At 43.8% G+C, this 60948-nt stretch overlaps 3 protein-coding genes across 10 annotated transcripts; 2 read left to right on the top strand and 1 right to left on the bottom strand.

The window, feature by feature from the left end:
- Nucleotides 1-1290: 1290 nt before the first annotated feature.
- On the top strand, nt 1291-5208 carry SFRP2 (secreted frizzled related protein 2). The gene is given in 4 exon segments (XM_037378315.1): nt 1291-1736; nt 1739-1937; nt 2625-2705; nt 4143-5208. Coding segments are annotated over 4 exon segments (879 nt in total). The 5' UTR covers nt 1291-1442; the 3' UTR covers nt 4448-5208.
- Nucleotides 5209-26325: 21117 nt separating this feature from the next.
- RNF175 (ring finger protein 175) lies at nt 26326-39042 on the top strand. The gene is given in 8 exon segments (XM_037404730.1): nt 26326-26451; nt 34357-34420; nt 34423-34510; nt 35435-35518; nt 35683-35704; nt 37117-37239; nt 37894-38027; nt 38856-39042. Coding segments are annotated over 8 exon segments (828 nt in total).
- Nucleotides 39043-42919: 3877 nt separating this feature from the next.
- On the bottom strand, nt 42920-60414 carry TLR2 (toll like receptor 2). Of its 8 annotated transcripts, XM_037378369.1 has the most exons (4): nt 50826-50930; nt 50420-50592; nt 48009-48095; nt 42920-45477 (listed from the first exon to the last, which is right to left on the bottom strand). In XM_037378369.1, exon 4 carries the CDS (start codon nt 45467-45469, stop codon nt 43118-43120), a length of 2352 nt encoding a protein of 783 aa, XP_037234266.1. In that variant the 5' UTR covers nt 45470-45477; nt 48009-48095; nt 50420-50592; nt 50826-50930; the 3' UTR covers nt 42920-43117. The 8 variants fall into 8 exon arrangements, with proteins under 8 accessions (XP_037234266.1, XP_037234249.1, XP_037234272.1 ...); XM_037378352.1 differs by lacking the exons at nt 48009-48095; nt 50420-50592; nt 50826-50930 and adding exons at nt 54818-54869; nt 56720-57210 and having other exon boundaries at nt 42920-45448; XM_037378375.1 differs by lacking the exon at nt 50420-50592 and having other exon boundaries at nt 50826-50922.
- Between the last annotated feature and the right edge of the window lie 534 nt (nt 60415-60948).

The raw sequence follows: 60948 nt of genomic DNA on the forward strand, positions 1-60948 counted from the left end.
CATTTCTTTTCCAGGTATGAAACAACTTTAAGAGAGAAGCTGGCCCATAGGGAGATTTCATCCATCAGCATGCCCTCTGCCTTGAAACCTTCAACAAGCTGGCACTGGCTTCAGTGCGTCACAACAGCTGGCCTGGGGCAGCACTGCAGCCACCCACCTTCCCAGTGGGAATGCTGCAGGTCCCCATCTCTTTCCTGTGCCACAAGCAGCGACTCAGGACTCTGGGAAGCCCAGTCTGGAAAATGGACATACAGGGATCCTGCGGTTTAGAAGTCATCATGGCTAAGGCTGGCTTCCCATAAAACATCTCTATAAGGAGATATATTCAGTAGCTGATTAATTAATGTGGTTTACCACATAATGATACTACACAGGCCTACTCTTTTCAATAATAATCCCATAAATAATATTACTAAAAATCCAAGAGATACCCAAACTGCACTGAAGCTGTGTTGTGATCCCAGTGCCTTGCCTGTTGTCTTCCCCTTTGTGGTAAATCAACACCAACATAATTCTTTAAGGGAGTTTCTCGGTGAAGACAGGAGCGAAGGGGAAGGGACGTGCCTGCGCTGCGCAGAGCCAGGCCCACACTTTTAGCCTCAGAAGAACGTGCCGGGTGATGGGATTTCAAAAGCCCTTGGATGCTCCCACCCGGCGAAAAACCCGTTTGGCGGCCGCGGGCCATCGAGGGGCTGTAGGGCCGGGGTCCACCGCAGCCCCCAGCTCCGGGCAGGGCAGAGCCAAGGGAGGAGCAGGGCCCCCAGCGCAGCCCCCGGTGGCTGGGCGCTGCCGAGCCGGAGCGGGGCCGGGAGAGCCGGCAGCCCCCCGCCGCTGCCTGCCGCTCCAGCGCCGGGCCGAGCCCTGCCGGCACCGCGGGGAGAGGGCGGAGGTGCCAGACACCCCCCGGGGGCTGCGGGAGCGGGCAGCCTCGCTCCCGGCTTGGGGAACCGGCTCGGCCACATCAGGACCCGCTGGCAGCGAAAGCACCGCACGTGGGGAGCCGGGGGTCCCGCCGCCAGCGGCCGTGCCAGCGGCAAAGGCCACCCCCCCCACCCCCCGGCCCAGGGGGCTCCTCGGGCTTCCGTGGCTCTTTGTTCGCGGGGATCGTTCCCCCCTTCCCCGTGCTCGCACGGTAACGTTTCTTGCAAGGATTTCCTGCCAAAAGACAATCCCCCTGAGCAAAAGCAGACCGAGAAAGTAGTGACCAATCCTTTCTGGATGGCTGTCACCAGGCTCCTCCCAGCCCCCGCTCCCCCTGCCATTTGCATACAAAAAAATCCAGAAAACTCCCGTTTGCCCCCGCATCTCGCTCAGACCCTCCATCCCCGTCTGGCAGGCAGAAGCCCGGGCTGGGGGACGCTGCCTGCGGCTGAGGGCAGCGGCGCGCCGCCCGCCCCGCCACCCCGGCCCCCCAAGTCTTTCGGCAGCCCCCCCTCCCCAAAATGCAGCGCCGACTCTGCGCCCTGCTCCTGCTGGCGTCCCAGTGCATGGGCTCGGCCGCCGGGCTCTTCCCCTTCGGGGAGCCCGACTTCTCCTACAAGCGCTCCAACTGCAAGCCCATCCCTGCCCCGATGCTGCTGTGCCGAGGCATCGAGTACCAGAGCATGCGGCTGCCCAACCTGCTGGGGCATGAGACGGTGCAGGAGGTGCTGGAGCAGGCCTCCACCTGGATCCCGCTGGTGCAGAAGCAGTGCCACCCCGACACCAGGAAGTTCCTCTGCTCCCTCTTTCGCCCACCGTCTGCATCGACGACCTGGACGAGATCATCCAGCCCTGCCACTCACTCTGCGAGGAGGTGAAGGAGAGCTGCGCCCCGGTGATGTCAGCCTTCGGCTTCCCCTGGCCTGACATGCTGGACTGCAGCCGCTTCCCCAAGGACAACGACCTCTGCATCCCTCTGGCCAGCAGCGACCACATCCTCCCCGTCACCAGAGAAGGTAAGAGGGGGCCGCCCCGGGCCGGCAGCATCGCCCCGCCATGAGCCGCCCCGACAGGCAGGGTTCCTCCCCGGCATTCCGCGGGGGGAGCCCAGGCGCCCCCCTCCCGCTGCAGCACGCCCCGCCGCTCCGGGACTGGGGGGAGACGGACCGGGGAGGGGGACGCAGGTCAGGCTCAGGGAAGCTTTCCCGAGGGGACCGGGGAAACCGCAGGCACCGTCGGGGAAGAGGCACCGGCCCGCACCCCGCAGCCTTTGCCCGCCTCCGTCCCCGAGGAAAAGGGCCGGGCCCCCGGACTCGAGTCGCTCGGCTCCCAGCGGGACCACCTCCTCGGCAGGGATCACCGCTGAAGCGCGGAGCTGGGGCGGGCTGTGCCGTGCGTCCTCCCTTTTTTACTCTTTCCCTCGTAAAAAAAAAAAAAAAAACACCACAACAACAACAAACCAACCAACAACCACAAACCCGTTTGGTTGAGGTGTGACCGTAGGATCAAAGCACACCGTGCCCCTCTGCAGCAAGGTAAGGCGCGTCAGAGGGACGGGGCAGCGCCCGGCCGGGGGGAGGGGGGACGGGAAGGCGCAGGGTCTGGGATGGAGGGATCGAGGGATCGTTTCCCGAAGGGTTCCCGACGCCACCTGCTGTTCCTTTCTCCCCGAGCCTGACGGGGACTGTCCCTTGCATTTCCAGCACCCAAGGTCTGCGATGCCTGCAAAAACAAGAATGAAGACGATAATGACATCGTGGAAAACCTCTGCAAAAATGACTTTGGTAAGTGGAAGCAGAGCTGCCCTCGGCTGAAACTTGAGAGTTGAGGATCAGGTATAACCCCCAGCGGAGTCAGTGAGAGATGTGCCTGAATAAAGGCAGGGCTTTGTCTTATCTGCAGATGGACCCATCTGACCGTTGGGTCATGAAACACAAAATTTCATCTCGGAATAAAAAGTAGCCATTTTTATAGTCCTTTTCTGTTTGGTGTTTTGAAGTAGTGTTCTTTTATGTGGATGTTGCTGGCGAGCCGAATAGAAAGTAAAATGGGGGGGTGGGAGGGGGTAATCTCATCCAGACTATTGCCTGGGGAGAAGTAGAGCAAAGCTTCATTTAGACGTATGAGAAAGAGCTGCATGACCAATCTCACGTATCGTAAGAAAGACTCTCTCTGCAGATTAAGAATGAAGCTCTATATATCATTTGACAGAGAAGGTAATGCACAGACAATTGGGGATATAAACTTAATGGGAAGATCTGGGGTTAGAAGAGGACAAGAAAGCCCCTTCGACACAGGCAACTGAACGGCACATTATCCACTCATTAGCATTTCAAGAGGAAAAGGGAATAAGGAGGGGAATCCTTTTATAATAGGTCAGTGTTTATACCTGGAAACAGATTTGTGGTATAAATATCTACAACAATTCAAAAGTCTTTCTTAAAAAAAGAAACCAAACCAAAAACCAACAAACCATCCAAAACCTGAAACCATGACTGTGGGACATAATTGCTAAAACAAGCAATAGCTTTGGCCTGGCAAATTGCACTCAGATAAATCCTCCTAAAGCTAAACATGCCCCACAGATCTTACAGAGCCCTGTATCCCCCTTCTGGTTATTTTTACCAAATCGAATGCAGCTGTTGGACCAATTTGCCCTCCATGGGATCTATTCTTTCAAAAAAACAATGCATGTGAAACATCATTTCCTTACAGGTTTGCCTAAAATCCTCTCCAGCCTAATAAATTAAGTTTAGAAGTTTTCAGCCGCAGCAGAGATCAGGTTTCAGATTAGGTCTAGGTACTCGCCTCCCCACTCCCCTTCAAACTCTAGTTTCAGGAAGACTGTCCTCTCCCAGCAAAAAACGGAGCTCTGCTTAACATAGCAAACCTGCCCTCTCTCTGTTTGCAAACAGGACAAAAGCTAGAGAAAATATTAATTTAGAAAGAAAGGAAAAAGAGAAGGCGGGGGGGGGGGGGGGGGCGGAGAGGAGAAAAGAAGCCCAAAAACCCCTCAGCCCTAAGGTTGATTCAAACTGAAATGACTTGCATGCCCTTTGTGGCTTTAGAAATGGAGCCACCTGCTGCCTCTTCTGTCAGCCCTGACAGTTTAATTAGCAATAGAGCACCTCCCTCCCCAGGTCCTCTTTATGTGCACTAATGGGAAAAAACCTCTCAATCTCTCTCCCTCTCCCCACTTCCCCCTCCCCTTGCTCTATTAGCCTTGAAGATAAAAGTGAAGGAGATTGCCTATATCAATGGAGATACCAAGATCACCCCTGAAACAAAGAGCAAAACCATCTACAAGCTGAATGGGCTGACAGAAAGAGATCTGAGGAAGATCGTGCTCTGGCTCAAAGGTGGCCTCCAGTGTACCTGCGATGAGATGAACGACATCAACGTCCCCTACTTGGTGATGGGGCAGAAGCAAGCTGGGGAACTGGTGATCACCTCGCTGAAGCGGTGGCAGAAAGGGCAGAGGGCTTTCAAGCGGTTCTCCCGCAGCATCCGCAAACTGCAGTGTTAGTGGCTTTGGCTCTGGCTGCCTCCAGCAGCTGCCTCTGTGCTGAGCTCTCTGGGCCTCCCACACCTTCTGGCTTTGGCCCCTCTGAGCCTCGAGATGCCACGGTCATCAGACATGGTGACTGCTGTCTGAGAGGGGAAGGACCTCTCCATTTTTGTACATAGGTTAAAATGTAATAAAAAAAATCATGACTATTTTTGGGAAGTATTAAAGTATCTCGCTTAAAGCTTGGGTTTTTTTAATGGTTGCAAATGTGACTTTGGTCTGAGGTTTTTCCCCTCTTCATTTTGGTAATGCTGGTTCATTTATATTGCTGCTTCTCTGTATACGTGCATGTTTGTTGTGCAAAAGTAGGAGATGCAGAGGAAGACAGCCATGTGTGCAACTGGCCTGTCACAGTGGGTACGACTCTTTCACTGAGGTGAAATGGCTTGCCATTTATATTAACGCTATAAAGGTCATGTTATGACTCTTGCATGTGATACATAGGCACCAGTATGAGTATATTAACCATTCTCACATTTTATTTTCCACAAGTCTGAGCCCTTCTCTCTCAGAAAAAATTAACAAGTTTTGGAGCTGGTTGGCCTGGATGCAACTTTTTTTTTTTTTTTTAACTCTTTTGCAAATTAAACCATCTGTAGCCTAACTGTAATATACCTAGTGGTTAACCTGAAAGAGTTGTAAAATATTGCTTTAATTAACCTTGTAAATACTCCAGATAAATGTTATATTCTTGTATATAAACTTTACATCATAGTTTACCCATTGTCTTGGTCTGTGTTCACTTTTAATCTGTTTTGGGAGAACTGGGAGAAAATTGTCCAACTGGGCTTTGTCACAGCAAAGCAGAATTTGGCCTTCCACCCTAAGTGGCCCATAGAGAAGCAGAAGGAAGCACCTAGTGCTGCAATCAGAAAAAACATAGTGGACCTCATTTCCCCAATGAGAACCGACAAGACATGGGACTGAGGTTCAGTCAACTCACTTTAATGTGTCAGTTGAGCTCTTCGAGGTGAAGAGTTTTCTGTGGCTCCTTTGTTCAGCCACCTGCATTTTCATCTCATCTCAGAAGAGTCTGCTCTTTGCTGATGTGCAATTGCAGTGAGACCACCTGCTTAAAAATCAAATCTATCTATTTCTTACACTTGAAAAAGGCATATCAAGGAGTGCAAGAGTAGGCAGAACAATCTCATTTGCACCTAGCAGTTCAGAATAATAGAGGCACGCATGTTTTGTGTGTATGTACACTCAACTATTCTGAGGAAGAAAATAAAATCTACCTAATAGTGTAAGTAGGGGAATGTTTTTTAACACTTTTCTTAGAAATCTTTTCTGATTAAGAGCATTACCTGCTAGAATTTTACTGTGCTTACCCTGAAAAATAGTCTTGCTTCCCAGTGTTGTCACACATAAAACAATCCTCTTAGCTTCACCGAGAGGATGAGCTATGTCCAGTATTCCCAGGGACAATGCTTTATGTTAACCATTCACAGACAGAATACAAATCCAACACTAAACTTTTCTTTGAGGTAAAAAACCGCACTATTTTCATATATTTAGTGTATTTTTTTTCACCATCAGGATGAAAAAAGAAAATTTTAAGATCCAACATGTTACATTTGTTTTAGAAAAATGAATCGTTTGCCCTCTCCCACAGTCTTAATGCTCTCACTACACCTGGCACAACCAACAGTAGGACTCTGACCAAGCAAGACAAGAGCAGTCCTCACAAATGTCCTCAAAAGCATAACATTTTTTTTTAAAAGCAACAAACCACCAAACAAAAAGCCCTATTCCAAAATGGCTCTTAACTGTTTTTAAATCAGTGTCTTTATTTAAAGGCAAATACATTACTGAAATGTAATTAAAACTTTTCTTCTAAATGGACCTGGCTTACCAGGAAACAGATTTGAGTCTTTCCATTCCACGGTGTAATTATTTTAATACCAGCACTCTCTGTCCATCACCTTACAGAGCTATCAGCATTCAGATGTCTCATTGCTCTACCCATCTGGCTCAGCATATAATGTAATACTTGTTGCTGAACAGCCTTGGGTTTAGAGGGAACAAGTTCACGGATCAAGAGGAGCAGGCTGAAGATGAGCCTGCGGAAAATGGGCTTGCGCTGCCGGGCAGAGGAAAGCCCTTTGAAGAGGCAGTCATTGCAGTGCGGTCTCTTGGGACTGAATATGAACAGCCAGGGCTGCTCTACTTGGCCCGCCTCACAGATACAAAGTCCTCCTACAGCAACCATAAAATTATCTTAATTGGGCTGTCCTAGAAGGCAGCAGTACTGATGTTGATGAGGACAGACAGGTCACAAGTTACTCACTCTGGGGTCATGTTAAGGCCAAGACTAAATAACAGATTTTTGCTAAATTACTTAAATGTATGAAGACATATTACCTATGACCAACATTGCTCTGTCTTAAAAAACCCCCAGAACATTCCCCTTCCTCCATCACAAAATAAACACATTACACCAGTAAAATCCTGTTCCTGTCAGGACAAATTCAGGAGAAGAAGAATAAACTAGACTGGCAAACATTCAATTTTAATAGTATAATCAGCATCCTGGATTAAGAGCATCCTGCCATACAGCATACCCCTACTGAAAAGCCTTCTGCATGTGGCCCTGGGCTGAATCCCTGGGACTCCCACCCTCAGGGTGAATTGGCAGAGGCAGAATTACCTTTCAGATAAGCAGGATTTAGGCAAATGTGAAGTGTAATGGGACTCACATTTTCCCCATTTAGTTCCATTACCTTGTTCTAACAGTATCATACCAAAAGATGGGTCATATTCACCTCACCAAGGAGAGGGAGTGTTACTCTTTTTTATACTATCTGTTTCCAAAGGTGTATAAACCAGATATTACAAACTATTCAACTGCAAATTAGGATTTTAAGGTCACAGCCTGAAGAAGCTTCATCTCTCAGATGCTGGCAAAGGAGTCAATGCAAAAATTTTTCACATTTTTACCCCTGAAAATCTTCCACTGTGCCAGGCAAACAGTGAACAAAACATGTAACAAAAAATTACCAGAGCCTGTTACTTCTGATCATTGTGTCACATATACTTCAGAGTAACTTTATTACCTGGTATGGTATGGTTCAGTTCTAGTAGATTATTTATTTTTTTTGCAATTGATGAAAAAAAGCAACCCACTGTTGCATTTTTCAGACACTTTTTGTCTTCTTCTAATTAAAACAACATTGTTAGGCAGCCAATTATGTAGCTCCCATTGTATTTGCTTTCATAAAAGCTATAAAAGCAGTTGACTACAATGGATTAGTTTAAGAACAATAATAATGATACTTGACATTTATACAGAAGTTTCCATTTAAGCTTCTCAGACTGCCTTCACAAAAATAGGCATTAATATCCCTATTTTGCAGATCAGGAAAATGAGGCACAGTGAAGTGAAATAACTCATTCAAAACCACCCAGCAAGTCCTTTACAGTCATGAAAAGCAGCATATTTTTTGTCTCCAAGTTTTATGCTCTAATCACTAGGCCACAGCAATCAGAACGGTGTGCAATCAAGGCAGCACTTAGATTATAATTTGAAAGCATAACAGCAACCAAGGCTCCCTCCAGCTTCTTCTTCCCCCAGAGTGTGTAAAAAAAATGACTGCCCAAATTCAAATTTAAAACCCGTCAACAATATTCCTCACAGTCTTTTCCTTTCTTCCTTATTTATCATTCTTTAATTACTTCTTAATCCTTTCTTTTCTCCCTCACTTCTCATTCACTTCAGACACCCGCAGAGAAGCCACTCAGCCTCTCTCTTGCCCCTCTCATACAGACACTTTCTCCCTCAGTATGGTTTATTAAAGGACTCATGCAGTATAACTACACACAAGCCACAAAAATCCTAATGACCAGCTTAAGACATAAAAAGGACCCATGCGGGAAATTCAGCAAGAGGCATTTAAATTTAATTAATGATTTTCTATGAGGACAGGAGGGTTGTTAGATGCCACAAGGAGCACCGCAGACCCATGCTGGTCGCCTCGGGCATGGCCACTATTCCTATTCTGCAGCAGGAGAGCATAAAGATTTTAAAGAACATAGCAAGCATGAAGAACACACAGATAAAGCACATCTTCCCTTGCATGGCTACGTCTCCCACCCATCTCAGCCCCATTGTTATAACCCTGTGTTCCCCACTGGGGCCACGGTGCGCCTCTCTCAACCTCCTCCCAGATGTCTCACTACCTCTCTTCAGCCATCGAGGGCGTCAGCCGAGAGCTCAAGCACCACGGCTCAAGAATGGACTGCCTCATCATCTCCTAGGTGCCTGCTGGGGCACAAGTGACCCCCGTGCAGCTGGCAGGGCAGCTCCTTTTTTTGCTGCTTCTGCAGCCTGCTGCCATCCTTGCCAAACCTGCCAGCCCTGTGAGCCCTAGTGATGTGCCCACAGCTGGCAATGCCAGAGCAAGGGTGATGGATTGATTGCTACCACAGCAGTAGGTAGCCTTCCTTAGGTTGGGCAGCCCAGGCTTTTGTTATTGGAGCCAGAAGTTCTTATTTCTAGGCTTCAGAGAAATGTCTGTATGATTTATCCAGAAGTTGCTTTCTTATCAGCAGATGTAGATTCAGTACAGTCCAGCTGTCTGATGAAACAACCACAGGAATGGATCTTGTTTGCCTCTGTACAAAGAGGAGAGTGCAAGATATTCACATCACAGGGATCCGAGACCCCAGACTGTCTTACAAACATAAATTAGCCCATGCTATACCCCTTTAGGGTAAGTTAAATAGGGTAACATTTTCCAAATGCATCAACCCTCTTCAGGGTGAGCCGTGGACTCCTAAATCACCTAGATGCCTTGGAAAATATTAGCCGCTATCCCCCGCTGGAGTTAAAGCCAGTTGGCCGAGGTCAGCCAGCAAGCCTGTCACCCAGCCAGGAGGAACACCTCAGCAATCAGCCAGCCAGCCCATCGCTCTCACGACTGATCAAAATCACCAACCAATGCAGACAGTCACACCGCGAAGCAGCTGATAGAGCAAACTTCAAAACCAATTACGGCACACACGGAGAAGCTGGCTGGCCAGAAAAAGCAACACAAGTTAGGAGGTATGCTCAGTATCTTACCGAACAGACCCAAGCAAAAGCATACATACCTTCTAAGACCCATGATAAGGCAATGTTATTAAATCAGCCCTTTCAAAACCCAGATGCTGCAGGTCATCCTTTTGGAGTAATTTTCAGTCCACAAAGGTGATGCTAAAATCACAGAGAATTTTCTGTTTGGACACAACAGGTTGCCTTTAGAGGCACAGCCAGAACTAGCATCAACTCATAAATTTAGGAGTGATCTGAAAGGGTAGCAGAAATGCTAAATTAAGCACACTTTCAACTTTCCAGATCTTTGCTTTCAGAGCTTAACCCTGGAAGTCTTCATTAGACATGAAACTTTCCATATGGAGCCACTGTGGAAAGACAATTGAAGAGTTTTCCATTGATACCTGCTTTTATCAGGCAAGAGATAACTAATCTTTCCCTGGCAATTTCCCTGCATTGTTAGCTTGCTTCGAATCCCTTACGTTGTCTAATTGCCTCTTTTGTTATGTGAATCTCCAGCCATGCACAATAGTGAACCCTGGCTGGTTACACACTGAGGCAGGTGCTTTAGTGGCTGCAGGGCTCACGTTATTAGGCACACACAGAGCTATTAATCATTTCAGTTTACTCTGAGGCACAAACCTGAATTAAGTCAGGCCACTTTCCTAAGCAAAACAATAGCTTAATTGTAATAGGTAAAGCAAAAGAATTTTGAGAGGTAGAGTTTCAGAAACCAGAGCAACTCCCCCCACCCCACCCCCAAATAATTAGGCAAGACAAGAAAATACACTGTAATTTAAGATTTAGGAGGTTTAATAGTTTGTTTTCAACAAGGAAAGAAAATTATTTTTAAGCTAATCTTATCGCCTCACACAGCCTATTTCCTTCAGATGCTGGATTCTTTATGGGAAAAATTTTCAGTACTCTCACATTCTGTGATCTGTAGCACTGCAATCATCCCATGGTATGAATGGTGGGTTTTTTTCACACAATGTGGATATTTAAACAGAGCGTGTATTTTCAAAAGAGTCTATGAAACTAAGTATAAGCTCAATTTCCAAAATATTTTTAGGTGTTGATTTTTAAGTAACATACAACAAAAGGGAAAAAAATAATTTTGTCAGAAACAATATAAGAAGGCATGTTTAAAATCCTGTTAGATGCTTACAGATGCTTATCTGTTGCTCAAGGTACCCACATACACTTAAAAATTTGGCTGCAACACATATATCCTTAGAGAATTTAATGTATTTGGCACCCAGGGATTTTGGAAATGGGATCTAGACTTTTGAAAACATTAGCAAGTAGTAGTATCATAATCTGTCTCACACGTGAAATGTTAAAATTGCCTCAACCCTTTCGGTTCATCATCGGACAGAATATGAGACTTACTGGGAGAACCAAAGTGCTTCCCCACAGAAACGGACTTTATACATTTATAAGATACCTCTGGAATTCTAAAGCTGGCTCTGCCTTCATAAGAAAATACTGCATGGAAATCCATCCCTCCATCCAGAACTAAATTTTAGAAATCTTGCTAGAAAGGTTAGCATCCTTCTCAAATTTGTACTGCTATATTAAGCAGATGAACAAGAAAAGATTTGTATGAAATACTGCTTTCTAGAACACACTAAAGCAGGAAACTGCATTAACTGTTAAGACTTGCCTTGCAGCTGCTGCAAATAGCTAGCCCATAGCAAGGAGTAATATAAATGTCAGCAATATAGTTCATAATTAATTCATAAAAGGTCTCTTATTTAATGATATCCCAAAATGGAAGAGACACTGCATTTTCTCCCATATGAAACTCTAAAGGATCACTTGGAGACATCTAGAACATGGATTACAATACAGCACATCTCCTATGCCAGTAGAGTCCCACAACCTAGCTTAGGGTGACGTTCACCTAGCAATAACCACATTTAATGTGGGCATATTGTATTGTATGTAACATATTGTATCTAAATGTGAGTTGCTCCATTTTCTGCACCCCCATCAATTGTGTGCTCCCACCACATCCCTCAGTCACACAAGGCAGGCAGTACGTCTGTTCAGCTTTTATTCAACCCCAAATGAGCACTGAATGAAAATAACTAAATATGATGAGTGGTATGTGATGAGTTCAGCAGCTGAGCAGAAGATCCACCTAGTCCTATGGCTGCACAATCTGATGCAAGGGTGACGCTGGTGGCTGGTAGGTCACACAAAAAGCATCCTAAAAATAAGCCCTCAGCCAAGATATTTGCAAAAAACCCAATATGTTACAGCAGGCTGTGTCTCAATTTGCTGCTGTGGCTTACCCAGCACCAAGGGCAGTTGGTGAACTTGCAGTATCGACTTTGTCTTGCTATAGTCTGTACCTGCAGCACATGGAAGGATTCCCCAGGGACCTACCCATCACAGCAGGCTAGGAGCGGAGCAAGGGCTGGGGTGCTGCTCCAGCCCTTTGAGCTCCCACAGGGCAGGAGAGCAGCAGGCTGGATCCCTTCAGATGGCAGCTAATGACCATCTGCAGGGCAGGGCTCAGCACACTTCTATCTTGGAGATGAAAAATACACCTTTGCAGCTTTATGGTAATCTTGGTAAGGCTGAGCACCCGAGACCCAGGCTTGCTGTATGTGCCAGCTGGGGTCTCCTCCTGCTTGCCTGTCTCCCACACTCATTCTATCTTGATCCTCTGAAGCAGAAAAAGGATCTAGAAGAGCTTGTGGAAAACTTTACACACAGCAGCACTCGAAAAAGAGATAAGAAGAAGGTGCTGGTGAATACTGTAATGGCATAATCTGCTTCAGTGGGAGATTCTCATCTGGCTGATGTATTTCATTTCTGACACATTACTGAAAGGACAGTGCAGAAACAGAGCTTTAAAAAAAAAAAAAAAAAAGGAGGGACAAGATTTGCCAGGGAATTTGGTACCAACACACATTCTAGGTAGACTTTATGAAGTGTGAAATGATGGCCTAGAGCTGGTCCTAGGAAAATCAGCTGTAAAATTCCATATACATTAATAGAAGAAGCAGAGTAAACCCAGTATTGACTACTTTTGAAGAGCCTGACTCTTAACAGTAAGAGTATTTATTTTCTAAATGTCATGCTATGTATAAATAAGGACACCAACAACTCCTGCTCAAACTCCAATTAGAAGAGAAGCATTTTGATTTATTTTAATGGAGCCCTGCTGAAGCTACTGCTCTAAAATATTATTAATACAACATCTGACTACGTCTGCATAATACATGTACTTGTATATAAATGCAATAGCAGAAGCTATCTGGAAGGAAAAACAACAACCTTGATTGTCTAGTGTTTCAGCACATAAAGAGGTGGACAAATGGCTGTGGTCGGGATGAAGTCATTCTCACTGTATAGCATCAGGCAACCGGCTGAGTGAAAAGCTGCCTGAGGTTCAGCGAAGTCAGCCTGGTGACATGTAGAGCAGATGCTGAAAGTCTGGCAGCTGGAAATGTTGGAAGCACTTCTCATCGGGAGGTGGCAGGAAGCTTATGTCAGCTGGAAAAGAGCCTGGATGCTTATTGCTAGGGCAGCGGAAAGGGTTTTGACAGGTAAAAGTGTTAGTGAACAACAACTAGAGATAAGAGTGCAGATCCCTGGGAAGGCAGAGGAGGGCTGGTTCTTCAAGTTTGTCTTTAGAAACAGGGATACAACAGGTCACAGCAAACCCCCAGTTTGGGGCAGGGGCTTGCATAGTCCTCAAATCATCTGCTTAACTCCAGAAGAGAATTGTTAGTTTGGCATTTCATGCTCATTCTCAGTGTTATGGTACAAATGCTACAGCTAGCAGGGAGGTTGCAGATGGGGAAGAAAGCAGGGGGTGGGGAGAAGAAAATACTCCTCTTTAGGAAGAGTTAGATTTGCTAGACTCAACCCTGAGAACCTGAATGACCAAAGTTTGCATACACTTAAGTCTGCACCTGACAAAGCACCTTCTTTTTGTATTTTACTTTCCTCTGGAGGCATTCAGAGTAAAGCAACAAAGACACAGCAGATGTGTCTTTGAGTAAATCTTATTTGGTCCTAAAAAAAATAGAGGTGAGAAAAAGCCCCAAATGTTCTTAATTGAGTCAATAAAATATATGTATGTTAAAGAACGGGAAAAAAACCTGAGGACTATGAAAAAATGCAGTCTTCAGAAAGACTGAAATGTAAGACCTTGTTAGTGGCTGTTTTTACTCCAGATCCAGTAAAAACACTAGAAACCAACAAAAAAATAGAAAGTCTTTTGCAAGTTCTTTTTCAACACGTTTCCCCAAATGTACGATATTGCGCTGAGATTTTTCCAGAGCAAGAGCCTCTCCAAAAAGTGTTATAAAAGTTACAGTATTGATAGCAATTTCAGATAACTGGAAAACCCAAGGTCTATGTCAATTTTCACACTATGAGAGGTTCCTTTAACCAAGTGCAGCTGGCTGAACTTTTTTTTCATTAAATGGTTTATTGGTTTGGATGACTCAAGTAAATTGGGGAAATTCACCTAGTGCTGTTTCTTTTTCATTTCCAAGGTTGGAAGTGGACATTTCTGAAATGAAATATTCCATTTTGGGTAGCAGACTTGCACAATCACTGGCAGTATCTGTACTCACTTATGCACACTCAAATAGATACGTGAGATAAGATGGTAAACACTTGTCTAGGCTGTGGAAGAGCCAGCTTTAAATCTGTCCTTTCATCCCCTCTGTGCTCCATGCCCCAGTTCGGATCAAGAACTCAACCAGTAATCAGAGAGTTTGGTAGCTACACATTTGAATGGGGAGTATGCTGGGTGTTTCACTCTCGACTTTTGCTACCGAACTTTTCCAAATTGTATAAATTATATATAAATTAGATGGAGAAAATAAGCTTATGGCCTGATGACTAGGTTACTCACTTTGCACAGCAGTGGGAGAACATGAAGTAGAGAGGTCAGAGCCCACCTCTGATCCTCAGCCTCTCTCTTGCCCCTGTAGATGTGTGTCATGGCCTCACGTCAGACTTGTAAACAGAGAAGACTCAATGCAAGAAACCTGACCCACGAGTCCTGATTTTGCTTGCTTGATCTGTTGGGGTTAAGTTTTAGTCTAGGCAACCTAGGAAAGAAACAGAGCTCCATTCCAGAATACTTCATTTCCAGTGTTAAGGCTTTCATCTGAGTGTTAGGTGAACCTTTACTAAAAGCTTGAAGCAGTTGGGAGTCTTGAATTTAAGTTGTTAACATCCCAGGTAAATTGCCCTACTCACTCAACCAGTAGATAAAACAGGAGAGCTGGGACTACTTCCCTCTCATGTTTATGATCCAATCCTTTGCTTTTATTAAACATACCTGAAAACCAAATGAAACAGTTTTCCAGGTGTTAAAAAAAGTTTCTATAACCCCAAATCAATCCTTGTTGCTGTGCTGACAATTCTAAAGAAATGAAGTTTCCATTCAGTTCATAACATATTTTTTTCAGTTCAGCTGCCAAAATGCTTTAAACCCAGCAGCTCTTTGCACAGCCCTATAAATTAGGTTTACTAAAGGAAACAATTAGCAAGCTTGTAGCCTACAGGAATTCCAACTGGTGCTGCTACAGTGTATTGTTTAAGTAATTAGAAAATTATTCCAACTATTTTAAGTATTTGCAACACAAATGTGGAGCACATAGATGTGTCCTATTAATAATGGGAGCTATAAAAAGATTGAAAAGCTAGTCTGCAGAGGAGGTCACATGCTTATTAGTCTAACCAGTATATGCTTTCCATTGTCACCGAACAGCAACATTAAAATAAAATAGGACCATACAGGGAAATGTGCTCCTGCACTGCTAAATTTGTGAGAAATTAAGACACAGATGTGTCATTTACTCCATTCAAGCTTAAAAAGATGAGCATCTGGGTGAAGACATGAATATAGTAATCAGTGAAGTTAAGGTGTACCACCAGACTAGAATTCTCTATGAAATACTGAGCAGAACTATAAAATCAGCAGCAAGATGTCATGAAACCAAAATGAGTTTCCAAATGAGTGTCGATTTGCAAATGGAATAGCGTCAGTCATAAATGTTGATCTTGTGAAAACTAATTTAATGGGAAAACTGAGCAGAGATGCTCAAACCACATTTTAATACACTCTACAATCCTGAAATGCAATTAATCTGCTTAAGACAGTAATACTTCCAAGTAATGATTTGCAGCCTTAAAAAAATCTGCACCTCAGATTTAGCTATTAAGCTTTAGAGTTGGGCTAGCAGCCAGATGTTTATAAACTCTTTTCAGGTTACAATTTAGTTACGGTTACAGGGTTAGACAATGTACTCTCATTTAGCCCTTCAACTGACTAGCTTAACCATTATTTGACACTACACTCGGCATATGCACCCTGCTGCCTGCTACTGTCCGATGCCAAGTCATCTATTTCCTCGCTACTGCTAGGCTGAGGCTGCCCCATTCATCCCTGAGACAGCCTTCTTTCAGAGGAGCATTACAGGCTCAACAGACCTCTTTGTTGGAGCTCTCTTTACACCACCATTTTTTTTCACTCAGATTGTGAAAGGAAACAACAGGAGATGGAGAGAAGACGGACTGCTAACACAGTGGACCAGAAGTCATCAACCTCGGTTCTTTGAAGTGATATGCACAGTAAACACGGAAACTATACCAATATGTGGAATAATGTGGTGGTCTAAGTGCAGTTCCCAATAGACACGTGGACCTATATCTACAAAAAGTCAGCATCATAATCATCAATAACTGGCAACATTCCCTGTTATTTACAAAGAGCTGCAGTGTAATTATTCACCCAGCTCCCATTGATTATAATGGGATTTGGCTGGATAAATCCCCATGTAACTCTTTGAAAATTTGGGAGCTTTCGGGCAGTTGCTGCTCAGAGGTGCAAAACTGAACACACATTCAGATGGAATGTGCTCCCTTCCGAATACAGCTAAAATGCAGCAGCAAGTATTGTGAACCTCTGACTTGATTGCTACGGTCTCAAAAGCTGTTGTGAGCTAGAAACGCACCTCCCTGCAGCAGGACAGCACAATGGCCGTGTGCCTCCTACACACAGGACTGCTGGAGCACATGCTGAACTTTGAAGACGTGTTTAATACCCTTTGACATCAGCAAGACTAAAGCGCACACACGACCGCTTCATGGCACAGATTTCAGCATGCGACCCAGGACATAAGGCATCTGGCAGCAGTCCAGAGGCCTTGCAGCAGCTTCAGTTGTCAGTAAAACCTGGGGAAGCTGCTTTGCATACACACCATGCTGCTCAGCAGCTGCCTGCCCAGTATGCCATGGGCTGGCGTGCTCCTTGCCCACACCACAAAGGCTTCCACAGCTACATCGCTTCACTCCTGTGATTCACCCTGTTGACTTCAGTGGGAGCAACACTCTGCATTTCAGCGAGCAGCAGGACCAAGGCCTTACATGATGGGGTGAAAGACACAGTATGCTCAACAACAAGCTGAGCAGGCATAAAGGACTCGAGTTCAGTGAACTCTGCACCGTTCAGAGAGACGTCCTACACCAGAGACACATGTGCCCTTGCCGGAGCTGCTATCACTCATTTCTTTGCTGTACTCTGACTGGAATATACCTGTTATCCCCCAGCCATGCTACCTTTTTTGCTTAGTGCAGCACCCTATCACCCAGCTTCAGATTTCTCTCCAGCTCCCAGCTATCCTACTCTGTTCTGAGCTTCCCTGAAAGGCAGCTCCACATTACTTCAGTTGCCAGCCTGTAAGTTTACAAGCACACAGCACCTCACTGCTGCTGTCCGTTCTGTCCGTCAGTCTTTCCAGCACCCTCCCACTCTCTACCACTGCCTGCTAAAGCCGGGATGCCTTTGACAACATAAACACTTCTGGAGGCAAAAGTAATGTTGTTTCTCTATGATAATTATTTCCCATTTCTACGGAGGGACAGATGCCAGATAGTGCTGTTGTGTAGGATAGGTCTACACATGTTGCCTTTACCATGAATCCAGCACCAGTCTTTCAAAACATTTTATTAGTGCCCATATTCTGGGGTCCAGGGATGACAAAGGTCTCACTGCCTTCATTTTATGAAATGTGCATTTTTAGACTTCCTTTTTCAGAGGAAAAAAAAAAAAAAGGATAACTAAAAAACTAAAAATTACTGGAAAGAACTGTCTTGTTATTGTGGAAAATTTTCTGTTCCTAAACCAGTCACATCATGGGGGGAACAAGGGGATTGGCTCTTGAATTTTCATTACTCGAAGCAAAAAGGTTTGCTTCACTAACTTCTGCAGATATGAGGAGAAACACATTTTCATGTCCTGCTTTACGGCAGATTAACTTACTATTTTTCCCTTGTCTGGTGTGCTTTGCTGCTTTTTAAGAGCACTTCCTTCACAAAATAAAAATGTTCTTCTTTTATCTGACAATATCCAGAGGCTGGACATAAAATAGACAATGCACAGAGCACAGTGTGTGCATGCATGTTTCAGTGCATAGAAATTTGCACTTTTAATTTTAACTAGTGCAAATGACAATTAAAAGCAATAGCCTTTCAACTTTTGCAAGAAGAGGTCCCATTTTTGCATTTTACAGGGTAGTTAGAAAAACAAAAATTTATTGCCTGTATAGGGAAACAATTTTCAGCGATTTAAGCCTATAGTGAAACCAGCTGATGTCTGTCTTGCTTTATCCATATTGCTTTATTCTTTGATCATAAATGTATCCAATTAATATTTTTATGTTACTTTAGTCCCTTGGTAAATCGTGTGCATCATGAGATAAAAAAAGTTATTACTATTTTTTTATCAGGTTTTCCTTTCCAGTACAATATTGTATTGTAGTTATCACATTGAGAATTTGCCAGAATTATCTGAGACCTGCTCTGGAGCTTCAGCAGTTCTGACATTCCCACAAAAGTTCCAAGAAGAAAAAAAATCCGTTATTTCTGGCTTCCCAGGAGTCCCAGAACTCAGTCTAGTCAGCCAGAAAGAGTTGTAAGGCCAAAGCAAGCCTTTGAAGCATATCAAGTTTATGAAAACATAGGCAAATCCAGTAAAGCAGTCTTTAGGGGGGAGCTCAAAGAATCGAATTTAAAGCGTTTGTTGTGTTCTGCTGAATTGTGGGGTAAAGCTAACAACTGACAGGGCTGCCTGGTCGTCAAGAGATTGAGATGGAAAAACAAGGCCCCAGATGTTAATTGCACATGTAATTTAAATTGCTATGATTTGGCTTACACTTTCTTTGACAGCTCCTTGCCTTTGATTAGAATTCTGCCAAGTGCTCTGAGGCTCTTGTTTGATAAGTGTTGTAAAGGTACAGTACGCATGTACTGAACATGGGCACTGTTGGTTTATGCAGAAACATTCCTCTATCACCTAGTTTCGTTTTGGCTGCATAGTCCTACTTAGTAAAGCACTGATGAAAGAAAGGGAAAATGTAGGGTAACAATATATACAATGTTTCCCTTGAATATTTCTGCTTTGTGGGAGGTAAATGCTCTTTAGCCTTCAAATTGTCCAAAAAAACCCCACCCCATGCCCCCCACCAAAAAAAAAAAAAAAAAAAAAAGAGATCCTGCTGTTGCATTTTAAAGAGCACTTAGAAATACAAACCCACTACTTTTACAACAGAAAAACATTTAGTGATTTAATGGTTTGATGCATATTCTGGGTTAAATGGCCAATAGAGAAGCTATACAACAAAACTGTGTAACATTATGACATGCAACCCACTGTATTAAAATATATACATATTTTTTTTAAAAAAAAGATATATCTACTTGTAGGGAAATAGCTAGGAAAGGTACCACTACCTTTTCTAGATAAGGCCTTTCCCACCAGTGGCTGATATTAATTAATTATATTACTGTAGCTTTTGTTCATGCACATACTAGGGGCTGCACACAGCCCTGCCACACAGGGAGAACTCTGTGGCAAAGACAGCACAGGTCTCGCTGGCAGGAGGCTCCAGCTGGGGAGTTGGCCAGCTAACTGGGAGTGATTTGTGAAGCGGCCATACCTGAGCAGCACTTAGCTGCAAATCCAAGCCCCAAGCTGCTCCATACTGGTGCTGAGCCAGGCAGCCCTTGGGTTACTGCAGGGGGTGTCACACAACAAGGATCAGCCCCTGCTTCCCCTCATGGCGGGACTGGTGTCTGCTAGGAGTGAACAGTTATTGACTAACTACTGGTATTTCTCCCCTGTAAAACAGAGACACACTAAAATCCTCCTTCTGCACCACACTAAAAGCAAAGGACCAGGCTGGATGGGGTTTTGAGCAACCTGGCCTAGTGGAAGGTGTCCCTGCCCATGGCAGAAGGGGTGGAACTAGATGATCTTTAAGGTCCCTCCCCACCCAAACCATTCTGTGATTCTATGTACAAACCCTTGGCAACCTTGCCAGTCATGGGTGGCTGTCCCTTCAGGATCCTCAATAACAGACTCAGAAAGGGCCAGACTGCAAACCAACTCCATTTTGGCATCTCATGCATCAGATAATAAAACTAAGTAATTATCTGGCAACAACGAACAATGGTGGAGTTCGATGTGCTGCTGCCTTGGGAGGCTTTGAGCAGGCAGCTCAAGGGATCTCTAACAGGTCACTTCCCCACAGGAGCTCGTCAGGCACACGAAGAAAACACAACAGGGAGAAAAATAAAGGCACATATGTCCTCTTTAGTGTTGAAAATGAGTAGCAGAGGTGGGAGACACCAATGGCGGTGGCCTGGGCTGCACTCACACAGCCGAGTGCTGGGGTGGACAGAGCATGGTGCTACCTTGTCCACTCAAGACCAGCCTGCAGCAGTGCTGTTGCCCAGTTCCCTGCTGGTGACAGCGATGACAGTAAACCTCAGAGCGAGAAAAAACCCAGCCATTTGGTATAACGCTCCCATGACTCCGACTGGTGGATCAGGGACAGGCGGGCAAAGCTGAGCCCTGGCACCACCTGCCCCAGCACTGGCATCTGGAGGCTCTGCGTGCCCTGCACTGGGCTGTCACCAAATGGCTGCCTGCCAGGGCCACGTGCTGCTGAGGGGCCGTGGGCTTGGGAGGGCACCTGGTGGCGGCTCCTTCCTTCCCACCTGTGGCTGGAGGCATGGCTACCACCATGGTGCTGGTCCTGGAGGCTCAGCGGTGGGGCCAGAGGGAGAAGGAGAAGGGAAGATGGCACCTGGAGAGGGTCTGGTGGCATCAGGAGGTGAGGGGTGGCTGCCGTGAGGGGTGTCTGGCTGCAGCTGTGTGTGTGTCTGTGTGTGTACAGGCGTGCATGTGTGTGCATGTACAGGTGCGTGTGTAAGAGGTGCTGTTGGCACTTTCAGCCCCGTCGGCCCATGGGCTGTGAGGGAGCACAGGCCTTGGGGGAGGCCAGGCACTCCCCAGGCCTCCACCGGAGGGGCAGAGAGAAACGTGCACCTCGACACCTAAACCCAGTGCTCCTGTCCCAGGACACACGGGCATCCCTGCTTCTCAGCTCGCCGACTTGTCATCACCCACCCCCCGGCCCAGCTTGGCGGGGCTGGGACCCCTCCACCAGCTCTCCAGGAAGCAAGGCTGTCAGGCCCCTGTTTTCCCCTACACCTTGCTTCCCCCTTAAGCAAACGGAGCCATCGAGAGGCTTTCAACATTTTCCTGCACTCATACAGCTTTTGCAGGATTTTATGATGGCTGACACGGGGTGTGACGATAGCTCTCTGTACAACTCTATGCATTAATCATAGTTACTCTTCGTTAGGAGATACTTCGTAGTAGTATCAAAAAGCCCAAGCACAATGTTTGGGTGCTTAGTGGCTAAAGCACACATAAGAACACACAGACCTTCCCCCAATGACCTTGCGAACTAATTTAAAACAAGACACAATAAACACTGGAAAATCAGTACAACACTGAAATAAAGATGACATCAATGATAATGAGCAATGCAGGCATATTTGGAAAACCAGCATTTTGAAGACTAAAAAACTCCCAAAACTCAGTCATCCAGCTGAGGAAGTTAAAGCACACATCAGTGCATCTGCTTGTCTGCTCTGAAGTTTTTAATTTCACCCCAGTGTAAATAAACTGGGATTCACCTGGACTGTGACAAGAAAATAGCTCTTCTACTCAAATAAAAGTCATTCTGCCCATTCTTTTAAGCCAGTAGTGTTTTCTTGTCCTGTTGGTCCAGTTTTAGGTGGATAATGTTAGTTTCCACCTCATTAGCGAGTACTTCTTACTCAGAAGCCAGAATAGAGGCCTGAGTGCACAAATGACATCTAGACTTTATCCCTGCCTGCTGCTGCTGAGGGATGCTGTGTTTAGGAAAGAGTTTAGTGTTTACAGCAAATACTTTTTTGCCAGGTCACAGTTTGCCACTACTGAGGACAAGGTCATGCCTGTGGCCTATGTTATTCACTGATCATCCATTATACACTCATGTTGCAGTCCCTAGCTGCATCCAAAACCTTTAATTGCCCTTTCCTGGGACAGGGCAGGGAGCAAATAGAACTTGTGGATACCTTAGTCTGGCTGCACATTAAACCAGAGCTTCGCTGTCCTCTTTCCCACTGCCAGCACCCACAACACTCTCCTTTGCTCCCATGCCATGCAGCAGCCCCCAGTGCTCTCCCCTACACTGCTTAGCCAGCCTTCATGGCCAGGGTTGCTCAGGGTTACTACACCCACTGCTACACACAGAGCACTGCGTTGCTGTGTAGAATTCGCCTCTATGCATTGTATTTCTCTGTGGCCACTGTCAATATACTCCACCATGCTTCCTTGTATACACTACTTCTGCTCTTCATTCTCCCAACCCCTCACCACGAACTGCAGCACCCAGGTAGCAGCATCTCATGGTACTTTCCTCAAACCCTCCTGTCCAGTTCACTGCCCTACAGACAAGGCCCATCCTAGCTGCCTTGTTGTGACAAGCCTTCACCTGCTGCTCTGGTCTTTGCCTTGCACAGCACACCCACCTAGCACAGGGCAGCCTTCATCACCAAGCCATTGCCACCACCACAGAGGAGGAGGAGAACAGTCGGAGGTTAAAAAGGGAAGTCTGGAGATGTAAAGATTAATTTCACTGTTAAAAACACTCCATGAACTGTTATTTTAAATGTTTTGGATTTTTAACTACTGCCACATCCAAATGCTGGCACAGATAGGCTGATACCTGAAGAAAAAGTGTCATTATCAGTATGGGTTGGGGGAAACAAAAAATTAGTATTTTGTACAAGTTCTTCGCTTTAATAAGTTGGAAATGAGTATACTAATAGAATATGATGAAATACTAGCAAATGGTCTGCTGCCTTGGAATTAAAACTAATTTTATTTTTAAGGCCCAGTAGCCTACCTCTTAACTAGTTCCTAGCTTGCTACAGAGTCAAAATGTTATTGTGTACAGTATTGAGAAAAGTGGGATCTAAACTATCTCAAGTTTATTTCCAGTTTTATTGAATAGTAACAACAGGAATCAGGTTCAATTAGCAAGATATGAATGCGTTTTCAGAATCTGCAAGTTGTCTGCTACTTGCTAGCTGGTAAACAAATAAATAATGCAGTGTGAATTGAAACATCTCTGCTTTGAGCTGTATAGTGTAATTGTTGCAATTTAATTTGCCTGTGATGAGACTACAGTTTGCAGATGTGTAGTCCAGTACTTTTGTAAAAGTAAATTAACATACATATGAGCTGCAAAAGCAAGTCTTTGTTTTATGGTATTTGCTGACTAAGACCGCACTGTCAATGCCTTCGCTTGACTCTGCAAAAGTATAGTGAAGAATTTTTTTCTTCTCTTTCTTCTTTTTCTTCTCTTTCCTCCAAAGAGATCATGAGTCACTTGTCTCATACTTTTTCTGGCAGAAACAGCAAAAGAGACTGAGGAAGCAGAGAGTAGCAGCTGGACATCTAGATAGTTTTGAAGTTTCTGCTAGGTGCAGCTGTATCTTAAATTCTTCTAGAAGTGTATGTCTTTTTCCAAGTGAATGGTGACTTGCGTTCCCTGTTTCTCCCTTAGACAAGTACAAGGTGCCACACAGTAACTTAAGGCAGATGGTAAAACTAGCATCTCCCTCAGTACTCAGCAAAACACCAGGACTCATTACCCATAGGGCTAAGATGTACTTGGCAAAAAACCAACATAAAGTGTCACCTTGACTTTTGAAGTTATATTAACAACAACAACCACTACCACCAAACATGGATATTTCAACTGAAAAACAGCAAACTTGCATAAAAATCAGAAAAAAATATTTTCTTGAGTTTCAGAATTTTTAGACTTATTTACACAATTGCAAGATTTGGAAGGAAAAACAAGAGCTAAACACCATCTTTGATAATGACCTTGTCTGACAGAACCCAGTTTGGAACCGGAAGTGCTACTTTTAAACTTCATCAAATACTCTCAAACTCGCCTTTTCAGCCTTTTTTTGTGTGAACTTTACCACATGCTTTATGGTGGACTTGTACAGCTGCCTAATTAGAGTAGCCAAAAGATCAGACCTAGACCTTTTTGATGAAGCCTAGGAGACATTTCGTTTAAACCTCAGCTTGCTAATTTTGTTGCAGTAATTCTGTCCTCATGTATTGAAGAGGAGGATTTGCTGCCATGGGAGGCCCATGGGGGCAGTGAAATATCCATCCATGGAGATAATAACTCAGCCCTGAGCAACCTGAAGTCCTTCACTCTGTTTTGGACTGGAGGTTGGTCCAGATAACTGCCAAGGTCACTTTTGGCTGAAGTTATGCTATAACTGTAGGTCTCTGGAGTATGCCATCATCCCTGCTGGTCGGCTACCCTGAGAGGATTCATTAGCTGCACCCATCGTACATCACAGCGATTGAAATTGCATGACCATCATCTTTGGGTTTCCAAGCAGCTTCCAGGCGAGAGGGGCAGAAGGAACTCACCAACATGTTCAGCAACTCACAGGACAGAAGGGGTGGTGAGGTTTAAGAGGAGAAAACCCATCTGGCTGTTGCTCACTATGAAGTTATAATACTTGGTTTGAATGTGTTTCAGGAAAATTATTTATTATCAACAGATTTATTATCAACAGAGGAACAACGGAAGCAAGTTAATTTACATACCGCTTGTAAATGTTTTGTTAAATGAATTGTACATTTATAGCAATATCAGAAACCTTTAACATTTTCTTCACAGAAGTGTCGTTAGTAAGGAATTTTCTTTTCTTGAGAAGTTTCACTGGAACTTTTTATTCTGTCAGTTTAATCAGTTGCTCAGCAAAACAAAATAGGGAACAGCTTTACAGCGATCATTACAGAGGTTGCTGCTGGCAGTACAACGTTTTCCTTTAGGTACAATAAATATAACACTTCCTGTCCTTGCAAGTCTAATATAAAGAAATGGTCCTTCAACCATCATTTTAATGCCTGCTTAAGGTGGGGGGTGGAGAGAAAAGCCTGTTATCTCCCTGTTGCTGCCTTTAGGATGCATATTAATTATGCTATCTCCAGCTGTAGACTTGCCCACCAGCCGGTGTGCTGCCCATAAGGGGGCACCCTTGATTGCAGCCTGAGGGACACCAAGTCCATCACACTGATGAGCTGCTTCCAGAGAGTTAACAGAAGAAGGTGTGGTACTTGCATAAAGCTGGAAAGACAGACATTTGACAATGGTATCGGTACCCACTTTGGTGCTGCTGTGGCATCCAAGCACAGCATCCATCACGTAGCCATTTCTTTTTAAATGTAAAAAAAGCATGGCTACTGTTGCACATTTGCTTCTGAAGAAGGGGTAGAAAGAACCACGTTTTAAACCTATATCCACTTTTCTGCGAAGTCAAAAGGTTTAACTGAATTCTAAGTTTGCCCAACATGGGATAGCAAGTGATAGCAACAAAGAACGGCTTTGGGCTTTTGCATACTTCCTTGCCCAAATCTGGATCCCAACTGGTGTAACACTGGCTGTGGCTGGACAGAGTAGATGCTGCTCATGAGCCACCATGACACAAGGTCTCAATCCACATATCATCCATGGTAGGTGTCAACCAGAATATGCTGCTGCTGCCTTCCAGCCCATACACACAGTGGTTCTCCCCTCAGGGACCAGAGCATGGAAGGGGAAGGGAGACAGTGCATGTCTGTCTCTTTAACTTCGTTTCAGGGTTAAGTTGGGGTACACTCAGCGCATACACAGATCTAGAGGCGAGGAGGTGCTGTTGAGTCCTGAAATGTAGGCCCAGAAAGCTCCAGGTCAGAGGAAAACTAACATCCAAGTTAATCTGAGTCAAGCACAGATGAAGATCAAGGTTCTTACTACATGGGCATGATCTAACACAGAAGCTCACTCAGCTTTGGTTATGAAGGAGGCTGATCTATAACTCCAAGACAATCCCCTCCTTCCTTAGGGGCTCAAAGACACTTTTATTACCTCTAGAAGGAAGATATATACCAGCTACATTTCTCACTTTATAGGGAAGGAAGCTGAAACGGGTTTAAGCCCTCTTCTGTGTTTGCATTTACCTTGGGCTAGCAGATTACGTGGGGCTCAGATCCGTGGTTATGAAATGCCTGCTCAAAGTTTATAAGCAGTATGTATTTGTGGCTATATTAATGTTCAGGACCAAGTTACTAGAAAAAGAAAAGAAAAAAAAGACAACTGTCTGCCCATTACTTTACTACACATTTCCTTTTTCAGGATAATAGCTCTAATTACAAAGACCAAGTATTGTCACCTAGTTTGTTACCTTCTACCTTCGTGCATAACAACACTAACCTATTTCCTCATAAAGTATCTCTCAGTACATAGGCTTACTGTCCCCTTTAGGTATAAAAAAAAATCAATCTAGACTTTTTTTTTTCTTTTTTTAATAGCACGCAAATTTTTTTTTCTGTTTGCAACTCTGGAAGATGCATGGGAAGCACCATGGCTCTGAATCAATGCGAATGGAGATGGTTCCTGTTCTTATTGCAACCTTGCTTGTTGCCCAAATCCTGCATGTTCAGTGGAAGCAAAGACACTGTCGATGGCGCAATGTGAATAGCTTGTCAGAAAGACAGCAGGTTTGGAGCTGTAGTGGTTAAGACATCATCTTTCTCAACTAACAGTTGGGAGTCATGACATACTCCTAAGTGTTTACACCTAGACGACCGAGCCTCTGTGGAAAACAGCAAGCCATGACTCTTGATCAGGTGAAGAATAGCTTTTATGTAGGAAGAAGAAACAACTTGTATTTTATTTTCTGTGTATGCATACTGATACTATAGTCAGTCTTTAGCAGGTGAAGGCTTTTAAGGAAAAGGCTTTGAGTTTTCAAACAACTGTCTAATAATGGACTAGGTAGGAGAACAAAGTCACTACCCTTATCCAGCTAAAGTAACACTACAGAGGGTTTACTGAATGAATTCAAGACCTCTATTCATCAAGTTACTCATGCACAAGCCTAATTAGTGAGAAAGCTTGTCTTGTGGTTAAGGTGATAAAACTGGGGCTTATGGTGCTTCAGCTCACTTCCTTTCCCCTACCACAGACTTTTCTGAAAACCTGAGAAAACTAGAGTGACATGATTTCCACCCCTGACCTCCCTATTCAATAGGTAAAAAAAAAAAAAAAAAAAAAAGTTAGGCATCTCAGAAAGGGACAGTTCTTAAAAAGCAATGTGAGTTTTCAGTGAATGTTAAACAGATAATGGGGATTACACAGATGTTTCAGACAGGCAGAATTTTAAGCACACAAGCAGCTGCTTAGTTTTCCCATCTTCATCAGCTGTTGAGTGCCCTAAGCCATTCGTAGATTGAAATCCAGTTTTTGGTAAGTGAACTTCTTAATAGTAGTGGCATCAATGACTGTCACAATCAATACTTTATGTCTTGACAATTGCTCTTCAGACTCTAAAGCATCATACCTCCTGATGTGGCAGGTCTGTTAAACGCTAAAGAACAAAACCTTGATACAATTTACAGAAACTGTTTTAGTATGGGATATAAACCCAGCCTTATCTATGACAGCTTTACTGTTAGTGGAGTTTCACAGTGGCATAAAATTGCAATACAGAGGTTGTGAAACAGGCTCTTCAGCTATACTTTACAGCGTTAGGAGCAGTGATGAGATGTTTCTCATGGCAGCATATATACAGGTGAAGTGTCTAATGAAATCATAGGTAGCACAGCTCCCTGAGGATTTTAGATTCATGTCACTAATTCTCTACCTTTAGAAACACACACTTCTGACCCTGAGCACACACAATACCTGAGCATGTATAGCATAATCATATACAATACTGCTTTACCATTATGTTCTCTTTAACTTCTCTTCTAGACCAGTTCTGCTGTATGATTCAATAATTTTATGCTCATGTCAGCATCTCAGTTCAGGCTTTTCAAGTATTTTTTCTATTAGTTTTTGTCTTATTGATTTCAACAGACCTTTAGACTAAGGAACACAACACTGAAGTGACTAAGTCACTCACACTGTCCATGTCTTTGTTTTCCATTGAAAATATTTTGCATGAGACTGGTATTGAATCAGTGCTGATACACACCTGAATTCTAAGTATGCGTGCAATGATAAGCAGCTTGGAAAGTCCCTATCTGACTGGGAAAACCTGTGGGAATCTAAAAAGCTTGCACTCTGTTGCTTTGGTGTTATCCTCCTTAGCAGTACTTAAAGCTGACACGTACTACGTAGGCCTAACCTCTGTCAAAAATGCCAGTAGCCTAGACCTCCTACAGTCTTATTACTTGTTTAGCTTAGTCTTCAGCAACTGAAGCTTCATTCCCAACTATTTGTTTATGGTAGCCAGTCACACCTACATAGCCAATATGGAAAAAAGGTACTTTTAAATGCATTTAGACTAATTTAGGGAGGCTCCAGTACAACTACAGCCATTGCAACACTTTAGTAAGACTGTGATTTTTATTTTTTTTTTTTAGTTTTGCAGTGCATTTCAAAACAAAAAAAAAAAAAAACCAAGACCATCTGCACTAGAAACACGTTGGGGCCTCAATTTTCAGTGCATAGCTGCGTGGCAGCAGCAAGACCTCCTTCTCCAGTAAAAGAGGAACAGAAACAGAGCCTCTTTCAGTAAAAATAGTAGCACCAGAAGCTGACATTTGCACTGAGAATGAGAAACTCGCTTTGCACTTTTTGGCCGTTCCACTTCATGCTCTCTTTAGTTGGGAGAGGAATATTTTCTCACACCTACCACCTATCTGTGTATGAAGTTACTTTACGATAGTGAATGCTACTTACAGTGTATCTCTGCCAGTAGATGGATATTGCATTTATTCCATGTTAGGTAACAAGAGTGTTTGTCATCAAAGCAACTTACAAGTTTGTGTATTAATTGCTTTAATGTTTCATATCCAGATAGTTTTATAGTTTTTGAACATATTGTTGATCTCATTGCATTAGCTTGCTTTCTTTAAAAGTATGTCATGCAGCAAAGTTAGAAATTTCTGTCAGCATAGTAACTGCCAAAATCTGATCCACTGTGCTTTAAAGGGTAACAAATAGGACAAACGTTGATACAAAGTAGAATGATTAATGAGATCCTTACCCAAGACATATGAAAAATAACTAGTACACATTGTTATATTAGCTAAAAAAACCTTCTGATTTAGGAGCAAAAACTGTAGATAGTCACATTTAGGATGTAAACTACTTCGTTAATGCATACAGGAAATTGTCCATTTAACATAAAAATAAACAACAAGATCTACTGCTTCCCTAAGTACAGGCAGGTCTAGACTTCTGCATTACAGTTCTTCCAGGTGGCAGTTATTATGCTTGTGTTCACGTGCATATCATTTTTGTTTGATTTGGTAGGAAACATTTAAATAAGTCAAAATTTGAAAAAAAGCCACATGCTCACTAAAGAGAAAACAGCCCTACTTTTGCTTGCTTATGCATTTCTCTTCCTTGCTGTCCAGCTTTTGACCTTTTGGTTTATGCCTGTGTAGTTCACATACAGGTAGGTTATGCGCAGCAGTATCTAATACTGAAGAAAAGAAACCAAACACTTTCCCCTGCCTGTAACAACACACTTGCATCTTTAGGAGCAAAAGAGAAAAGAAATTGGATGAAGAGGTAGAACACATTATTTTCAACGGGAGGCTCCAGTTCTTTGCTCAAAAACTGCTTTTTTTTTTTTTTTTTCCTATTTTCTGTCCCAAGAAATCAGAGAAACAAGTAGCCAGCCCTCCATTACATATCATGGCTTGGAAGGCAGCATCAGGCAAACCTTTCTGTCTGATTCTTCGAGGTCATGGTGGGTGTTTGCACATATACATCCCTGCTTTGGATGCTTACGCAATTCTTAGACATAGTAAGAGCTCAGAGGGAATTGCACAGTCCTGTTAGTAGAAATAAAACAAAGGATTGCAGTCATTGACTCCCACCCTCCCCTTCAAAGTGCTTTGCAAACATGTAAAGAAGAAAAGTTTGGTTTCTTTTTGAAAGAAAAAGGAAATGAAGGTCCAAGGGAGCATAAAATCAGCCCTAAATGGAAAGGGCATTCATTAGCTTGCTCAAAAAGAAAGAAAAAAAAAAAAGTAAGAAAGCAGCTACTACTTACTAGATGCAAGAGAAACAGCAACAGCATGTATCTTCCAAAAGAGCCTTATCCAGGCTTATCAAGAATGTAAAATATCTCCTGGGGGAGGAAAAAAAAAAAAAAAGGCAGGCATACTAGGAAAGCTCCTATTTCAAAGAGGCCAGAGCAAAAAGTTGCAGCAAAGCAACCAAGGCTCAGCTGTAGATAATTTTGGCAAGAGGGAAGAGATTACCCTTCACCAGATGGCTACGTATAGAGTAACAGGGGTGTTATCCTAGCACGAGGGGGCGGGGATAAGGAGTAGGTTTTTTCTAGTAAGTCTTAGCCTGAAATAAAATGTAGGCTACTGACAACTGTGGGTGGTTTTTTTTCTAGATCGTTGCTGACAGTTTGGGGTTAACTCCCATATGATGAGGAAGCAGATTAAAGAAACTGATAATTTTTCAGTTACTTTTGAGAATTTTATTGTTATTTGAAATTTAAAAAAATAAATGTGGAGCCTGTGTTCTGCCAGTTCACACTGTAAAAATCTGATTTTTCAATAGGCTTGTATCTGTGTTCAGATAATGCTCTCATTTCTCCATTTCACTCACAAACTTTGCACTCCTCTAACCCAGTAAGATGTGCTTGCAACTGTAGTATGTGCTCTGGGATGTGAGGCGACAACAAAGAATCCTAGTCAGAGAATTAACATCCTTGAAAAAACATTCCTGCCTTGTCCTAGCCTATCTTATTCATTTTTCTCAACATAAAGGCAGCAGTCTAGCATATCAAATGGGGAAGGAAGGGAAAAGCTTATTAGTGCTTTGACTCTGTATTTTCCCAAAGGAAATTCTCACTATCAGCTGATTCCTATATATACTATCCTGGTACTCAGCTGATTCCTATAATGCAATTTGCTTGCTGTCAGAAGCTGTCTATTGATGAAAGTTAAAGAAATATTATATATGTGGACAAAATTTTTCTCCTCTTGCATAACAGAAGTCTTAAAATATCTGAGATAAAAAGGCAGATTTGTCATGGTCTCCGAACAATCTCAAAAACAAAAGCTTTACATCTAGTCCCATAGGTGGTTGCCCATTTTACTGATTGTGTATCTTGTACCATGTGACAGTCATGTAATGAGAACTTACTTTGGAATACAGTTGAAAAAAAGAGCATAGTTATGACAGCATTTATTTCTATACCTAAGTAATGAGGCAAATCTTGAAAATAAGGTTGGTTGATTTACTTAATATAGAAATCCCTGCCAGTTTCCAATGTACTATCAAAGTATAAGCACATTATTTAAACCTTAAAAAAACCCCAAACAGCTGATTTATTATTTCTTCCATGCATATGCTTTTGAGTATTTGAATATGTCCACATCAAAAGGAACTAGATTTTTAAAGAGCCAGTTAGCTTGCATTGCCAAGTTAACAGTTCGGTAGGTCAGTCCCTCGCAATAAAATCTAATTATTACAGTTATTTTCTTTATGTATGCAGTTTTCACCATATGCTATAAGATGGAAAGGATAGCGGAATAATGCTCTTCTGCTGAAATTGCTGGTGATAGGCATTCTTACTCGCTCGGAGTAGTGGGAGCATTGTGAGGGAAGCAGAGGACAGATGGACATTTTTCACTCGGTGCTTGTATGACCTATTTAATCTGCATAATTAGACAATGGGAAAGTTGTCTATGATGCTGATGCTGACTTCACTTCTAGGTCTTTTTGAGCTCATTTAAAGTACGGTAATGAGAAAAACATTTTACCTTTGGGCAGCAATCTGATTTGTCAGGAAATTCCTCTTGCTATGATGGGTGGATGAGGAAAATTTGGAATAATATGATCCAGATGTTAAAGCTCCCATTTAGCAGCAATACAGATGTATTATTTTATGGAATTGTCCAGATGGTGACCTTTCAGTATTAATAATAAATCAATACTGGGGGTTTCATCTGCATAACTCGATTCCTATCTTTTTCCTCATTTAAATGACAAAACACTAATACATTTCATGTAAAGGCTAATAGTATTAAAATTCACAACCTGGAAGACATAAAAATCAATAAGAAAATTTGAAACAATTACTGCAAACAATATATACCAATTGATCTGATAACAGCATCCCCAGAGCAAAGGTTGTGATACTGTTTTTTATTTAATTAGCATTTTATTTTACAGCTAACATGATAACAAAGTTCTGTTACAGGTTTGTATTAGAAAGTAACTACTTTACTGAAGATGCATGCCTGTTCAGTTTGGGCTTTGTTTCTTCAGACTTTACTTTCAGTCTACTGAAAAAAAAGCAACACACAGCACGTAAGCGCATTGGAGGAGGATCATGTCTGACTAGCAAGGCAGGCAGGCAACAAGGAGCCTTTGGTGGCTTCTGGTGAAGGCCAGGAGACCTCAGGCTCCATGTTCAGGGATGTGTGTGGACCACTGACCTGCAGCATGCCAGAAGGGCTGTGCAGCATGGAAGGAGCTGTCATTTTTATGGTCACAAGCAGCAGACTTGTAAAGGTCACAAGCAGGTCCTGTAAATTCAGGTGGTGAAATGCATCAGTGATGTGATCTAATGATGCTGTGTGGTAACAATTTTACAGGAGTTTCTATCTGTTAATATATTTAAACCTACATTGTGAAATACCGGTTTGCTCAATAGTTATATGCTTTCTGGGGTTTCGGGCAGTCTTTTCTAAGTTTCTTTTTCTTAGAAGAATCATAATCCAGTCCTGCTTCAACTGAAATCTGTGGCAAAACTGTGTTAGGTTTTACAGGGAGAAACACACATTCCTTCAGAATTCTGCTTCTTGGATCAAGGAAGGAGATTCTTCTTCCATAGAAATAGATTTTTACTCTAGATGGATTGTGCTTTTTGTTTGCTTTTAAAAAAATCCCCCTGCCCCAAATCAAACAAAAATTTGAAAATCATCTCCCCTTAGGTTTAGTTTTCTTTATTTTTAGTAACCTGTCATGGTTTAACCCTGGTGGTAATTAAATGCCATGCAGCCACTCACTCACTCCCTTCTCACCCAGAGGGATGGAGAGGAGAATCAGAATGGAATGTGAAACTCAAGGGTTGAGATACGAACAATTCAATAATTGAAATAAAATAAAAATGAAAGAGCAACAATAATAACAACAATAACAGTTATAATGAAAAGGAGGGAGAGAGGGAGAGGAATGAAATCCAAAGGGAAGGGAGGAAAGAAAAACAAGTCATGCACAACACAACTGCCTGCTGACCGATGCCCAGCCAGTCCCCAAGCAATGGTCAGCTCACCCTGACCGATGCCCCCCAGTTTATACACAAAGTGTGACATCCCATGGCATGCAATATCCCTTTGGCTAGTTTGGGTCAGCTGCCCTGGCTGTGTCCCCTCCCAGTTCCCTGTGCCCTTCCAGCCCTCTCGCTGGCAGGGACTGAGAAACTGAAAAGTCCTGGACACAGTATAACCCTCACCCAGCAACAAACAAACCCATCTGTGTGCTGTCAGCAGTGTTCTCGCACCAAATCCAAAACACTGCACCAGCTAATAAGAAGAAAATTAACTCTATCCCAGATGAAACCAGGACATAACCTTTCTGTAAAAATGCAGGAGCTAACTCTACAAACATGTATTAAAGTCAGTCCTGCTTTATCTTTGTCATCATTAGGCTTCCACAATTCCAAATCCACAGTTCATTGATGTTATCACGGAGAGAACTGATATTACAGGGCTTTTGACTCTTCAGTGGGTTTCACATATTTGCTTGTTGGAAAAGAAGTAGAATATTTCATCACTGTGGGCAATTCAAGCAAATATACATACTAAGTTTGAAATAATTTCATTTAGAAAAAAAGGTTCAAAAGTTCAAGCCACAGCATTTTGTTGTGCTGTAGGAAGAGTTTTCAAGGAAAACTTTTGGTGCTGTGTTTGTGTAACTGAGTGGCATCCCAAACTAACACAGCCAAATGTGCCTTTCTACAAGTTTGTAAAAGCACTTCTAAGGCTTAAAGGCCAAACTGCCTCCACCAGTTTCAGAAAGCTGCTCCCAAAGACTTAGTCCTGCAGTCACCATATACAATTTGAGCTAGAAAACAAACTTTAATGTTTTTTTCAGTAACATTAATTCTATGAATAGGCAGTTTAGTTTTTTGAGGATTGGATGTGGGAGTCTGATGAATTGTATCTCAGTGTTATAACCATTTACTACACTGGGATCATTAATTATTTACAGGGTGCAAGGCAGACTAACATTGTACTCTAGGGTCAAAGGCTCTCCTGTGTCAGATGCTGCACAAGTCACATTATTTTGTACGGGTTTTACAGTTTGGCAATCTGTTAATCAAACCTAACCATGCAAAATGGAGCCATAGGATGTCGTTACTTGGAAATTTCTGTCTCAGTTTGGCCAAGTTGGTCACACTGCTGCAGATGTGGGTCGTTCCTCTTTATTTCACTGTCAGACCTTACTGGTGGAGATCCTGTCCATGTGGGGAGTGCTCTCAGTTATTGCCATTCAAATCACTTTCAGAGCAACCCACAAACCTCCCTTGGGAAGGACACCACAGTAATGTCCTTGTTTGTTGGTTTGCCTTTTTTGGTTTGTTGTGGGGTTTTTTGTGGTATTGTTTCTTATAGGAACCTGTAGAAGGAGAAAAGCAAATAAGAATGTTCCTGTGAACAAATCTTCACAGATTACAAAAAAGTGTGATTAACAGTTACATTTGAAGGTAATCGTCCAACTGCAATATGAATAAGTTCCTCTAAACCACTGTTGTTATCAAACATGGCAGTGCAAATGAAAAATAATGAAACAGAGGTTAAAATTAAAGTGAATTCATCAGTTCCATCTTGTGTTTTTCATTTTGGCAGACCCTTACCATCAGCAGTCATTTCCAGGTAGTGACTGAGCCTGAAGAGCTCAATTTGGTATAGATACCAAAAATAGTTCGAATGTAGTCCGTAGAGCTCCCTCAGCTAGACCATAAAGTTGAGAGGTCTGTAATTCGTCCTTCTCAGCATTCTGAAACGCTGCCCTCTCCACCCTAGACTCACAAAGACAGCTATTAATGGGTCAGAGGTTGCTTTCTGCTAGTTGCAAGTATTTAGAGGTGAAATGTCATTGGGTGGTATACGGGAATTGACTGTATCTGACGTACCTTAGTTGTATTTTACCCTGTTCTTGGCCTGCTCTGGCCTATGTCTCTCTCCCTTCTTCACATTCCCAACTGTTAGTTTAATTATGTTAGGCATCTGTTTACAATTAGCAGTTCTTGTGAAGATTGAAAGCAAACCGAAAAGGTTTGGGTTTTTTCCTGTACTTTTTCCTGTATTATAAATCAAATTCACCTTTAAGTAAGGGAGAAATACAGAAGTGTAAAACTTCCATTTAATTTATACAAATACTTCAGCAGAAGCTACATATGTGGCCTTCTGTACCACTCTGCAAAATATGCAAGGTCTTAAGCAATCTCTTTTCTCTTTTCTGCAGGTTGGTCTACAAATGGCTTCTCCTGATCTATAAACTGAGTTATGTGATTGGAATTGTGGGTTATCTAGCCATAATATTTACCCTGTTTGGATTAACATGTTCTTAAGGTGGGTATCTTCAGGTAAAACTGGGATTGGCAACTGTTACGATTCTCTATTTGATAGATTTTAATGTTTGTAGTGAAATTGCTCTAGGCTGGCCTCTTCACCACCCACCTCAACACATGAAATCTCTTTTATGGTGCGTAGCTGTAGGTTCTCTTACTTCTTTATTTTCATTACTGCAAAGTTGGTGTGAAGTTTGATATTTAGTCATTTTGCAACTTAGTTTGTGGTGTGAAGAGAGGAGGGGAAACCCCTTAAACTTCATACAGCCACTGTCTTCTCTTGTTTAATCCCCTAATTAACCACTGAGTTAACCTGCAGTCCTTCATTTATGTACCTGAGGATATGAGACATAAAAAGGCTTGACATGAAGAGTAAAAATAGATAAGCACATTCATATCGAAACCACATTATAATCTCTGATAATTACCATTTCCCGCTCTACCAGGCTATAAAGTTGCTAGGATTTTCTCTTTTTATTTTGACTGTTGCCAAAGGCAATACTGTATGTCCAGATGATTCTTGACCTAACCTCTTATCCAGCTAGAATTTTTGCATGGGTAGAATTTGCATTTTCTTTATGCTTTTCCAAGCTTTCTCTCTGACTGGTAGTCCAGTCAGAACTACTATGCTGGATTCTGTGAGGCATCGTCTGACCAGAAATTCCAGGGATTCCTCAAGATTGTGTAGATCAACTACATAATGCATCTGCTCCCTTTAAGTGTCTGATTTATTGCCCGTATATTGCATAGTTGATTAACCAAGAAGTACATAACTCTGATGGAAAGTTCTTGGCAGAAACTTAACAGTTTTGTATTACCAATAATGTGAAGATTTATTCTGTTCAGGTATTTTATTTAACCAGCTAAATTCCCTCACCAGTGTATTTTAAAGATATAACTGCGAAATTTGTTGAATCTATTTTAAAGGTTCTTTGTGCCCTGTGGCAGCAGAAACGACAAGTCCTTTTTAATGCTGAGAAGCTCTGGTATTACGAGTATTTGGTAGCCAAGTTTAAGTCTCCCAAGACCTGTAACACATACAGTCTCAGAGATATGACAACAGATATTAACATTTTTTCAGACTATTTTGGGTTGGGGGCGTTTTGGGGTAGGGGGTTAAATACTACTTGCTCCAATTTAGCGAAGATTTTATTACAAGGAATTTGTATTCAGGAGGACAGTGGGCTTTTAGCCACATTACTTAACATTTCTTTGACTGGTCTCTTACACCTTATTGAGATTTGGCTGATCTTGTTGCTTCTGCAAAACAATGAAATGTATCTAATTGTTCTCTATAATAATAAGACTCTAAGCAAAGTCCCTTTCTAGAAGAAACTGTTAGCTTGGCCTTGCTGTAACAAAGCTGAGTAGCTGTGGCACCAAAAGCATTTCATAGCCTGCTTTCAACATATCTTGCTGTCAAGTATGAAGGTGTCTGCTGCTGCAAAAGAAAATGAAACTAAACCTGAAGTTTGAAGGAAGCAGGAGCTCACTGAAGTAAAAATCTCATTGCTGTTTTATTCTGGCATTTTGGTCAAGAACAGACTCGCCCAAGTGCTCTTGTGATTTTTATGACAGAATCGAGTCTGTTGATTCCATGGATTTTGCTGTGACACAGCTGTTTAACAGACTGTACTTTAGAGTGATGGGAAGACACTTTGCAGGGATCTGTTCTGACTACATGGCTTCCACCATTGGTGTCAGTGCTGGGCATTGTCATCCTGAATACTGCTTGTAAGGACTGGAAGTGAGCTCGTAAGCTCTTGTGCCCCTGAACTCATGAGAATAAAGTCTACTGGATACTCTTGCAGTAAAGTAACCTTGCTTTTCCTTGAAGAGACCTGTTTTTGTGCCATGGACAATCTGTTGAACTCCCTTGTTCAATGTTATGGTTAGAAGAATAGTCTTACTGAAGTAGCAGCCAGTGACATATGCCAGGGCCTGATCTGGGGTTTCTAACAGGCAGGTCCCTATGTACAAAAGGCTACGTAATTTTCCTAATTGCCATAGGAAGACAAGCTTTTTACTTCCTCCAAAAGCCTCTTCTTGCCCTTTCCTTTTTATAGCTCTTATCTTCCCTTTCCAGATAAAGTGATCATCTCAGCACAATTCTCTTATATCCCAGTTACTTAAAGTCAAGCAGAGGGTTACTAAAGTTCTTGCATCAGCAATAAGATTTTAATTATTTCTTGTTAACTGTGCATCCCGGCACTAGTAAACTAAGACCACTGCAGCCATTTTCATGCTGTCCTTATCTTTGACAGCACTTAAAATGTGTTTATGCATCCTTGACTATAAGCAAATATTTTGTTGTTCTTTGACGTTTTTTTCCCTGTAAACTTGATCTTGACAGTTTTACACCACCAGTGGCATACCAAAAAGAGATTTGTCCAATGACATCTGCACAGTCCGCAGGCAGAAAATTTTTGTGGATATAAAAGAAGAAGGGATCATTGAAAATACCTACCAGCTGTCCTGTAATCATGTGTATTCTTTCCATGTAATTATGGAATTGTTGTTTTCTCCTGTTTCGTGCCGCATTAAAAAAAAAAGAAAAAGCAACGGCAATAAATATCAAGAAAAAAAGGAACCAAAACCACATTCAGAAACAACAGCACATAAGTAAAAATAGGACCGTGAAATACATTTCAGTTCTATGACATAAGCTGAGGGCGCACAGCTTTTTGACAAACTGATGCAAGAGTGGCCATAACCCTACAGTTTCAGGCCTAAGTGCACCTTCCAGGCACGTTGTGCACAGCCTAGGTGGCTGTGCCTGGCGCTGTGCTAGGCAGGATACTGCCCCATTGCTCAGGTCTGCTGATGCAAGCTCCCACATACAGCAGAGGATTTCCTCCAGCTGTGCCTGGGGCTGTGTTTGCTGGGTAGTTTCAAGGCAGATGTGGAGCCATTCTCAAACGGTGGCACTAAGATACTCTACAGTCTGACAGAAGAGCCAATGTCTCATAGTTTGGGGTACCAAACAGCTCAGTATTTTGCATTCCAGAAACTAAAATGAAAGGTGTCACGTACGTCCTGGAACAATGTTACTGATCACCCCCTTCTGTAGTTCATAAAAGTATCCTGGCTTCTTGTAAGCTGGAAAATATGAATACCAATGTGGATGTTCAGGACATTGGACTCAACTTTTAAAATAAATCTCAATATTCAAAATGTTTTAAGTCACTTGAAACTGTTTGGTTATAAGAAAAGGCATTATCCATAATCAGCCGTTAAAATTACCTGTTGCTGGTTTGACCAAGTTTGCAGATGTAAGCACTGGGCCTTGTTTATATTTGAAAGATTCCTGAACAGTACACCTTATACTGGGTTTCATGAAGTTTCATCCATCTGTGGTTGGGGCATTGTTGGCAAGAACTAAACTTGCCCATACTGCCCTGAGAAAGATGATGTGGAGAGGATGTTAAGTAACCCATACCCTCTCCCTAACAAGTATGCTTTTGATTTGGCTTTTCTAAACCATAGCCTGATTACTTACTAATTCTTGTTTTGATCTGCAGTGGAGGGATGAGATGGCTACATTAAATAAATGGAAAACCAATTATTATTAAGGAACATTTATATTTAGGAAATATGATAGTTCTGTTTGGCTTTATCTTATCTAAGACCTCAAGCAAGCTAGGAAAAGAGAAGTGCATATGTATTTTCCTTCTTGATTTGATGACATCCTGAAATCATTTTTATAATGAGAGGAACATTTTAAAGAATGTAAATCACAGTTTTAGAAACACCGTGCAGTCAATTTTGCTCTTTAATGAAATAACAAAACTGATATAATCCACTTTCAGAGCAAGTGCTGGTTTTTCCCCTTTCTATCAGTAGTTAGTAAACAAAATTTTTACTTTAGCAAATGAAATAAAAGATCTGCTGCTGCACCTGTAGAAACCTATTTGAGTCGAAGCCAAGTTTGGCTTACTTTTTTGAAGCTTATTTTAACCATTTGGGGGAGGATATTTAATTTGAACCTTATCCCTATAAAAAGGAAGTGAATTAGAAAAGTTGAAAAGGCATTTCATAATTTTAACTCAATACTCTTTCTTTGAGCCTGGCTAAGAAAAACACCAAGATTTACCTATTGTTGCATTTTCTCTGCAATTTCCTTAACAACAGATTAGGTGGGAACACACACATTTTATGTGGACATCTTTTCGCCCGGCTCTGTTATCTGGTGGTTTGGCAATCAGTTGTTACAGGTATTGTCCAAGGCATTAATTACTGAGTCTAGAATAGGACTCAGATTACTGGTGAGAATGCAAAACTTTGGATATTTACTTGTCTACAATAATATATATCCTGTACTTAATTTTAAAAGACTAGAGAAAATAGCAGTTGGTTGAACTCTGGTTCTGCTATACACACTTTTACAGGATAGTGTCTCTTCAACTGTACAGTAGGCTATTAAAGTGGTTTTTTACTTTCTCGAAGTAAGAATTAAAAGAAATTGCTGCCTTTAATGGGAAGCCTGTGCTAGGAAAAAAAACCAAAAACAACAACCCAAGCTTATTTCTGAGAATGACTAGCCTCTAAAAAAAAAGGAAAATAAGTATTTTAAGATTGTTTCGTTATTAAATATACTGGTAGCAGCTTCTAGTTGAAATTCTGACTACAGAAAATTGTGCAGGAGACAAGGAGGAATTTAAGTCAAATAATGGCTTTGTATACAGCAAATTCTGAAGAATGGCACCCCAATAGTTTGTTCATTTGGTTAAACTAAGGTAATACAAGATTACTGTTAGGTTTTTTCTCTCACCTCTTTGAAGAGCTGTTGTATCGTAACTCGTACATTTTCCAATGGCCATTTACAAAAAGCTCTAACTATGGTAATGTTTATGGTGTGCTTGGTAGGTAATAATCCTATATTAAGTTCTTTTTGACTTACCGTCACCGTGCTCAAAAGGCCCACCTTCCAATAACCAGCTCCTCAAACACAGGGGGATGAAGTTACAATCCCTAACCACCAATTGTGTATGTTGCTATTGGTTTAAAAAAACAAAACAAAACAAAACCCAGATCAAAAGAGATACATAAGTCTTGCTGCTTAGTGGCGGAATATTTGACGTCCATACCACCCTGGCCACACTGTGAGGAACTGAAATGCAGCATGTTTATGCAAGAACAGGTAGTTCTGCTTAGGAATCAGAGAAGCTGGTCTAAAAAGGTAATTAGCCTAGCTGAAGTAGCTTTTGAACTCAAATGAAATATGGTCAGTATTTTAAGAATCTCTGTTATTAGAAATCAGAAATACAGGTCAGCTTAATTTATGCTTTAATATATATGTGAGAATAAAGCAGAGGTTGCATAAAGCCAGCTACCAATGAAGGTAAGGTTTAAATGATAAAAATAGGAAACGATGCAATTTTAAAAGCATTAAGTAAATGAAAGAAAGAGCAAATTTAAGTACATGGGTGAAGGTGGCTTTGCTTGGATGAAGTAGCAAAGTTAATAATTCTTATAATGTGTTATGTCTGCGTTCATATATGCAAAAATGCACATAAATAAATCGTTCATCTGTGTTACACTGTCAGAGTTGCCTAATTGTTTGTCCTCAGCTTTTTCAATGGCTAACAAAGGACAGGGAGACTTCTGCTATCACTGACACATTGGCTGTGCGGAGAAGAATTTCCTAAAAAGCAGTAACACAACAGGAAGCTAGATGTGAGTTAAGACTCAATTACAACTCAATTACAGATATTGAGGTGTTTGAACAGAGATTTTGTACACGTTAGATGCCCAAGACCAAAACACAACAATAAAAACAATAACTTGGACATAATCTCATCAGAGATGCAGCCAAATGCTGTAGGCATTTCCATGTGAAGGCGCCTAAGGACTGCTTCTGTACATGTCTGCTTCCTCTGTACATGCTTCTGAAATGTTCTACCCTGTGCATAAGTCCTGAACCGATCCAGAAGTTAGTGGTCCCTCTGGCCTACCACATTCAAGCTCTTAGGGTTCATCTGAAATTTTCTGCAAGGCAGGAATCACCCAAGATAACCTTTCTTTTTAAATCATCTCTGGAGGAAGAGCCTGGTGCCAATGTCTCCCATTTATTCCACTTTTTCAGCAATCAGAGGCCTTGTCCTGGTAATCTTGAGAAAACATGGCCCCAGCTGATAGCAAACACAATGTCTGAGGTGGGATGCTCTCTACTCCCTCTGGTTTTGTGGACTGCATTTACAGAGAGAGCAAAGAGGTAGGAAACATCCTTTTTTGTGCCTGTGCTAAGACTGTTGATCGGAGAGAGGAATATGGTGTAGAATTCAAAGACTACATATATAGTCGTGTTTCTCACGTTCTAGCTGAGAATAGCTTAAACTCTATTTGAGCAAGTCAGAATAGTATTTGGGCACCACTCTGAAGCATCTATTCCCACACAGAGTACACTGAAACTAGACAGACATCAACCTCCCTAGATCTTTCAACAAGAAAGTTGTTTTGCCGTAGAACATCTATGGAACAACAGCCAGAACTGCAATGTGAAAGTGCATTTTTACATTAAGCCTTGCAGCCACAATCCTCAGGAGATCTGGACATTTAACTGACAGTGATTGAGAAATACTGCCTATTTCTATCTAATCAGTCCTTAGATCCACTAACTAGGAGAGCTAGGACAAAAACCCTTGCTGCGTAAACTGACTTTTATTGCATTTGATTAGAAGTGGTTTATCCAAAGAATGCAGAAAACCCCTTGGCTAAGGCAGGCTCTCTCCTAAAGCTTTTGCAAGGATAAAGATGGATAAACTACATAGCTGTATAGATAAAGATGGATAAACTATATAGCTGTATATCTAAACAACTTTTCACCATTTAATATCTAAATAAAACAGCTTTTGCTAACACTGCTGATTAATGTGTGTAGAAAATTGTGGTTTAACCCCGGAAAGCAGCCCAGCACCGCAGAGCCACTCACTCACTGGGCTGAGATTAAGACAGTTCAACAGGTAAAGCAAGAGCCGCTGGCAAGTAAAGCAAAACAAGGAATTCAGGGATTCATTCACTGCTTCCTGCCAGCAGGCAGGTGTTCGGCTGTTTCCATGAGAGCAGGGCTCTATCATGCCTAACAGTTACCTGGGAAGACAAACACCATAACTGCAAACATTCTTCTTTCCTCTTTCGTTCGCACAGCTTTTGTTGCAGAGCATGATGTTATATGGTATAGGACATCCCTTTGGCCAGCTGGGATCAGCTCTTTCAGCTGTGTCTCCTTCCAAATTATCATACATCTTCAGCCTACTCGCTGGCAGGACAGCAAGAGAAACACACAAGGCCTTAATGCTGTGTAAGCACTGTTCAGAAATAACTAAAATATCCCCCTGTTATCAACACTGGTCACAAATCCAAACCACAGCATCACAGGAGAAACTACGAAGAAACTTAATTCCAACTCAAACCAATACAACAATTCATGACCCAAAGAGAATAATCACAGAGCAAATAATAGAATTTACAGTAGCTCAGCTTTCTATTCTAGAGATACAGGTAGGTGATGGGACAAACAGGTAAGAGAAACAAATCCAGAGAACATTTGATACATACTCATTCTTTAATATCCCTTTCTAGGATTTCAGAGCTATTTTCAGATTAAACCAAAACATCTCCTGCCGATCTTCTTCAAGAGGCCATTCCAGGTAGGTCTTTGTGTTCATGATCTTGCGCAGCTTGCAGAACCTCCTGGGAATTGCTTTGCTCTGGATGGGCTCCAGGAGGACGAGAATCGCTGCATCGTTGTTCTCGTCAAAGAGGCGGAAGTGCGAGAAGTCCAGCTCGTATTTGCACCACTCGCTCTGCACAAAGTGCTCAGACAGCACAAAGAGCGTCTTGTGGCTCTTCTCGATGGAGTCAATGATGTTGTCCACAATCCACTTCCCGGGCACAAAGTCCCGCTTATGAAGGCAGAGCCGGAACGGGGGGCAGGCCTGCTCCAGCTCCCGCACCATGATGTTTTCCACCCAGTCGGAGTCATTCTCGCTGTAGGAGACAAAAGCGTCGTAGCAGATGTCCTTTGGCAGGGCTCGCTTGGGCTTCCGCTTGGCTTGGAGCCATGCCCAGGTCATTCGCAGGTACCAGACCGCGTGGTACTTGTAGCCCACAGCCACGAGCACGAGGATGACCAGGAAGACCACGGCGCAGATCAACGACACCACAAGGGACCTGTGGCACTCCATCAGGGAGAGGTGCACAGCTCCAACCTGTGCCCCTCTCACCGCCAGCGGAGAGTCACAGATGTACTCATCCGGCCACCCCACCAGCACCTGGGCTATCTCGGCCTGGTGGTGGATGAAGGAGAGGAATTCACAGGAACAGATGAAGCTGTTGTCGCTGGCATCCAGCAGCTCCATTTTCTTGAAGGACACAAACTCTTCCTTGGACAAGCTGTTGAGCTTGTTTCTTCTGACTGACATAACCACTATGTTTGGAATGGGCACGGCACCAGGCAAGGTCTTCAGCTGGTTTTTGGTGAGGTACAGCTCTTTGAGAAAAGGTAGTTGCAGTTCAAACCCCCTCAGATTGTTAGCGCTAACGTCCAGAACTTCCAGCGTTGGGGGAATGCAAGCGGTGACCTCAGATATTTGAGTGCTGGAGAGATTCAAATATTTCAGGTTTTCTGGCCATTCACATACGTCTGGCATCTCACCAAAATTATTTTGGCTGATGTCTAAGAGAATTAGGTTTCTTAGATGAGACAAACTTTTACTTGTGATTTCTAAGTCACTGAGTGAATTCTGACTTAGATTTAAAGTTTGCAATGAGGGCCAACCACCCTTACAGGCTGAATGCTCCAAACTCGGGTCTCCAAGCAAATTTGCACTAAGGTCAAGATACTGTAATGACAGAAGATGTTTTGAAAGCTGGCACGGTACCAAAAACACCTTAGTATTTTCAACTGTTAGTTTCGTAACAAGAGATAATAGACCTTCCACAGTATGGAGATCTGTAAACAAATAAAATTGTTCTATAGATAATTTCTCTATTGTCAGAACTCTTAAAGTCTGTGACTGGTTTGCTAGAATTTGTGCTTCCCATCGTCCAGTACCCAAGAGTCTGCAGTCTATAATCTCTAACTCCACTAATTTTGGCATGTCTGCTAAAATGCTGACAATATCAGGCACAGTAGCATCTGTTAATAAGGTCTGTTTAAAAGAAATTTTCTTTGCAAAAGAAGATGACATGACTTTCAACAGGTGAATTTCAGCAGGTATACTAAATGCTATTTTTCTCACTTCTAACCAAGTGACAGAGTGGAGAAGGTCCGTGACAATTGCTGAGAATACATTAATACTTCTTGTGTTTATGATCATGTGATTTATCTTCTTAAACGATTTCAAACTTCCTGGCTCGTACTGACTGAGGTTGCCACCATCAATCCACAGTTTGTCGAGAAGCGCAATGCCCTCAAAGTTCCCTTGCCTTATCGTGGAGAACCAGGGGTTGCCCAGGTGGAGAGAGCTCAGGTTTCTCAGGCTAGAGAAGGGGGAGCTTTCCCCCAGGTCTCTGTAGGAATTCCCTTGAAGGTGGAGGTGCTGGAGTGAAAAAAGCTGCCCAAACCACGCAGGGTACAAGTAAGCCAAGCTGTTATTTGACAAGTCCAAGAGCTCCAGTTTCCCGAGGGAGCGAAACGAGTCCGCATCTATGGAGCTGATGTTGTTGGACTGCAGCAGCAGGGCTCTCAGGTTCACAGCCTGCTGCAGGTCCTGGGACTGGATGTGCTTTATCCTGTTGTGGGCCAGGTTTAACACTGTGATTTTGCCCGTGAGCCCTGGGGGAATGAAGTCCAAGCCCCTGGCAGAGCAGTTGCAAACCTCAGTGGCACCGCATGAAGGACAAGCCTGCTTCAGCACTTGCTCTTCAGAGAGGTTTGCAGCGAAGATCATGTAGATAGCCCACACTTGCCAAATGCGTGTCATCATTATTTTGCCTAAAATATGAGATACATTCAGAGCAAATATAAGATGAGTAGTTAGTTTTGAAGAAGGTACATTTTGGATATATCAAAAACATAACCTTTACTGTTCTGTACTGTTGATGGCACTATAAATATATTTGTATTTAACACTGTTCAGAGATGAAACATATTAGTATACAAGTATTCCAGAATAATTTGTTAAAAGCTACATAGATTGAATTTACTCTTTTTTTCCTTGTGGTTTCAGATTTTGAAATGAGGACTATCAAATCACAGTATCACAGAACGGTCAGGGTTGGAAGGGCCCTCTGGAGATCACCTGGTCCATTCCCTTGCTAAAACAGGTTCACCCAGAGCAGGTCGCACAGAATTGCGTCTAGGTGGTTTTTGAATGTTTCCAGAGAAGGAGACGCCACAGCCTCCCTGGGCAGCCTGTCCCAGGGCTCTGTCACCCCCAAGGTAAAGACGTTTTCCCTCATGCGCAGACGGAACTGCCTGTGCTGCAGTTTGTGCCTGTTGCCCCTTGTCCTGCGCTGGGCACCTCTGAAAAGAGCCTGGCCCCGTCCTCTCGACACTCGCCCTTAAGGTATGTGTAGCCACCGATGAGATCCCTCTCAGCCTTCTCCAGGCTGAGCAGGCCCAGCTCCCTCAGCCCTTCCCCATAAGGGGGATGCCCCGGTCCCCTCATCGCCCTCGCAGCCTCCGCTGGGCCCTCTCCAGCAGTTCCCTGTCTCTCTTGACCTGGGGAGCCCAGAACTGGACCCAGTACTCCAGGTGTGGCCTCACCAGGGCAGAGGGGAGGATAAATCAATTAAAAGTTGCACAAATCTTTTCCGGATTCAGTTAAACATCTGAATAATCACAAAACTATTACTAAATCTGATTCTTCGCCTGATTATTAAATAGTCCCTATACACCACTCCTCCCACGCCCCAGCCCTGCATTAGGTCTTTTTCTTCTGGATCTGTGAGTATTATTCTTTTTTTACTACACAGTCTCCTATATGTGTTTCAAATCCTGGTTACATCAAGAAGAGTCAGTGTCTCACGGGAGATAAGGACATTCACATTTAATACTCATTTCAATCATATCTCAGTTCTGACAACAGGGAGAAGAGGGCTTATATGTTTCAGTCCCTTTCCTCATTTTATCTGCCTTTGGCTATTTTGTTTGTAAATGTGCTAGCAGCAGGGAAATAAATATTTGCCTGGATGTCTGTGTAGGCCATCATTATCATGTTGCCATCAGTCTGATACTGGCTAATGAAGCTAAAGGAGGGAAAACTGACCATTGTAACCTACTGACTCTTGGCTCCTCCTTTTTACTGCCACACCCTTTTCCTCTGCCAGTGACTTTTTCTGCTTTGGGTCTCTGTGACAGAGATGGTTAGGCCAAGTCACAAGGAAGAGCAGAGGCTTTTGGAGCCTCCCGCAAATGAGATCAGCTTTTTCTAGCCCCACGGCCTGTTCCTCATCTTCTGGACTGAAATGATTCAAGAGAAGCCACACAGCTGTGGATCCTGTGTCACTTCTCTTTCTTCCCACAGTTGTGCCTTTTATAGTACTGATTTGATGTGGCTTTCTGTGTTGCAGAGCTCGCTGCAATATCCAGCCCATCCTTACTCCCAGCAAGGTGACTTTAGTTCATCTGCCCCTCTGAGGAGTTGGAAAAACAACTCTTGAAACCCGAGAGGGCTGTTTTCCCTTCAAAACCTGCATTACATATTGAATTATAACCCCCTTTTTTTTTGTTGTTTATACACTTTTAAAATATAACTTTCTCCAGTGTGTCACAAATCGCGTGTCCCCCCCCCCCCCCAGTAGGTATTTTACCGAGGGTGAAAAGAGTGAACCAGTCCCAAGATGGCCAATGAACAGATTCCCCAAGATCATCGTGGGCTCTGTATCAGGTTAGTTGGGTTAGATTGGCTCACTAAGTACCACTAACTTCTTTCTCCTTCAGTCATCCCATTAAGATTCTGTGCAGAAAAGCTACTGTACTTTGATTTCATACTCTTAATTAATTTTACAATAGCTCACCCACACAGACAAGTTCATAACAAAAAAGTCCTGCCCTTCTAGTTGCGTTATGTTTAGCCAAAATCGCTTAAAATTATTCAAAAGTGGCAGAATTACCTGAGATTGTTTGGGCATATAAGGAAATGAGGAAAAGTTGTGGATTATTTTTTCAATGATTCCATCTCTTCCCACCTGAAGGACTAGAAACAGTTTGACATTTTGTGTTACTTTCCTTTAATCTCTTTCTCTGACATAGAGCTTTGGATCTTGAAGGACACAGTCCTCTCCCCTGTCTTTAGATGCCCACAACTTAGCTGTCACCCATCATGTCCTCCAAAGTCAATGGAGAGAAATAACAACTTTCAGGGGCATTTCACATCATGTCTCTTGGACACCCACACTAAGATGTGATGACTCCAAGAGAAATGACCTCATTGACTTAAAATGGAGCACCACAGTTTAGATACCTAGATATATGTCCATGTGAATCCCACCCGAAGAACTGTGATCTGTAGTTACACTCACCTGCTGTCCAGCTGAGGCTTTTTTGTGGGGCTTTTTTGGCCTTGCGAGTCCGGATGGGTAACAGTGCTGCAGGCCACAGGAGCAAAGCTAGGAGAAAGATGAGTTTCACAAGCAACAAATTTAAGTGGTATTTTTTAAATTGCCATCCAAATGCTTAATGTTGGAAAAAGAAACAACCAGGCAACCTGGCCAATCAAAATCTAGCTATAGGTAGATTATTTACAGATGAAAAATTGGCAGCAAGAAAGGAACCAGGCAGGTACTGTGCAGGCAATACCAGCTGAGCCTAATGGCTCCCCACCTTACCAACCTGAAACCAACCAGGGAACGCAGGACTGAACCCCGTCTGGTGATATAGGATGCTTTTCTTTATTGTCACTTCCCTGAGCATCTTTCTCAAGTTTTTTTTTTTTTGCTCATCTGTAATGTGAGCAGACACTCGGGGAAATCCCATTCCCAACCTCATGCATTTCCACCCATTCTCTTCCACTTCCCATTCCTGTCTAATAATTCAGCTTAAGATCCTGACTTACAAAGTTTTTTTCAGACCTCTCTACACCCACTCAGAAATACAGCCCCAGTCCAGAATATCATTGTTCTACCAAGGAATCACTTTTCCCTGTTGCACTGGGAAGAAAAAAAGCCACACACAAATTGAAATGCAGCTAAAAATACAGAAACTTGCACAGATGCCCTTATACCATAAGGTGCTGTGACAAACTACACATTTAAAGTGTTTCTGGGTTATGGACAAAGGGTCTGAGCCATCAGACATGTTCAGACTATCTTCCTTGGCCCAGGCAAGTAGAAGTATTCGAGGAAATATGTGCATATTCTTAAATAAAACCACAAGTGCCAACCGAATGAGGTTCTAGAAATGCTAACAAATGTTAAAGGCTAATGTAACCACTAAAATAAAGCACACCAACAGTGTGCAAATTGATTCTAGGTTGGGGAGCGCTATCAAGCTAGATGAGCCCTGGTAAATCTGAGCAGTGCTACAGAGTCTGCAGTGGGAGGGTCACTGGTTGGTGAAGGCATCAACCCACAGGCAGACTGGGGAAAGTTGCTGCTTTGCACTTGGTTGTGTGTGTGTTACATATGTCCCAGTTATCACAGAATCAAAGAACGTTCAGGGTTGGAAGAGACATCTAGAGACCACCTGGTCCAACCCCCTGCTAAAGCAGGTTCACCCAGAGCAGGTCGCACAGAATTGCATCCAGGTGGGTTTTGAATGTCTCCAGAGAAGGAGACGCCACAGCCTCCCTGGGCAGCCTGTCCCAGGGCTCTGTCACCCTCAAGTGGAGACATTCTTCTTCATATTCAGATGGAACTGCCTGTGCTGCAGTTTGTGCCTGTTGCCCCTTGTCCTGCGCTGGGCACCTCTGAAAAGAGCCTGGCCCCGTCCTCTCGACACTCGCCCTTAAGGTATGTGTAGCCACCGATGAGATCCCTCTCAGCCTTCTCCAGGCTGAGCAGGCCTAGCTCCCTCAGCCCTTCCCCATAAGGGCGATGCCCCGGTCCCCTCATCGCCCTCGCAGCCTCCGCTGGGCCCTCTCCAGCAGTTCCCTGTCTCTCTTGACCTGGGGAGCCCAGAACTGGACCCAGTACTCCAGGTGTGGCCTCACCAGGGGGCAGGTAGAGGGGCAGGACAACCTCCCTCGACCTGCTGGCCACGCTCCGCCTAATGCACCCCAGGATGCCACTGGCCCCTTGGCCAGAGCATTGATTTAATGGTATGCATGTGTATACACACACACGCACATCCATAGGCATGCCTCTTCTTATTTCCAACACAGAGGATGTGCAACAAGGCAGAGTTAGGTGAGGAGATAGCTGATCCCGCTGCCTTGAGACTGTTGCTCAGTGAGCTCTTTCCTGGTTGAATTCCTCGAGCAAACAGAGCCCACCTTCATGTCCAGCCTTCCCTGGGCAGCAGGTATCAACACACAAGTGGGGCAACATATAAACAGGACAAAGAACATACAAGGCACCCTCCCACAAGGAAAATTAGCAGAAACGGCACAGTCTGACCCAGCTTGTCTCTTTTTCATTTGATGCTTTCCTCTTTCCCATTTCCTGAAGGACATTGCTCCCATCAGCATGTCTTGGCTCTCCCGGAGAGCCTTCCTTTTGCTGCCTGCCGGCCATGCAGCCCTACCAGCTGCCTGTGATTGCACCTGCCTGTTCCACTTCTGCTGGAAGCCAGGAATCCCTCCCCACCCTGCACTCCTGCAGGAGCTGGCCCCTGCCCAGCAGCCCCAAGCACCCTGAACCCCCCACGCAGAGGAGGACTCCGTGGCAGAGATGAGATAGCCTCTTCCCAGTGCTCCCTCCTTGCTTCTTGCTCTGGTGTTGCAGCTCCACTCTCTCTTCCCATGCCTAGAGCATTCACCAACCCGCAAACTCACCTCTGTACAGAAAAGACTCCCGTGGGTGCCAGCTCCAGCTCTGGTGCCTGCACAGTCGTGTTTCATCTCTTTTGCTGATTGTTCTCTACCCAGCTTCCTCTCATGCTGCTGGTTCCTTCCCGCTTCGCCCCTCCGTCCTGGCAATGTAGCAGGGGGATTCCCGCCTGGGGGATCTGATTGGCATAAGAGCTGTAACGCTATCGGTTCTTTTAAATGTGCCAACCCGTAAAAGCCTGGGTCAGTGATAAGAGTGCAATGTGTGAAAGCCAAGGCTGCTACTGCCTCTCTCTCTGACCCTCCCTTTGGAATGACCAGCAAGACGTATTTCTCCCTTACCTCTTGTGGTCTCTTAATGTGTTTTATCAGTGCTCAGTGTTTGCTGTCAGATGGTTCGCTCCTCACTTACCTGGAGTTCAGCTTTGGTTAGCCCATGAGCTATTCTTCTCCAAGGGCGTGAGCAGAAAAATTCTTTTGTAGCAGGCTTTGGACTAACCCTACAGATACTGTTAGCACAGGAAAGTGGAACTGAAAGTGGTGTTTGCAGGCTACACCCACGGAAACTATCAGCTCGTGTGCATATATACATATACACATACATACAGGAGTGTGTATATACACATATATATAAGCATGTACAGAGGTATACATACATACGAGTATGTACATATATACCAACACACAGACTTGTGTGTGTATAAGCAAATTTTCCCATTTTTCAAATACTCACTCAGCCCATATGCCAAAGCTTTGGTATTTCACCACGAAATAATTGCATGTCTGAAGGTGAATCAAAATTAATTTAGGTTCTCCTGTACTTAAGCTGCAGCCACACAAGCAAAGGGGAATATAGAATTGCCGAGTTAGAGAAACCCACACCTAACTTTATCCCCTCAGAGACAATTCCAGGTTGCCACATGAACCTCTAAAACACAAAAACCCACAACAGCTGTGACTCCAGGCACTCAGAGAGGCACCAGCTATCTTAAATTTAAACATCTGTATCTACCTGCTCATCTAGATACCCTTTGTAATTGGTGAAGAGCAAGACAGATGTTCTAGGAGATACCTCATACTGAAGCAGAAAGATGAACTGCCTTTTATCAGTGCGATTTTCTTCACTGGTTATAAAGGAAGCTAAGCAGAGCCGCGAGGGGTGCACAGCCCAATAATTACTGCAATGTGCTGTGCAAAGGGAAGAGCGTAAGCAAGAAGCGAGCCAGCCTGCAACACCACCTGGCCCGCTCACTAGAAACACAGCCTCACACCCGACAAATAGAAGGCTTCAGCTCTATCTGTGGGGAGATAGAGGGGAATGTGGTGGTGGCCATGGAGGCAGAAATGAGCATTCACAGGGAGAAAGAAGCCTAAGGAAACAACCACCAATCAAACCACCAGTGATTTAATGCCTCTGTATTTCACCACCGTTGTACAAGGTGCCAGGATGATTCCTTCACAGGTGCCGAGTGAATGCCAGTCCATGCATGGTGGTATGGACCATGGTATAACTAGCCAGAACAACAGACTCGTGAACAGAAGTACATATTCGAGATACTGTCTTTTTGTGTGCTGTACAGAATGTTAGAATTTATTTTAATGTAAATCCTCAGGGGTTTTTTTTTCAGAATTTAATTTTAATTGCTGTGCTATGCATGATGGCACTGAAAATAAACTAAAGGAGAATAACAGACGCAGGGGAGTATTGAAGTACTTGGCTTTTATTTTCATTTCTAAATTACAATCGCATCATTAGCAACTAGCTGGGGATGTGGTAACAGGAGGAAAAAGTACAGAAATGCCCTACATACAGCTAAATGAATTTAGATAAGTATATGAAACCCAACATGGCTTTCAAATATCATAGTTATTGGCAGGGGTTGTGAAAGATCAGAGTATCAAATCATGGGAAAGCCTGAAGTGGGTTTTCACATTTAGTAAGATGACAATTATTTCTATACACAACAAAGCCAGTTCTCCTTAGGCAGAATAATAAGAAAGAAAAAACGCTTAGCATAAGCAAACATAGATCCTTTGGAAATATGCTGAAATGGGTACTGCTGACTTGCTTTACGACTTCAAGGCTCCTTTCAAGTTTTCCCAAAACATCTCCTGCCGATCTTCACCACGAGGCCACTCAAGGTAGGTCTTTGTGTTCATGATCTTGCGCAGCTTGCAGAACCTCCTGGGAATTGCTTTGCTCTGGATGGGCTCCAGGAGGACGAGAATCGCCGCATCGTTGTTCTCGTCAAAGAGGCGGAAGTGCGAGAAGTCCAGCTCGTATTTGCACCACTCGCTCTGCACAAAGTGCTCGGACAGCACAAAGAGCGTCTTGTGGCTCTTCTCGATGGAGTCAATGATGTTGTCCACAATCCACTTCCCGGGCACAAAGTCCCGCTTATGAAGGCAGAGCCGGAACGGGGGGCAGGCCTGCTCCAGCTCCCGCACCATGATGTTTTCCACCCAGTCGGAGTCATTCTCGCTGTAGGAGACAAAAGCGTCGTAGCAGATGTCCTTTGGCGGGGCTCGCTTGGGCTTCCGCTTGGCTTGGAGCCATGCCCAGGTCATTCGCAGGTACCAGACCGCGTGGTACTTGTAGCCCACAGCCACGAGCACGAGGATGACCAGGAAGACCACGGCGCAGATCAACGACACCACAAGGGACCTGTGGCACTCCATCAGGGAGAGGTGCACAGCTCCAACCTGTGCCCCTCTCACCGCCAGCGGAGAGTCACAGATGTACTCATCCGGCCACCCCACCAGCACCTGGGCTATCTCGGCCTGGTGGTGGATGAAGGAGAGGAATTCACAGGAACAGATGAAGCTGTTGTCGCTGGCATCCAGCAGCTCCATTTTCTTGAAGGACACAAACTCTTCCTTGGACAAACCGTTGAGCTTGTTTCCTCTGACTGACATAACCACTATGTTTGGAATGGGCACGGCACCAGGCAAGGTCTTCAGCTGGTTTTTGGTGAGGTACAGCTCTTTGAGAAAAGGTAGTTGCAGTTCAAACCCCCTCAGGTTGTTAGCGCTAACGTCCAGAACTTCCAGCGTTGGGGGAATGCAAGCGGTGACCTCAGATATTTGAGTGCTGGAGAGATTCAAATATTTCAGGTTTTCTGGCCATTCACATACGTCTGGCATCTCACCAAAATTATTTTGACTAATGTCAAGATTAATCAGTTTGGGTAGACGAGTTACAGAATTTGCAGTGTTTTTCAGAGATTTTAGAGAGTTTTCACTTAGATTTAAAGTTTGCAATGAGGGCCAAGCACCTTCACAGATTGTCTCTTTTAAACGATTATTTACAAGCAAATTGTCACTGAAGTCTAGATACAGAAGTGATGAAAAATGCTTTGCAAGTTTGCATGCTACCATGAAAACTCTGGAACTTGCAATGGTGAGTCTTTTTAGTTGGTTTATTTGTGACTCCATGCCTTCCAGGTCAAAAAACAAATGAAAATTCTGAATTACTATATTTTTTAATGATACAGTTTCAACAAAACTTTTCCCACTCCTTGCGATTTCTTTGATATCCCATTCTCCTTTCCCATCAAGCACACAATCAATTGCCTCTAACTCTACTAAAGATGTGATGTCCTTTAGTAATACTAGTATTCGGCTCATGTATTGATCTGTGAATGAAGCATCTCTAAATGTAAGTTTTTGTATCCTAAAAGGAAGCGTAGCATTCTGCACCAAGGTTTCTTTTTCAATCTCTAATCTAATGTCTCTCACTTCTAACCAAGCGACAGAGTGGAGAAGGTCCCTGATAATCGCTGAGAATACATTAGTATTTCTTATGTTTATGATCATGTGATTTATCTTCTTAAACGATTTCAAACTTCCTGGCTCGTACTGACTGAGGTTGCCACCATCAATCCACAGTTTGTCGAGAAGCGCAATGCCCTCAAAGTTCCCTTGCCTTATCATGGAGAACCAGGGGTTGCCCAGGTGGAGAGAGCTCAGGTTTCTCAGGCTAGAGAAGGGGGAGCTTTCCCCCAGGTCTCTGTAGGAATTCCCTTGAAGGTGGAGGTGCTGGAGTGAAAAAAGCTGCCCAAACCACGCAGGGTACAAGTAAGCCAAGCTGTTATTTGACAAGTCCAAGAGCTCCAGTTTCCCGAGGGAGCGAAACGAGTCCGCATCTATGGAGCTGATGTTGTTGGACTGCAGCAGCAGGGCTCTCAGGTTCACAGCCTGCTGCAGGTCCTGGGACTGGATGTGCTTTATCCTGTTGTGGGCCAGGTTTAACACTGTGATTTTGCCCGTGAGCCCTGGGGGAATGAAGTCCAAGCCCCTGGCAGAGCAGTTGCAAACCTCAGTGGCACCGCATGAAGGACAAGCCTGCTTCAGCACTTGCTCTTCAGAGAGGTTTGCAGCGAAGATCATGTAGATAGCCCACACTTGCCAATTGTGTGTTATTCTAGATTTGTATTTCATTTGGTTGAACATTTTGCTGTAGGAAACAGAAAGGAGAGAAGTTAGTGCCAATTTTTAGTTTCGAATAGCAACCAAAAACCGTTGAAAACCTATGTGATTTTATTAGGAATTTCAGGTTCAATTTTTTTTATTCTAAGAGTTATCCTGTAACATCAGTCTTCCTCTCATACTTCAGCTGCTCAGCCCTGCAAACGTGGTGTGCTACCTAGCTGTGGAGTACAGCCAGATCATGTCTCGACAGTCATAAAGGATCATTTTCAATGTCCTGCCTTTCCATATGCGCATTGGCTACAGCTCTCACCTCTAACGCCTCTCACATCACGCCTCCTCTCAGCCATGAAGCTACAGCTGGACGTCTCAGCCCTAAACAGGGGAAGATGGTTAGATCATCAATGATCTGGCTGAGGGGATGGAGCGCACCCTCAGCCAGTTTGCAGACGGCCCCCAGCTGGGTGGGAGTGTTGGTCGGCCTGAGGGCAGGAGGCTCTGCAGAGGGTCTGGGCAGGCTGCACCGATGGGCCGAGGCCACTGTACGAGGTTCCACCAGGCTCAGTGCCGGGCCCTGCCCTTGGGTCACAGCAACCCCCCGCAGCGCTCCAGGCTGGGGGAGAGCGGCTGGGCAGGGCCTGGGGGGAAAGGGCCTGGGGGTGCTGGCTGGCAGCCGGCTGGGCAGGAGCCAGCAGGGTGCCCAGGTGGCCAGGAAGGCCGGCAGCGTCCTGGCTGGTGGCTGAAACGGTGTGGCCAGCGGGGCAAGGGCAGTGACCGTCCCCCTGCGCTCGGCACTGGTGAGGCCGCACCTCAGGTACCGAGTTCAGGTTTGGGCCCCTCGCTGCAAGAGGGACAGGGAGGTGCTGGAGCGTGTCCAGGGACGGGCAGTGAGGCTGGTGGGGGGTCTGGAGCACAAGTCTTGTCAGGGGGGGCTGAGGGAACCGGGGTGTTCAGCCTGGAGAGGAGGAGGCTCAGGGGGACCTTATTGCTCCTACAGCTGCCTGAGAGGGGGTTGTAGGCAGGTGGGGGCCGGTCTCTTCTGCCAAGTAACAAGCGATATGATGAGAGGAAATGGCCTCAAGGGGAGGTTTAAATTGGATATCAGGAAAATATCTTCACTGAAAGGGTTTTCAAGCACTGGAACAGGCTGACCAGGGAACTGGCTGTGTCACCATCCCTGGGGGTATTTAAAGGATGTGTAGACATGGTGCTTAGGGACATGGTTTAGCGGTGAGGTTAACAGTTGATTCAATGTTCTTAAGGATCTTTTTCAACCGAAATGATTCTATGGTTCTATAGCTGTGCAATACTATGCTTCTGAATGCTCACAGCTTTGCAGCATCAGCCTGCCCATCTAGCACGGCTACCCCGCAGGCAGAAGCCTGAACAGACCGTGTCCCCCCTCTCAGCCCTTTGAGTGGGCTGTGGCTTCCAACACCGCAAACTTTCCTGGAAGAGATTTTGGGGTCCCCCGTATGGAGTCTCACCAGCCTCAGGGCTTCTAAAAAGCCCTGTGTAGGCTTCTGGCACACCCTTTTACACACTGTGTAAGCCATTTACTTTCTTTACTGGAAAGGTAGAACAAGCTGATATGCAATCAAACAAGTCTATCACTTTTTTTCTGTAAATCAACACTGGTAACTGATGGGAATTGGATGTTACTGCCACCCTATAAACAGTGGATATAATTAGAATAATACTGATTTTAATTTACAGAAAGGCTGTGTTTCCTGCCGCGGGTGCCAAAGAACATTTCACCAGTGGTTACACCAGAAAATAAGTCACTTGGTAAAAGCTCACAAGCTGCTGTAAACAGTTTCAGTACTGCAGATGAACAGTACCCTCAACTCCTGAACAAGCAGAGAGTAAACAACTTACCTTGTGTACTGCATCCTGTGTTTCAGCCTCCTCGCGTGCTGATCATGTACTCTGGGATCCAAGCAGTCACTTCATATCTGCAATTACAACAAAAGCTGGAAATCCTTTGGCAGGTCTGGTGCAATGACAGTCCTGGAGTGAGAAAACATTTCAGCCTGTACTCTTCAAACAAAACTTGACAGTTTCCCCATGTCCTCCAACTACTCAGCCAGTGAGGCACACCAGTCTGCACAGCTTTGCTTTAATGGCTGCTCCCCTAAGGAAACCATGGCTTCTGAAGAGTTCAGCACTGTCCGGCACACATGATGCTGCCCTTCAAACTCACATTTCAACCAGTTCTATCGCTGCTGCTGACTGAGGACACAAAAATGAGCATAGGTCATATTTGCACTTTCTTCGTTGCAAGATGAAATTCAGTGGCAGGTCTCTTCCTTTTTGTCAGTCGTCCATCACTGGAAAAGCTGATGCAACCATTTTGCACAAGTCATTCTTTCACAATCACTTCCTTCAGCATTAAGTGCAGAAATAGTTCCTATGGAGAACAGCATTCACCTCCCTGTATCTTTACTTTTGATACTTATTGTTTGGTATGCACTGGGGGGTTGTTAACTGTACTGAGCAACAGAACATCTCAGCACAGCCAAATTATTTTGTTGTGTAGGTTCTGTAAAGTGTTATCAATATATAGATTGATATATATATTATATTGATATAAATGCTGGAGTCAAATTGTTTAGTCAAAGAGAGTACTGGAAAACACTTAGCATCATTTCATTTCCTAGGACACTGCAGTCATATGTAATCAACAAATAGAAAATGCATAAGAATGGGATGATATGCTGTCTGAAAAAGATGACACAGATTGAAATAAAGTACCTCTCTGTAAACATCCAAGGCAATTTTGAGAGGGGAAGTTTGATGATATTTGTTTTAGCTTGACTGAATGGAAACACACAGTTGGTCAAATGGCCAAGCATGCTGCATGCGTGAAGGAGCAGGGAGTCTTCCTACCAGCTCTGAAAGGAAAACCCATGACATTCAAACCCCCAGCCTTCTTACTGCCGTTTCTTTTCTGTGCACAGAAATTGTGATCTGCTGCCCCCTTGCACCAAGAGGTACCTGCCTTACAGCAGACAGACAGACTGACTCCTGCCACCTGCCAAGTGTCAGAGGGCCCATGGTGGCATCTGCATCCTCAAGGGTGGTAAAGCCCAGGCAGAAGCCAGAGTGCATCTCATAGCAACTTTCAGTTCCACTGCGCTGAAATTAGCGTTGCACATTAGGTTAACAACTTGACGCTTTCCAAAAAAAAAGAATTGAAAGACTGAGATACCCTTGTATTTTCTGCCTGCTACAGAGAATAGATGATAAGCATAACCGCATTCTAAAACAGAGACAGAGCAGCTATGGGACACAGCAAGGGAGGGGAATAGTCTTTTTAGTGAAGGAATGTCATCAGCTTCCCCAAAGCTACCTCTTCCCTCTAGCACCTCTCTGCAGAAATCGTTATTTTTCTTCAACAGAGAAGACTTTCAATTTTCGAAATGTTTAAAAATGTTAATTCTGAGGTTGATGAAACTCATTCCTAGAAGTTTTTGTCATTAGAATTGAAACTCCTTAGTAAACTTAAATGTAGTTAAGAAGAGCTTTGGAGAAGAGTAGACCACATATGAAGCCACGTACTTCATTCAATGTGAAACGAGCACGCTTTTCTACCTGTTACAGCTTCACCACCATGCGTTTGTGGAAATTCAAGGTAGGCACCAGCTATTTTTTCAGAAGCACTGACTTTCTCCTAACATCCAGGCTCAGCCCGCTCTCATCATGTGTGTGAACTGGGCCAGGCTTCTGGTTTCCCTGAGAAAGGGAAGACCAGAGCAACCCTGCCCACCTTCCCATGCCGCAGCCCACAAACCAAGCTGTTCAGCAAGTTGCTTAAAAAGCCAAGAAATCAGAGTGGGACTTCTGCTGGTTTCCTTCAGTAGGGAAAAAAGTCAACAAGCAGCACAACTTCTCCTCTCTCATTTCAGGTCAATTTGTCAGGATTTATCAGGTTATCCAGAGTCAGGAAGGTCCGAGGATGCTCAAGATGGACAGAAATGCCCTCCACAAGCTGCCCCACACACAGAGGCAAGGTACCAGCCACCTGCCTCCCAGAGGATCAGCTTCCAAATTGAGCTCCAGCCTGGACTCAAAACAACATCTTTCGAAATCAAAGAGTCTAAAGTAGGAGAAAGCTGTTGTCTTTTAAGATGAGAATACCATTCATCTGCTTTTTCTCCAGAGTAGATTTCTCCAGCATGTTTAACACTGAACGAAGTTGCACCTTGTGGGTGCTTTCTCTACTCCTCCAACTTTAATCTATGACTATCCTTCCTCCTTTATAGTCTTTTAAAAAAGGTACATGCTTCCACTGGTGCCAGTACATTACTTTTTCCCAGCAGAAAGGCACAGATGTGCATCAAGCCTGTGCTTTTGTAACTGCAGATGTTCCAAGCAGAGATGCCACACAAGCCTTTGCTGGCAGATAGGGCTGAGACAGAGCTGGTCAGCACTTTTGAAGCTCTCTTCCTTTAGATGTTCCTGTTCGTCAGAGAGCAGCTCAAGAAGCACACGCTTTCTTCAGCCAACTCTTCCCCGACCCCCAGCTACAGCCCACTCAGCATCCCGGATTCCTGTGGCTCGGTGCTGGGTCCCTGCGTTGCCTCTGCTGGCAGAGGGACAGGCTCCTGCCACAGCCCTCCTCCATTAGTAAAACCCTACTGCTGACAGGCAGGGCAGCGACCAGCGATGGGCGACTGTATTAGATGGGTGCTGACCAAAACAGAATTAGAAACAGAGACAGGTGTATGTGGCACAGAACCCCACAAGGAGGGACTTGATCAAAAACCATGAACCATGTGGCAACACTGGTCCTCAGTCAGTCTGCCACCAGAGTTACAAGGGTTATTTCACCATTGTATTCCCACTGTCTCCTCTTTCTGCATCTGTGTGGTGTTACTCAGGGAACACAGCTTTAAGATCAGACCCCAGTTTTAGAGCCCTGCAGCCTCTTCCCCCCTGCCTGCCAGAGGCACCGACTTCTCCGTCTCTTGCAGCATCTGGGCATGTCGCACTCCTTAAAGCACTTCCCCTTCCCAGTCCCACACGAGAGGACTCGCAGCCTGTACACTCCCTTCCTCTGTTTCTTCCTCTATGTCAGCATCCACACTCAGCTGCTTTTTGCTTTTTTTGCTGAAAAAAGACAAGCGACCAGTGCAGAAGGGGCCCAGCCCAGGCGACACCCGCCCCCAGACCCCGGCCTCAAAGAAAAGGCAGAAGCAGTAGAAAAGGGAGGGAACTCACAAATCCATTTGTCAGTCTGGGACACGAACAGAAACGCTTTCCAAATCTTTGCAAGCAGGGCACAACTGCTTCCTGACACTTACCCTTGGTAACTGGGATGTGTTGGTGTGTCGGCTCGGCCGCAGTGGTGCCAGCCCAGCACTCTGCTCTTAAGCCCCCCTGGAAACGGATGGCAAGGAAAAATGGTCAGATCTGTGTTTGCAGTCTTTGGAGCAGGAGGTATAATACTTGTGTAATTGAAAGCAGAACGGCTTGGCATCCTTTCATGGTCCTGGAAGCAGAGCCTTGGCATGTACTGCTGGTGCCTGTGCTTTAATCTGACTTGCAGGGCTTCGGGTATTCATGTTCGAACTACAACAAAAAGAAACATTATAATGAAAAATAAACAATTTTAACTTTGTTGTGTTCTGTATCAGGCTTAACCTTCCAGCTGCTCAGTCCCCTGGTTAAATCTTCAGACTGAAAGTTCCAACGCAAAGGAGCAGATTCCCTTTATGTTCCTTCCGGACTGTCCTTGCCCTGCTGCTGTGGCAGAGGATGATGATGCTGTGTAAGAGGTTACTCATTCAACAGCCAGCCTCTGCCAAGGAACCAGGGCCGTGGGGTTTTTTTTTTGACCATCTCCTTTCAGGAAGCATTCAGTTGGAATAACATGACACTGATTTGCTACCTTAACAGGGAAGCAGCTGGCAGGGGAGTTTGCAGGCTAAGACATCGAAGCTTGTTCTAATAATATGGAAAGTTTTGTTTTTCTAGGACAGTTACATCAGCACGACTCGACAAAAGAAAAGACCTCATTGCTGCCAAAATAGTCCTGGTAGGGGCCAGGATGTGCACGGGGGAAAGGTCCGTCTGGAAATACATCTGGTGGAGCGTAACTTCCT

The sequence above is a fragment of the Falco rusticolus genome, chromosome 1 (genome assembly GCF_015220075.1).
Source record: "Falco rusticolus isolate bFalRus1 chromosome 1, bFalRus1.pri, whole genome shotgun sequence".
In the NCBI taxonomy this organism is placed as follows: domain Eukaryota; kingdom Metazoa; phylum Chordata; class Aves; order Falconiformes; family Falconidae; genus Falco; species Falco rusticolus.